General features: G+C 38.5%; 2 protein-coding genes across 8 annotated transcripts in view; one reads left to right on the top strand and one right to left on the bottom strand.

Annotated features, from left to right (window-relative positions):
* Positions 1-5,615: 5,615 nt before the first annotated feature.
* On the top strand, positions 5,616-52,744 carry CDK13 (cyclin dependent kinase 13). 7 transcript variants are annotated; one of them, XM_015617370.3, is made up of 14 exons: positions 5,616-6,833; positions 16,785-17,393; positions 20,601-20,768; positions 21,037-21,176; positions 23,086-23,256; positions 31,656-31,845; positions 34,339-34,395; positions 37,073-37,174; positions 37,292-37,369; positions 39,396-39,512; positions 40,453-40,584; positions 42,875-43,080; positions 46,127-46,507; positions 47,634-52,744. In XM_015617370.3, the coding sequence occupies exons 1-14, from the start codon at positions 5,635-5,637 to the stop codon at positions 48,488-48,490; spliced, it is 4,407 nt and encodes a 1,468-aa protein (XP_015472856.1). In that variant the 5' UTR covers positions 5,616-5,634; the 3' UTR covers positions 48,491-52,744. The 7 variants fall into 7 exon arrangements, with proteins under 7 accessions (XP_015472856.1, XP_015472851.1, XP_015472857.1 ...); XM_015617365.3 differs by having other exon boundaries at positions 45,947-46,507; XM_015617371.3 differs by having other exon boundaries at positions 20,577-20,768; positions 42,875-43,026.
* A 3,305-nt stretch (positions 52,745-56,049) lies between these two features.
* Positions 56,050-65,544, bottom strand: part of MPLKIP (M-phase specific PLK1 interacting protein) — a 17,838-nt gene continuing 8,343 nt past the window's right edge. The window contains exon 2 of the mRNA XM_015617377.3: positions 56,050-65,544. This exon is cut by the window's right edge and continues 2,858 nt beyond it. The gene's annotated coding sequence lies outside the window, so the exon portion shown is untranslated.

Raw genomic sequence — 65,544 nt, 5'->3', positions numbered from 1 at the left:
GGGAAGGGAAGGGAAGGGAAGGGAAGGGAAGGGAAGGGAAGGGAAGGGAAGGGGTGTCGTTTTGTTTGATTTTTAATGGCTTTTGCTCATGTGAAAAATTATATTGTTTCATGCACTTATTGGATAAACAGAGATAAAGCAGTGAGACAGTCTGTTGTACATACAGGCTGTCTGCTCTGAATGTTTGATACTTTTGAAAAGTTAATTTCTGAGGCAGAACCCTCTCCTTTAGGTCCAAGGTTATTGTGTCATCTTCCCAGGCAGTATCAAGTTGATAAAAACATTAGCTTTAACCCAAAAGTTTGAGTGGGCAATGACATGAATGATTTTAGTTTACTGTTAGAGTTAACAGCTGCCCCAAGAGCAGCAGCTGTGAGGGCACTTGGAGGATGACACATTTCTTGCAGCAGAAGCAGTGGAAATTAATTTTCTGGTTTAATCTTTGGTATGCTGACCTCTAGGGAAACTTTTTTGCAAAATGGTTTGCCAGTGCATTTGTGTAGGGAGCTATTGTGGCTTCAAATAAGTCACAGACCGTTTTCTAGGGACCAGGCATTTGGTGTCAAATCCAAACAAGGCCCTCACATGAAGCTGCTCCCTCAGGTGGTTCCAGCATGCTCATGTGAGTAAAGGTCTTAGTACATTTAAACAGGGGTCAGTCAGCAGAGGAAATACATACTGAGTTAAGAAACAAGGTGATTGTTCTGAATATTTGTGAACTTGGTAGTTGAAAATCTAGAAAGTCCTCTTGGCTCTGAGTTTGTGCAGAGCAGCATAAGCCTTTCCATCCATGGCTAAAACTGCTTCAGCAATGGATGAAATTGCTAAACAGTTGAATCACTTAAATTCTAGCCTGATGGCTTTGGGAAGCATAAATAGATTGCTTTCCCAAAGGAATTGGGGTGAGTGGCAACTGTCTCTCATCAATAAACCTGTTTCAAAAGACTAGGCTTAAAAGCCAAAAAGCTGTGCTTTGGCTGTTTGTTACTGCCTACACTAACTCTGTCTCTTAGGGCACACAGTCCTTCCTTCTAGGTGTTTATCTCCTTTCACAGAATCACAGAATGGCCTGGCTTGGAAGGGACCTTAAAGATCATGTAGTTCCAGCCTGCCTGCCATGGGCAGGGACACCTTTCCTAACCTCTAAATAAATTTATAGAACACTTTGATTTCTTGTCTTCGTTACACTAGACAAATCCCGCTCTGCCAGTCTCCTTTGAAACTGAGATTTCAGTTCACCGATGATATTCATAGCCTTTTTTGTTCCTGTTGTGAATTCATTTTTCTCTGAATGAGAATGATCAGGACAGAGACTCAGTGATCTAACAGTGACTTAAAGACCTCATTAATCTTTCTCAGCTGTTTAAGTGTATGGGTTGTATTTGACATTTCACTGGTAAGTCCACTTGTGTCCCAATCAGCCAATACACAGGTCTTTATCCTCTGTTTTTTTCCAACAGCTGAGTTCCCAGATCATTGCAACATTCTTGTTGAGAAGAATAAATATGGATAATAGTTAATCTAGTCAGTTTTTCCACAGGGCCTTGGGAAACATGAATTATTGCACTCTAGTCAATAAACAGTCGTAGGGCAAGATACAAATACAATTGCATCAAAGAAGTAGCAGAGGTAGCAACAAAAACTACAGCAACTACACAAGACAGTATATGTAGACATCAGACTATTTTTTGTAAAATGGTTAGAAGACATGTGAAAGCATACAGTACATCAGAGAGTAAAAATGTCTAAGACTTACATATTTATCTAAAAAACCAATCAAACAACAGCAAAAAAAAAAAAACCTAGAAATTTGAATTCCTCTGTGTGCTTGGGATAAATTGTTCTTTTAGGAGAAAAAACAGGTTGCTGCTGGAAGATTGAAAACAAAACTTCAAAGAACTCTAGGTACATGTTATTGCTTGGGAAATAGAGAAAACCAGAAGACACCTTCCCCCAGTCAAAAAAAAAAGAACCCAAACCAACCAAAACCATCCTTAAGGGAAAATGCCTACCAAGTCAAGAAACAAGCCATGAGGAATTCAGCTGGAAAATAAAGATCCTTAAACTACTGAAGACTTTACTTTCATCTCTTTTTATCTTGATGGATTGACAGTTTGTTCTGCACCAGAAGGATATTGCAAAGTTTTTTTTACACATGGTGGCACAGACAGGACACAAAAACTTTTTTAAAAAAGAAGAAAGTACAACAAAAGCCTTAACAAAAAAATAAGTGGTACCATTGTCCATGACATGTAGCACAGCCTCCTCCTTACCTGTGACCAGCTCAGCATCTATTTGTACCAATTGTGTTACACTAAAGCTGGTGAACAGTTACTCAGAACAGATTTAATGCACAGATACAACAAAGTATTTGCATGAAAAACAGAATATGAGTTGAAGAGGATTTTTTTCTTAAATAAAATTAAATTATGTAAGTGTTAGTCCAAGTTTCTACCATGGGATGTTTGATAGAGAAGTCCTTTTCCAAAGGTTCAGTTTCTAGAGCTGGCATAAAAATACTTTTGGAGACGATAGTATTTTGGCTGCAACTTTCCAGGTGTGTTTTTCTCTACTTTTTCTTTTTTCCTTTTACTAGGAAAGATATGAGATCCCTGCAACCAACATTCCTACGGCACAAAGTTTCAGCTTCTTGTGGAACAACCATCTTTACAGAGTACTGGTTCTCATACCATTGCAGGTGCCACTGCCAAAACCTTATCTGGAACTCCTCTCCCTACTATTTGCTCTTCCATGCTAAACCTTGTAGAAACAAGCTGTTATGCATCTTGAATTTTCTGTCTGTGAATCCAACAATTGGCACTGTGCCATCCATGTCTTCAATGTTCTTCATGTGAAGGATTTTATTCTCCGTAAGGAATCTGTTTCAGGTCTGCTTTGTTATGTCAGGAATTTATGGATAGGTTTCCACTGTCAAATCCTGTCAGCTGACAGGTGACATAATTGCTGCTGGCACATCCCCCTACAACCTGGTGTAGCTCATTTCCAGGCAGAGCAAACTTGCTGTCATTAGCAGCTTAGCTTCCAGTTAAGCTTCTCTGACAAGTCATAAGGCTCACTCCAGATGCAGAAACACTAGCATTCTACTGCTGATGACATAAGTCTTTCAAATAACATATTATTTCAATAACATACCCCTCCTCCAGAAAATGCCAGGTAATGCTTGGGAATAAATTAGAAATTGCAGCCTGTGTTGCTTTGTCCAGATCTGCCCTATGTAATTTTCCACAGTCTCTACAATTGCCTCTGAGATTGAGGGTTGTTGGCTTTCTGGGTTTTGTTTTTGGTTTTTTTTTCCAATGTGCCAGAGGGCTGATGGCACACTGGCTTTGCTGAGTGTGCTGCAACAGCCCTGGAGAACCTCTTGGTTGCTGAATATTCACACACAAGGTAAGCAGAAAAGGATGTCAGCAAAGCTGAGATCAGCCTCCAGACCACTAGTGAAAAATAAGCTACTCCCCAACCCCAGGGAGATGCACAGCATTTCCGTAAGGCATGGCATGCTGATAAAAACCCACAATCTCGCAAAATATGAATGGAATCACTGCCTAGGTTAGAGTAATCCTTCTTGGACAGGGACCTTTTCTCCTGAAATGGGAGGTGGGCCAGCACATCAGGCTTTTTGTGTGTGTGTGTACAGCTAGAAAAATAGGTAATGAATGCTTTGATGACAATGTTTGGAAGAAATGTGAGTTGGAACAGAGAGGTGAAGGGTGAAGTACTGAACACACTGGTGAAAGGAGATTTGCTGGGTCGCAGATGACACACGGGACCTGGACAGGAAGAATATTTTTGCTTGGGTTGAGAAAAGAGGAAACAGAGTGAATCAAGGAGCTGAAATACAGCAATGAAAAACAGGTGGGTTCCTTTGTTTTGGTCTTTTATTTGTGCTTTGTATTTTACAACAAACGTAACCAGCCTGTATATAAGCTAGCTAACAATTTGATAGCAAGGTGGCGAGAAAACAATTAAATCCCTAAGGGAAGGCAATAGAGTCTGCTTTTAAAGTGCTCACAACAGCATTCAAGATGGTATAGCAGATACCTATTAGAAGACAGTCAGCCCAAGAAGCTGAGTTGAGGCACGCTCAGTTTAGGCTCCAGTCATGAAATTCAGTAAAACCATGAAAAGGCAGAAAGATATAGTAGGCAAAAAAGAGCTTGAGTTTTTCATTAGAGCATTAAATCAGTAAGTTGGGAAAGAAACCTAAAATATCCTAAGTTTCCTAAGTTTTACTCAGTTTCAGTAGTGCAAGACAGAAAAAAAAATACTAAAAAAAATATTTACTTTTCATGGAACAGTGAAGTGACTTCACTGTTTCAGAGTAACACACCTATATTAACTGAAGTTTTCTCTCACGCCCCTCCCCCCCATCAATAACCAGGGATTGCATACAACAAAAGCAGGGAGAACTACCTCCCACAACCTGACAGTTCCAGCTCACAGAACGGGCGAGGTGGGCAGGGACCACAATGGGTCATCTGGGCCAACCTCCCTGCTCAAGCGGGGTCATCCTGGAGCACATTACACAGGATTGCGTCCAGATAGTTCTGGAGCACGTCCCGTGAGGGATACTCCACACCCTCTCTGGGGAGCCTATTCTGGTGCTCCGTCACACACACAGAAAAAAAGCTTCATCCTCGTATTCATGTGGTACTTCCTGTGCATCAGTTTGTGCCCTACACAGTGAGGCGGGAGAAAGACAAGGAAGGAGCCAGGCGCACCAAGCACCTCTAGGTCGGGCCTCGCTCACGGTCCTCGCCGAGCGCCATCTTTGGTCCTCTAGCACGGGACCGCCCACTCTCGTCGCCCGCGGGGCCCGCGGCGCAGTTACCGCGAGAGGGGCGATTACCGCGAGAGACGCGGGGGACAGGGGGGAGGGTGGGATGAAGTCTCGCGAGAACAGGGCGGCTCTCGGGCATGCGGGCGAAGGCGGCGGCGCCGCGCGCGATTGGCGGGGCGCGTTCCCCCTCCCCCGCCCGCTTCCGGCGTCGCGCATGCGCCGCGCGTCGCCGGGCCGTGTCCGTGTCCCCCCCGGTGCGTGTGTCACCCGCGCGCGGCGGCGCTGAGGCCGAGAGAGCGCTCCCGGGTACCGGCGGCGCGGGAGCGGCCCCGACACGTGCGGCCCCCGCCGGGCAGGAGAACCGCGATCGGAGCCTCGCAGGGCCCCGGATACCTCGCCTGGAGGCGGCCCGGCCTGGCCTGACCCAGCCGCCCTCCCGGGAGCGGCTGAGGGAAGAGGTGGAGGAGGCCCGCTCCCGATGTCCGTGTCCCTGCGCGGCGGCCCAGAATGAAGTGAGGAGGAGCCCCCGCCGCCGCCAGGAGACACTTCCGTGTTGCGGAAGAGGCCGCACAGGCCTGCGGGACGCTGCCGGTGCCGCTCCGCCGCCGCCGCATCGGGCAGCGCGCCCGGCCCTGGCCTCAGCTCGACCCCGTATGTATCGGTGCGGCCCCATGTGAGGCGGACGGGCGGTACGGGAGCGAGCGAGGCCCCGGTGCGGCCCGCGCGTGTCCGTCCCGGTGCGTGTGCGCGGCGCCGCCGGGTCCCCATGGCGCCCTGAGCGCGGCGGTGGCGGCGGGTTCCCTGGGCCGCGCCCTCGGCCGTGAGCGAGCTCGATGCCGAGCACCTCGGACGCGGCGGCCGGCGGGAGCGGGGGCAGCCGGGGCTGGGGCAGCGGCGGTGGCAGCAGCGCGGCGGTGGAGGCGGCGGCCGACAAGAAGCGGCTGCACCACCGGAGACGGAAGCGCTTCGCGGCCCAGCCGCAGCCGCCGCCGCCGGCCCCGCACCCGCTGCTGTTCCCGCTCCTGCAGCCGCCGCTCCTGCAGCCCCCGCTGCTGCAGCCGCCTCTGCCGCCACAGTCCCTGCTCTTCCTGGCGGCCACCGGCGCCTCCTCCTGTTGCGGGGACGGCGGGGAGCGGAAGCGACCGCGAGGCAAGCGGCGCTCGGGCTCCCGGCACAAGCGGCGGCGGGGCCGCGGCGGCGGCGGCGGGGGCACCCAGGAGGCGGAAAAGCGGCGCGGTAGCGGCGGGTTGAGCACGCTGGTGGAAGAGTACGACGACGTGAGTTCCCAGTCCGAGGGACTATTGGGCGGCGGCGCGGCCGGCGGGGGCAGCGGCGGGGGCAGCCCGGGCTCCTCCTCGGGCGGTGGGACCCAGCGGCAGCGGGGCGAGGCGGAGCGAAGCGGCCGGTCCCGTCGGGAGCACCGCGGCAGCAGCGGGCGCTCCAAGGAGCGGCACCGAGAGCATCGCCGGCGGGGAGAGGAAAAGGCGCAGCAGGAGGGGACAGCGGCACCGGGCCGCGGGGCATCCGAGCCCTCCTCGTCCTCCAAATCCCGCAGCCGCCACAACCACACTGGGAGCCAAGACCGGGAGGGACTCAAGAGCAGCAGCAGCAGCGGCGGTGGCAGCGACGGCCGCAGGAAGGGCTCCCTCGCCTCGCCCAGCAGCGGCAGGAAAGACCGAGAGAGCAAATCGCACCGGAGCCGGACTAAAGCGGCTAAGGAGCCGCCGTCGGCATACAAGGACCCTCCGAAAGCTTACCGGGACGACAAGCCCGAGCCCAAGGCGTACCGGCGGCAGCGCTCGTCACCTAGCCCCGGCCGGGATGACAGCCCTCCTCTGCACCGCTCCTCGCAGAGCCAGCGCAGCCGCAAGTCGCTCAGCCCGGTGGGCGCCCGCTCGCCACTCAGCCCCTACAGCCGACGCCGATCCCCCAGCTACAGCCGGCACAGTTCGTACGAGCGCGGCGGGGATGTGTCGCCCAGCCCCTACAGCAGCTGGCGCCGGTCGAGGAGCCCCTACAGCCCCGTTATCCGGTAAGTCCGGGCCCGGAGTCAAAGGCGGAACGGGGTGGGCGCCCGGTGTATGGAGGAGGGGAGTAATGACTGTGGCAGGAATGCCGGAGAGGGCGGAGAGGTTTGCATCCAGCAGCGATCCTTCCCTCTTGCCCTTTTGCTGCCAGAAAGCTAGGATGAGGGGCAGGGGAGAGGGACAAGTACAAAGATCTTCCTGTCCTGTCTGTCTCCCGGGGTGAAAGGGAGACGCGGATGTCTGTAACACTTCTGCGGCTAGTTTGTCTCCATGGGAGACCACCTGGCTGAAAAAAGGCTTTTAAGTGTTTAAGGGTATGAGAACATTTTCAGATGAGAGTGACTGAAGGAAGATGCTCCTTGGAGGACAGGTCTTCTGAAGGACCAATTTTGATTTTTTAAATCTTTGCTTTAGAAAGTACAGATGTTTTGTGGTACATTTTTATGTATCCTGTTCCTGGGTAAAATAGGATGCATATCGAATATATTTGGTTTGGTTTAATTTCTGCTAATCTAAAAAGACAACCAGCTGACAGGCAATTCGTGTTTGCAAGTGTTTTCTCGTTCTTTTTAGAAATCTGCAGAAGGACTTGGGCTTTCTGTTTTGCTAGAAAATTGAGTCAGTGTCATGTTTTGATAAACTGTCCTGTATTTTACATTAAGCTCTTTCCCTGGTAAGGTTGTGCATGTATATATAATTAATGTATGCCTGCAGATAATTTTTCTTCAGTGTTAGTGGGAACTCGGGGTGTAAAGATCAGCATTGCATGATTTTTTTAATTTTATGTGGAGAGGAATGTGAGCTGTATCTTTCTAAACAGATGCAAACAGTGTTGTGGAATTAAAGCTCTTCATAATATTTTGATCTGCAGAAAAGTACACTAGAAATTTGAAAGTATTTGCTTAGTATGTGTTTAAAATTGAAGATTTTTATTTTCTATATTAGCATCTTGCTATGGCCCCGTTTTTTGTAGACCTACTTAAATTCATGTCTGGACTACAATTTTAAAGGTATCCAGTAATGTGTTGTTCCACAGACAAGAATTTTGTTTATAAAGTACCTGGTAGGTTGTCTGAGAACTGTTCTCTGGTGTTTTTAATAAGAACTTTGTGTTGATCACTATTTGAGGTGTCCTGTAGTGTATCCAGGGAACATGATAAAGCTGTTCCATGTTTCACTGGCTCTTGGTAGAGTTTGCTGTACTGGGTGTACATAAAATGCTGTTTAAAGAGCAAAGTAACAAAGCTGTGTCCTACTTTGTTCAGAGAGATAGAGCTGAAGTGCCTTGGGATAAGAATAGTGATTGTCTAAAGGTGTGGTTATATGGAATAATTTTGTAAGCAGTAGGGTGTTTCAAGAAGAAAATACTGTAATTGCTCTGAAAACATGCTGTTCTTCTGTGAGAGTCTGTTACAAGTGGTTAAAATACACTTTTAAAAATATTTGAATAATAGCATAGCAGGAATATTATGTGCATAGTTTGATTTAAATGCCCTAGGAATCAGATTATTTTCTGTGGTGGTTTATATCCTGTAATAGGAAAGCTAATAATGATACACTGAATTATGTGTATGAGGTTTGCATTTAGGAATAACTCAGTTTTTTGGAATAGTCAGATTGACTTCTCAGTTAAGTTCTGGGTTCTGTTTTATGCACTTTCTAATTGGGTTGTAGTGGAGTTTTGCAGGACTGTTCTTTTTTCTGTTGGTAGTGGACCTTTGATTTGAAGCATGAGTGTCTAAGTCTCCTGATTTTGGTATTCACTCTGTAGTGAGTAAGTTTTTCTTGCGCCTGCAGATCTGTTTCTAGGAGTTAGCTTTGTGACTCCCTGCCTTGCTTCCTCCTTGCAGTTGAATGTAATTTGCGTTCAGTTTTTAACTGCTTACAGACAAATAAATGCAGACTGTCAGGTTTACAGGAGAGGGGTTGTAATGGCTGAGTGAAAATGAGAGGTTTCTATATGTATAAAGAAAGGTCTGTCCTAATGGTGCATTCGTTGCAAAAAACACCTAAATTGTGAAGATCAAATCAGTTGTTGATAATGCTTACCTGTTGTGGAGAAATGGAAACCACTGGTTTTTTCCTTCCATACAGCTATTGATCATAATGTGTATTGCAGTGGCAGTGGGGAAATGGAAAGGAAGGGGTTTATACTCTTTTTTTATAACCATTCAAAAACTATTCATAATCAAAACTATGTCATAATCACTTTTTGCTTGAATGTGTAGTCCTACAACCAGAATGCTGAACATTTTTGCTGTCCTGTTTGATAATGGCCTTAGACTAGATAGAATATTTCAGTTTCATGGTGGCAACAGCTTCTTACAGCACCTGTGTTCTTCATCTGGATGATTTAAAGGCTTAATTCTGGGCTTGTATCCAGTTGTAATGATGTTCAGACATCATGAACTTTGTACGTGACTGAGTATTTCAGCCAGTCTTTTTGCTCTTTTCGTTTTATGTCTCGTATACGTCTTCTCTAATAATATATAAATTATCCAGTTATTTTGGTATGTAGAAAATGATTACAAAGCAGTTCTAGCATGCTTGGAAAGCCCATGTGTTTAGTGATGATTTTTTAATCTAGGTGTCTGAGCTGCTTAAGGAGAAATTTCTAGTAAACAGCTGAAGAGAAACAAGTGAAGTCAGCTTTGCTCCTTTGAAGCAGCAGCAGCAGTGCATTGTTGCTGTGACGTTTGAATTGCAGTCCTAACTTCGCTGTTTTTAGGTGGTATTGTTTGGCTGTGGGTTCTAGGGAGCAGCAAAGACACTGGATATGTGTTCCAGACTTGATGACTTCTCTTTGAATGATTAATTGCCTTTTCCATTATAATAGCAAGAAAAGTTTGTGTTTCGGATAAACTGATTGAGCTGTAGGCACTTGTTGAACCAAAGTTCTTGCTGCAGGTGGATTTGTGTTACTCTGTTTTCTTGTGGATAGGGTAACACAGCTGTTCTAAAGTAGCACATGCATATTTTCAAAATGGAAATTCTTCCACAAGTATGAGGTATTTATTTATCTACTGGTAAAATGACTAGATTAAAAAAAAAAATTCTCAACCAAACTCCATGGTTGACAAAAGAACCAGACACAGTCTCTTGCTTCCTACAATTTCATGTTAAACTAGTTTCCAGAGAATTACTTTATGTAGCTTGAGTCAGGTCATACGTTACGTGATCACACATTTAATTCAGTTAGCAGTATAGATGAGTAATCACATTTTTCCAAGTTTGGATACACCTACCCATCTGCTTAGATAAGAGTAAGTGGGTGGGGCACTACTAGCATAGTACTACTATGTGCATAGATGTTGCTTATAGGAAAGATATGAGATTTCTTTTAATTTTGGTACTAGAGAGTCATCTCAATCTGTATTGGTAGCTAGTCTGTTGTAGTAGTGAGGCTCTGCAAAATATGGGTCATTTATGTGCAAAATCACAACAAGTGTAGGGAAAACAGTAAAATAGATATTCATCTAGTAAATGGAGAAGCCATGGTGCCATACGCTGATAGGAAAATAACTTTCATTCCAGTAATTTTACTGCTTTTGAATTTAAAGGATTGAGAGTTTGACTCCCCACCTTGATTAGTAAAAATATTTTTTTAAAAAAGTTACAGCTCTTTGTTTTTGTTAAGTAAAACTGTATTTTGCAGAATTTAAAATGGACGGCTCTAGGTTTTCACTGTTTCGAGTAGTTAATTTTCCCAGTGCACATTGCTGGCCTCTGCCTTTTGCTCATGTGCCTTTCCTTTTCCTTTTTGCTGCTGCTTCTTTCCTTATTTGAAAAAGGAAATTTCATATGAAAAATTTAACTTCAAATCTGTTTAAAACACAGATTTTGAGTGGACTTGATCTTTTTCTGGTTGTATTTTTTGTAGGCTAAGTTCTCATATGAAAATAGAAAGAAAGTTTTAAAGCAGGTTTAAGAAACAAAGCCCTGCTCAGAGTTTTCCAGTATGTATTGGAGACCTTTTTAAAGATTTAGAGTTTGAATCAGTAAGGCAGGTTATATAGTCTTCATGTACAAAGCAGCTGAGTAGGAAGTTGGTTGCAGAGCTGCATAGAATGTAACCTTGAACTAGGGGCTAGAGAAAATAAACAAAACTAATAAATAAGGTATCAAGTGAAAGAATACTATTACAGTAATGGCTTAAAGAAATCAACTATATGTTTGCCTGCTGGAGCAACATGGAAAAACTATACTATGAGCTAAAATGTTTTGTCAAGGTGGTTTATGTCACCAAGGGGTTGTAAATGTTTTGGAAGATCTATAGTGAAGCCAGTTGATTAAATTTAGGTCTCTATTCAAATACACTCACTGTGCGGGGGGAGGATGGCACTGCTTAGTCAGTAGTCCAGCATTACCCGTGGGTTCAAGAAAGAGCTGGGCTACATTGATTGTTTTAACCTCCTTTGGACTGTTAAGTTTCTTGGTTTTGCCTTTGTGTTCTCATAAAACCCTTTGTGTTTTGCCTTGTTAAAAAGTTACTGACAAAGTTAGTTCACTTATTCAGCTGACAGACCTCTATGTATTTCAACTACGAAATTTTTTTTGCTTAGGTAATGTGTAGCTGGCCACCAGCATGCTTTAACTTGCTCTTAAAGCAGTCAATAAAAAAAGAGGTTTTTAAGTTTAAAAATTAGAAGATAACTCATGATTGTTCTGATTTGTCAATAAAATTAACTTTTTTTTTGGTGTTAAGGGGGTATTGAAAGGGTACAGAAGAAAAAAACTAGTAAAGTAGCATGGCAAGAAAAAACCTGTAAGCTGAATGAAATGTATTCCTGGAAATCTGATGTAGGTAACAGTTTTCTTTCCTCTCTGGTTTCAAGTATCAAGACAGTAAAAGATAGCACTCTAAGCTACTATTTGGAATTATTTAATTCTCTGCTTGAGAATGTAAGTGGTTTTACATCAGTAGACTATTTTCTTTGTTAAATTAATTAGTAAATTTGCTGTTTGGTTATTTATTAGTGAGCCAGTGAAGTGCAATAAAATGTTGCAAATGTAACAGTTTTGAAACCTGTAATTCAAAACATTTTGATCTCTTAAGTAGTTTTTTGTAAAGTGACTAAGTACATTGTATGAAGCAGAGAATGAATACCTGTTTGTTTGATGAAATGTTGGGTACTAGGCAAAACCAAAAAATTAAAAAGCCAACTGTGATACCTAAACCAACATTATTTTTTATTTTTTTCCCCCATCTTTTGTGAGCTTTCTTGGTCTGAAAAGTGGAGTTTTGGTTTCAGTATGGCTTCCTTACTAGTGCTTTATTCCTCTATCACTTCCTTTAAATTTGCCTTTTCTCCTATATGATTTGTAGATAATAACTTTTTTTTTTGTGTGTTTTTTTCCTTTTATAGCTATAGCTAAAATGTAATTTTTTCCATGTTCCTTTGCAGCAGGTTTATTTGTGTTCACAGGCTTCTTTATTGCCTTCTCTAGGGAAGAAACAAAGCAGCTTTGGAACTTGTATTACTGATACTTCTGGTCTTAAGGCATATCAGTTTTCTTTTTGTTTCCTCCATATATAAAAACACACTGACATCTGTATATGGCTCAGAAGTGATTTTCCAAGTGTCATGAAGTGTGGCAGTTGTCCTGTCTGTAGGAATCTACACTTGTGTGAAGTGAATTCAAGGTGCTGATAGAAGACTATTAATGACTTATGTGGCAAAGGTACTCTAAAACGGGGCAGAACTTCTGGGTGCAAATAGGGAGAAGCATCGAAGGAAAATTATCTCCTTAGTAACTTAGGCATCTTATTTGCCTCTCCCCTTGTGTGTTAGCAGCACATGCTGGTGCTTTTGTTTAAGAGAGTGAAATGTGGCCTTTAGGTTTAGTAAACTTTCTGATCTCTCTTTACTTCAGGAAGAGAAATTTGAATTGTGTTCTTTGATGTATTTGCTTTTTTCAGATCTGGGCAGTTGCAGCCATCATTCTTGTTCCTTTTTTTCTGTGTTAAAAGCTGCTGACTATGTCTGAAATAGTTGGTGTCAGATAAGACATTTTACATGTATGTGTATGCATGCACACACATTTAATAGAGACCTGCTGGGAGATTTAGGCCGTGTACCTCAGATGTCTCTCCTGGTGTTTTTTCAGGGTCTCATTAGGTAGCCAGTGTCCTATTAACTGGCAGACACTGGCTGTTGTGTGAGCACATTTCTGTGCTGCTGTGACTTCATCTTTCATGTCAAGTGAACAGAGTGAGCTGGCTGGTTTTATTATGTATAAGGCAATAGTTCTCCACTCTTGAGTGCTGCATAAGCTTTTGAGGGAAAGGTTGTAAATGTGTCCATTTTTTGGGTTTGTGCCATTTTTATAGGTGAAAATTTGTACATAAGTTGTTTAGTCTGTTGGGATTTCTGAACTACACAGATGAAAGAAAGTGATAGTTGGGTGTTTGAAAAGATTATTAGGTTTATGACAACAGCAGGTTTTATTGTAACTTGAACAACTAGCACTTCGACAAATCTGCTTTTTACTTAAAATTCAGGATTTGTCTGTTTAGTTGAAAATGTTAATGTTTTTGCTGTATTATATAGGGTCCAGTTCAGTGGTTCAGGTACAGCAAGGGATTTTTGCTAAGGTTTTTGGGATGCTTAAGGTACTGTGTATAGGTAATATAATAGCTTTTTCTAACATAAATAATGAAGAGTGTTGGAAAATTTAAACCAGTGCAGAGGTTATAATCAGAAACATATTTCATAACTAGGCTGCTATAATTTTGATATGCTGTTAAGGTCTGTAATAGGTACTGGGACTGAAACGTAACTATGTGCATACGTATCTGCTGTCTCCCACATGAACGCAGTTCTGACATGAAAAAGTTATGCAGTTGTCATATGGAGTGTGAAACCCACTATGGACAATAGTTGGGTTTGGTTTGGTTTTTTTAGCTGAGCTTGCATAAATTCACGTTCATTTCACAAACTCTCATGACTAGTATTGGTAAAGTACAGACACCAATCCACTGTCGATTCTTATTTGAAGTATAGAAGTTTAGGTTATTTTTGCCCTAGGTTTTCAGAACTGCCTTTTCCTCACTGAGTTGTGGTAGCTGATCAGATGATCAAACTAGTTGTCACTGATCTGAACAGATTTTTTCATTTTATCCTTAGTAGTGAGCTAAATGAAGCTGTGTTTTTTTGTACTGAAGTGGAACAGAACCAGTCTGAAAATCAGGCATGGTGTCTCACCAGCTGTGTTTTAAGTTGCTACTTCTCTTTTCTACTGCATGTGAAATTATGTCTGTATTTATTACTTAACAAAGAAAGTAATCACGTTAGCTATCAATCAAAACGAACAAGAAACCTCATATCATACTTAGGAAAGAAATGGGGCTCATTTTGAGACCTTTAGGGCATGTTTTAAATTTAGTACGGGTTGCAGTGAAGTACTTGGGATGGAGGTTATGTTCTGCAGGTAATTGGAGAGAGAGTCAGTCTGAAATAGCTGATTCAAAAAGATGTGCAAGGAAATTTTTTCCAAGACAGGTCAGTGACATCCTTGCAAATGATGCACCATTTATAGAAGTCAGTTTAGGACTAACAGGGACTATTAGCTTGTGCTTGATGCTGGAGATATGTAATTATACTGATTCTGGGGTGGGTGCAGATCTGCAGCAGTAACACTTCTGTGTGAGATCTACAGTAATTCCTCTAAAAAAGTGAGATAGTGGTGTGAGGAGAGCTCTGATCTAGCATTTGAAGTGTGTGTATTTTCTAGATTTTCTCCCTTTTTGTTCCTGCTACATTGGCTTAACTCTATATAATGGAACTTTGTACCTTTTTAGTTTTACTCCTGTTCAGCCAAACTTCTGAAACATTCTGTGGGATTTAGTACTTAGATTTTCAATATAATGAGAAAAAATAGTTCAGCAACAGGATTCTTAATGGAGAAGAAGTGAGTTTTCAGTGGAATTTTTGTGCCCAATATTAAGATTTTATTTGGTGTTTATTAGACATGAACGTTAATATCTCTTTACTGAATAAACTAAGCATCAGATTTTGGTTGAAAATTGTTAGAAGAGAATTGTGAGGCTTTTTTCAATTAAAGAGTAAAAATCTTTCAGGATTATTATTATTACTATTATTATTACTATCTGTCATTGTTACCTTGCTGTGGCAGAAAATCCTATAAAACCTGCTCCCTGGCATGGAATTGAACTATTGTAGCTTCCAAGAGTTATCTTCATCTGGGATTTGATTTCTTTTCTTTCATGAGTCTCTAGCCATTTGGGTAATTTCACCTGTAAAATTTTGTAGCTTGTGCTGTACTGTACAGTGTGTATACACATGATTTTCAATCACTTTTTGATTGATCTGAGTGACTTTTTTTTGGGTAAGACTTCTTGCATTATAAAAATAAGAGAATGTAAATTTAGAAATTAATCACTATTGAACACAAAAGAAATGTTACTGCACAAGATCAAATATTGTTCAGTTGAAGCATTGAGATGAAATTTCTTGTGTTGTTAATTAAAACTTAATTGATTTGTCAGTAAAATTAAATTTGGTGTGGGATGGGTAGTCCTGATCATAGGGATTGTAGTTTGCTTTTTTTTTTTTGTTTTGTTTTTTTATTTGGTTTCTATTTTTTTTGTTGATTTGGTTTGGGTTTTTTATTTCCTTTTGTTTTGGCAACCTCCATACACTGGTGTTATCTTTTGAACTCAGAAATTCTTATTTCTTCGGGAAGTCATATTTTTGCTATTGCTTGATACTTTTTTTTTTTTTTTTGTTCAGCTAATGAATACTGTGTGTTTTTAATCCTGAGTATGCTTTTTCCTCCTCTTCAAATGATAAGCAAAATACATTTCCATCAAACTTTAATCAAGAAAATACTTGTAAATCTGATGAATATCGTTGTTATTCTTGGTATGGTAAAATAGATTAAAACCCTTACATTTGATTTAATTTATTTCATAACAATACAATGTTGTAGCAGTGGATTAGACTGTTTAACTTGTTCTATGCCTTCAGCTCGATTAATTTTTTTCTGTTTATTTCTTAATGAACAACTGACTCAAAACTAGTACTAGGCAAATTAGAATATTCTTTTGAAATTTTGAATGAAAAGTCATTCATATGAAATGGTATTATTGTACAGTAGAAGTTTAAGATTGCCCCCTCCCCCCCACCAGTTCTAGGCAATTTTCTTGCTATGATTTTGTAGACAGCTTAGGTTTGTTTTTTTCTTCTTCTTTCTGTTAGTGTTTGCATTCAGACATTTATAGCATAGGCCCATTTGTGGTTTATGTTTGCTTGTTTGTACCCAACAAATATTGGGTACTTGGGCTTTTTTGGGAGGGGGGAAGGTTGTTTGTTTTGGTTCTATTTGAAGTTGTAAAATTAGATTTAAAAAAGGAAATCTGTCTTTCAGTTGGCTACATTGCAGCTTTTTTGCTTTAGAATTGCATTTTTTTCTCAGTTAATGATATTTATGGAAGTGAAAATTCAGAAGTTCCTACAATTAATGCTTCAGTGTTGTTTAGATTTCTCTTGTCCTGTTGTAATTTTAATTTAATTTTGTTGACTTCTGACTATGCAGTCAGTTGAATTTTTCTCAAATACTGTATATACTAAAGGTGTTTGTACAATTTACATACATTGAAATTTTCTTTAAGGATTAAAATATCTATTAAGTAGTGAGGAAAGCAGAACATTTCTTGCCTCATATAAGTATTGTATTTCGCAGTTCTGTGGGAGGAGAAACTACATCTAAGAGTTTTAATGTTCTCTAACAGAAAGGTATAGTGTCTTGATTAATTAACTATGGATTTTTATTTTTTTAATGCATGGTCTTTCCTGTTTTATAGACTTGTGTTTATTCTGTGGGCATGGTGATAATAGTTGATTTAAGAAATGTAATTTGTCAAAAAAGTAGATGTGCTGGGAGAGCAGCTAGACCTAATTTTACCTGGGTAAATCTTTACTTTTTTGAAACAGGAGATCAGCAAAATCTCGAAGCAGAAGTCCGTATTCATCAAGGCACTCCAGGTCTCGTAGCAGACACAGATTATCTAGATCCAGAAGTCGTCATTCAAGTATTTCTCCTAGTACATTAACTCTTAAGAGTAGCCTAGCTGCTGAGCTGAACAAAAACAAAAAAGCAAGAGCTGCTGAGGCAGCCAAAGCCAGTGCAAAAGCTTCCAATACTTCAACACCTACTAAGGGAAACACTGACACTGCTGCTGTAAGTGCACCTCAAGTGAACAATGTTAAGGACCTGAAGAAAATCAAAACTGAGCATACACCTTCACCTACCAGCAGTGCAAATCTGAAAAACGACAAGGCAAAAGCGAAGGTCTCGCTTCCTGAAACAAAAGCAGAAAATAATTTAATTGCAGACAAAATTACTAAACAGAAGCCTGCAGCAGTAAAAGAGAGTAAATTGACTGTTGTGAAACAGCCACCAGTCCCTGTAAAAGAGAAAAGCAAACCAAGTACACCAAGTGTAGTAGCCAAGGAGAAGGATCGAATTGTTGCATTACCAACCTCCACACTGCCACCCTTGCCTTTGCCTCCCACGCTGCCTGAAGATAAAGAAACTGATAGGTGAGTTGTGACAGAGATTTGTTTTTTGGGATTGTTTGTTCCTTTTTATGGTTATTGTTATTTCCTTTGGAAAATAAATATAAAACTATATACTAGATCAGGCTAATGCATTATTTAATTTGTTCTTGCTTTTCAGCTGTTTGACTGGTGATTATTAGTGAACTGGAGGAATTTGATCTTAAAAATAATTTAGTTAGTTCTTGGAAAAAAAAGAGTTTGGTCTAAGAAGAATCTTTCTTTAAAAGGTCTACTAAAGAAATGTTCTAAAAATTGCTGGAACATAATAGATTTGGGACTAATGAAAGGATACATTCAAGGATTCAGGCTTTCAAGTTTGGTGTGAAAATTCTGGGAAAAGGTTGAATTCTGTAGCAATAGGTGAAAATTCTTTATTTAGCTGGTGTTTGAAACAAAGATTCTTTTCCCTTTTAAAGGCAATTGTTTTATAGCTAGGTGTTATTTTTCTATAACTTATTTCAAAGGTCAGTATTATTTTGAGTATGTATAATGAAAGTGAGGTTCATGGCTTGTCATTTGTGTTAATTTTGAAGTGTAAAAATTGGTCTGTAGTAAAGAAATTAATTTTTGTGTTCCAAGTGTCATCTGAATTTTTAGAATATGTTAAGTCTGTTTGTAGGCCTAACAGAGAATCTGTAATGTGATTTGTATTGGAAATTTTTGCTGTTAGAGAAGTTTCTGGGTTTTTTTAATTTTGTTTTACTGAAGGTGCTACATGCCTCTCATATGCATGCAAGATATCACAACTAGGCCAGAAATTTTTACCTAGAGGTGAAAATGTTTCTCTTGTGTTTGCTAGTAATTTAAGTTTGTATAAAACATTAAGGGTGCATAGAAGGCCTTGGGAAATAAATAGAACTTAACATAGTATTAGACAGTTACTTTCTTTTTTTTTTAGTTGTAAAAAAGAAATAGTTTTTTGCCCTTCAGCATTAAACTCTAGCAAATGTAATAAAGGTGTAGCAAATGTATAATTGCATTTACATTTGTGACAAAGCCATCCTATCTAAAGTAAATGAGAATCCTAACACTAAGCAAGATTTACTGTTTTATCTAGTAACTAGTCTATCTAGTTTAAATATGAATGCATTAATTGCAACATCATGAAATAAGATTGCATATTGAAGCTGGCTGATTGCTTCTGATTATTGTTATATTTTGATGGATTACCTGTTTTAAGTTGGGTAAAATGAGTTAAACTGCAATTATTCAGTGGTTCTTTCAGCACTGAGCTCATTCTCTTTTCAAAACAAAAAGCCTACTGCATGCAAACAGCTGCATTAGAAAGATTAATGAGAAGTAATGAAATGTCTTTTATGCTTTGCTTAGTTTTGCCTATAAAATGTTATAAACATGTTTATTTATAAAATATGCTTTTAATGGCAGAGGAGGGCAAAGGTATTTGCCTTGGGCTCTGAGTTAGTGTGGGGAAATTGTGTCAACAAAGAAAGCTTGATGCTGTGCAAAACTGTATGGTTCCTTCAGTAACAATCTCATAAACTGATAAAACACGTGACCTAAGGGAACATCAGTGTTGCAACCCCACAGTGCAGGTTAGCTGAAAGGGAAAATTGCCCTTGTCATCAATGATGTGTAGATTTAGTAGACCAGAAAAAAAAAGGCTGCTCTTGGCTTTTCATGTGCCACTTTCAAAATCTATGTCAGAATCTTTCATATGTTATGCTTTCACTCATATTGAAAATTTTATGGGAAAATTATGAGAGAAATACTAATATATGAATTTTAAAAATAAGTGTATTTTATTGCCATGGCAGTTACCTGCACTGCTCAAGGGTGGTTTATTCTTTATGGCATGTTAACCATTATGTTCGGGGAGAGAGCATTCTGTGCTTCCTTGTGATGCTTCTTGAAAATGGGGCTGTGGCAGTTTAGGAAGTGGTAAAAGACATAAAAGTGTTCAGTTTTCACAGAGAAATATAGACATATGCAAAACACTGGAATGCTTTATTTGAATATATAAGGATTACTCATTGCAAGAAAAGTAAGAAAAAAATTATGCCTTCTCTATTATGGGAGTTGGCAATATATTTCCATTTAGAGAAGCTCCCGCTTTGTCTGTGAAACTAAGCAGGTAAGAAGTTGTAGAAGAACTGTCACAGAGAAGGATGAATCATGCAATTTGGCAAATGCCGCTAACTTAGAAAACGTTCACTCAAAGCTTGACTTAAGTTTTATTGATATTGTGATGGAAGTTAAGAGTGACTCTGTGTGAGAGTCCTGTAGGGGAGAAACAATTATGTGATTACATGAAGTTTAGAGATGGTCATGGCTTTAAAATTACTGGATATGCAGTAACTGAACAAATCTAACTAAACTAAAAAGTTCTGGTAAAATGGAGCCATGTATTTAAAAAAAAATCCTGAAGCAGTTATGATTCCCCATTAGAATGGAAAGAGCATTTCTAAGATCATTTTGTAGCTGTTAAAAGATGCTGTACATGTGTTTGGGGATTTTTCTCAAGACAGAGATGGACAGTATCTCTTATCTAATTATGGTTGGTTAAAAATCAGTCAGATATCAGTAACCCATGTCAGAAAATCATTATCATTTTTTCATCTGATTTTTTTTTTTCCCCACTTGATATGCATGCTGTTTAGTAGAAATGTGTTGAATCTGGAGTGTTTCAGCAGATGTATGCAATTAGAATTTGTAAATTAGGTGATGTGGACAACCTCTTAATGCCCTGCAGTGTTAATGTAAGCATGATGCTCATTATCTGTGGAGACCAATTTTAGAGAGAGCTGGGTTAGTCAGATCTTGTCTCTTATATGAAAAGTCATAGTAGAGATTTTATCGCTATACTTTTGATGTCTGGCAGCACCTGAGCTCTAAATATTTTTTATAGTCTAGGGCATAAGCTTGGAAAGAAGCTTATGTGGCAGAAGTCTGGCCTGGTAAGGCTCCCTGTGTCATCTGACCTTAGCTTTCACCAGAAAAGTCTGATTTTACACTTGTGTAGAATTGTGGTGGTTAACTGTGAATCTGCCAAAGAGCTATTTGTAAGTCATTTATCCAAGTCCGGCAAATTTTAAGAGCAGAGATTTCAAGTGTTGGTGTATTGACAGTCTAGAATGTGTTCGTTTTAAAAAAAATTTTTTTTGCTTTTATGTTAACAATCTATCTTCAACTAATTATTCAACTTAGCAAAATGATGGGTTTTTTCAATAGTTTGAGAGAGAATGTTTCAGTGAAGACGGTTAAAGAAACAGAGAAGAAACTTCGCCATCTGCTTGCAGACTTGCCACTTCCACCTGAGTTGCCTGGAGGAGCTGAGGTACCCAAAAGTCCTGAAGAAAAGAAACCAGCAGTTCAGTTACATAGCAAGAGAAGACCAAAGTATGTTTATTAAATGTTTTTTAAAGCTTATCAAGCAAGTAGAAATAATAATAATTTCTTTAAAATATGTTCTTGTCCAAACAGTTCTGCTTTTTGACATTTTTAATATTAATGTGGCTTGACTCAAACAGCGCGGTTTATTGCCACTTAATAGTAATAACACAGTTAACTAATAATGTCTCAGTGTTGAGGATGTCTTCAAAATTAAGACAAGATATACTAGCCTAGATATACTAGCTGTATTCTTAAAATATCTGTTGCTTTCTAGAATATGTGGACCACGACATGGTGAAACTAAAGAAAAAGAAATAGACTGGGGAAAGCGCTGTGTGGATAAATTTGATATCATTGGTATTATTGGTGAAGGCACTTATGGGCAAGTTTACAAAGCCAGAGATAAAGATACAGGTGAGTTCAAAATAAGTAAATGTAATCCTACAATTTAAATGAACAGGATGATTGTGGTTTTTGTTTTATAATGAGTAAAATTTGTGGTATTCTGCCCTCTTATGTTTGGGAGTTTTTTAGTTGTTGGTGTGTTCAGTTTTAGATCTAGCACTTGTCTAAATCAGAAGTTATGGTTTGTTGCATTGGAAAATTGTCTATAAAGCTGTGGCTGAAAACAAGCTGAGTAGTCTTAAATTCTAATTCTTATTTTTAAAGTTTTCATACTCTGTATAAAGTGAAAGTAGTAAAGAAGAGAGGCTGAATATCATGGGGGAGCTAAATGTCACACTAGACAGGTTGGCAAACTGTAATGAAGTTTGTAAAGGGATGTAACTGTGAGAGAAGCTGTGCATAAAACTTGGTCACGGTTTTTTGTACTCCAGTACTCAATAGTTCATAGTAGGAGGAGAATCTGCTTCTGTGCAACACAGCCCTGAAGAGTTGCACATGGGAGATTTTTGCAATATAATTGACTTTACAACAGTGACATTATTTTTTAATTTCATGTTAAACTGTTTTTGAAATGAATGAGCAGTCACCAATATGATGCATAGTATTGTCACTACTTCTAAATAGATTATCCAGATTCTTTATATGTGCTGTATGATTATTTTTTGTTCAGTTAGTAGCTCTTCCCATGATTGCTTGCCCTTCTGGCTTATTTGTGCATGTTTGAATGCTGGACCATTTTCTACTTCATCAGTAACTGAATCCTATAGGACCACATACCAGCCTCAGTTCCTTCTTTCTGATTGCTAGAAGAATAAGCAGAGTAATTATAAATCCTTCTTCATTCTTTGCCTGTCCTGGTCTCAGTTTTGAAACTGTAGTTCTAGTTGAACTAGATTTTTACCTATACCTTGAGAACCTTTGCAAATCATTGTTAGGATCTCCTGAAGTTCTCTTACTTGCACATTTGCATTTTAATCCTGCCATAACCATATTGCCTTTTTGGCAAACTTGAGGTTATTTGTGTTTCACAGTCGCCTCTTAACCTTCCCTAGAAGTTGTTGCTTTCTGCATTGAAGGTGTCCGTACAGGTACAGCAAGCAGATCTATTAGCTTTGGATTCAAAATCTGTGTGAAGAGTGGCATTAAGGCCTTTGAGATACTGTAGAAGAACCTGCGTCACAGGCTTTCAGAGCAGGTGGACGTGGTGGTGTGCTGGGATACAATCTCTTGTGAGTGAATTGTGTAAGTTAGTGTAGGATAGGTACTTTTTAGAACTAACAAAGACATCTGGGCTGTTAGTAAACTTCCCATATACAGCAATAAACTTCCATGAACAAAACAATTGAGCTAGCATCTATGGTCTGTAGACATCCTCCATCATGAGTTGGTCGTATTCCTGACATTTTGAAGAATCCAGTTTGATCCAACCCACCCTGCAGTAAAATAGTAAGGGAAAATGTCCTCACTGTAAAAATGGCAGTGCCACTTGTGCTTGTAGAAAGTATACTGATGAATTTGAGAACTCTTTAGTCATCTGCCTCATATCTTGAACTACGTAGTATTTCTGGCTAGATGTATGCATTCTGATCAGTGGTGATGCAGTATTAAGAAATCCAGAGCAGTCACAGGCCTCTGTCTCTAAAGCTGCTGCAGATAATCACTCTTTCCTGGTAGACATGGTGTGGAATGTCATGATATGTGAGTGAGTTGTGCAGGACAAAGAAGAACAGCCCTTATAGTGTGCAGCTGAAAATTCTCATTTGTAGTTTTGCTTCTGTACATGGTACTGGTTTCTGTTCAGCACAGTGCTTGATACAAGCATCATGTTTGTTGTTAAAAAACAAACATATACAAATCAATACCAAATCCCATGGTTTGGTTGCTAATCTTAATGGGTTTTATTTAAATTTTCTCTTAGGGGAAATGGTAGCACTGAAGAAAGTACGCCTGGATAATGAAAAGGAAGGGTTTCCAATTACAGCTATTCGAGAGATTAAGATTCTTAGACAGCTTAATCATCAAAGCATTATCAACATGAAGGAAATAGTGACGGATAAGGAAGATGCTTTGGACTTCAAGAAGGACAAAGGTATGTATGCTAACAGGGCTTGCTCTTTCTGCACCTGTTCTTAATGTGATAATCTGCTATGCTGGATTTGAAGTTACACTTCATTAAAAAATATGTTTGCAAATTGTGATGCTTGATGAGGGATTTTAATTTTGATTTAAATACTATGAGAAGTTGTTTATTTAACTCAGCTATGCATTTTGCTTATAGAAACATTTTCTGCAAATATTTTGTGGGATGAAAAATGCATTGCTTGATTGCGGTTTTGCTGTAGAGGAACAGATGTTTGACTCCTTGACTCTCATGGATTAGGGAGGCCAGCAATAATAGGAAGCTCTTAATTGTGAGCTTTTTTTTACCTTTTAGTTTTTTAGTACTTTCTCATACCATTTAGAGCATAGTAGGTTGAATGCTGAAGAGATGTTTTTCATTTTAGGCCTTGGTTTTATTTGAATTGTTCTTCAGATACTTTTTTATGATTAAGCATGCGTGTTTTGTGGGCTAGAAGAAGAGTAAAATAAAAGAATGAAAAGCAAGACTTGTATAGTCATAGTGTTTTTCCCCCAAAGAGAAGGCATGCAGACTTCTACTCTTGGTTCCTTTAGCTTTAAGTCTGTCTTGTTTGAATTGCTTCAGTCTCCTTAGTCTAGAGTTTCAAGCAAACAGAGTGAAAATCATGCAGTGTTGTGGCTTGGTACGTTTGATATTGGAGTGGTATTTTGCCACTGAAGGCATTTCATTTTAGGTCTAAGTGTTGGAAACCTATGATTTTGGAGTATTTTAGTGTCCTGTGGGCAATTTGTTACATAGTTTGGCTTAGGAGAGTGGAATGTGGTACCTGTTTTCTTCCCTGCTGTCCCTCCCTGAGTCTCTACATAGCATGCCCAGCAGCAATTCAGGTAGAAAATGCTCTATGTACTGCATGGCCAGCTGAAGCACCAGGTGATATGATGATTCAGGAGGTAAATATGAAACAGGGATTTGGATTTTTTTTTTCACAGCATCTTTAGAGACTGTAATACCTTGAAGCATATACAGCACTGACATGCTTAAAAGTGGGAAGTATCTAGCAAGAGTTTCTCGAGAGTTGTGCAGGTTCAGTGGTCAGGCCCCACTCAAAAATCCTGACAGTCTGCAACAGCCAGTTTAGTCTTTGAATGTGAATCTTGCACTGTTTTAATTAGGTCTAACCTACTTGGCTAATGAGACCACACTAAGTCTTGACTTAATACATAATGACTCATTAATGAATCTTCTTTTTCTGTTTAGTGCCATGTTTACAATTGAATAGTATTTTTTTTTTGTACTTCAAACTGTGTCTCATTAATTTCAAATTTTTTTTTTGGTCCAAATCTGTATTTTGCTTTTCATACTGCTTCTAATTTAATTTCTTGTTCTTATTTAGCAGCATATTAAAAGTATATTTTCTGGAAATTTACAAAGGCAGGAGCTTCTCTGGAGATGCTAGAATAGAATTAATTTCTGATAGTTGAGTAAGTTCTGATAGTTTCTTGAAAACATTAGCAGGATAATGAGACTGCTGTTAATACTTCTCTGTGAAAAGATGGAAGTTGTGGGGTTTTTTTGGGCACTGTATTCTGTATTTCTCTAATGAGTAGCTCATTGTAAGATAAAGATTTCTAGCTGAGCTGTGGCCAAATTGTAGTCTGTGCAGGGAATGAATGCAAGTGGGAGGAAGTTTGGTCATTTTCACAGTAAACTGTTGCAAATGCAAAAGTAGGCAGCTTAACAAGGATCCATTAGAAAAGTGGTAGTGGTATCTTACAACAGGCAGAGCTTACAGTAAAAGCAGAGTGTTTTGTCTGTATGATGAACATGCTTTTGCTTAATGTATGTTACATGTTTACCATAGCTTTGAAATATGACTTGGAAAACCTTGCTGCTGTCCTACTTAGAAGAGTAGGAAATGAGAACATTTTTGCTATCACATGTTTTTTTAGTTAGTATGAATATAGGTAATTTTGTTTCTAAGGATGTGTATTATATTCTGACATAGTACTCATCTGCTTTTTCACTTAAGGCAATGAGGGTTTGTTTGTTTTGTTTTTTTTTTTTTGTTGGATGTCAGTACATTCAGTTTTCTGACAATAATGGAAGTGTTGGGCCCACTTTACTTGATTTAAGGATACTTTTTAAGATAGTAACATTGGACTGCAAGCCAGCAATAGCTTGGCATGTACAACTTTTTCCTGATATTTTGAGCTGCATTATGTGTTTTTAAATGACACACTCAAGTCTGGAAGAGAGAGGATTACTGGTTCCCCATGTTAAAGCCTTTCTCAATATTTTCAGCATCTTTTTATTTTCACATAAAATGGAAGAAATTATATCTGTGTTTTATCCTGGCCAGCTTGAACTATAAATTTTAAGATGTGAACAGCTTTGATAGATAGTTTTGGGTTTATTCTTTCTTTAGTAACTATTAAAGAAATGTAGCACATTGGAGCAGTGAATTACAAATTTTGTAATTTTGCATGCCCCTCCATCAGTGGAAATCAGAACCTTAAGGCAGCATAATTGTTTGTATAAATTGGGCATATACAAAGCAGAGTGGGTGATACAAGGGTCTGTATACTGATGATCAGAAGTTTTTCACTTTGCAGTCTTCATTATGTATGAGATGTGCTTGATGATAAAGTTGGTGAATGGCATTACTGATTAGTAATGTAACATCTTGGTTTTCAGGCACAATCCTGACAGATAAAAGATACATGTTGTGTGTGGCCATAAGGAGTATCCATTTTATATGTTTCTTCTGTAGGCTTTTCTCACCTAGCTATCATTCAGAGGGAGATAAGTGAACACCCAAACTTAATGATGGGAACTGGTGACTTTGAGGTTGTATTCTATCTTTTGTGTATTGAGCCACCTTATAAGTTATAAAATGAATTATTGGGAAAATACCCTTCTTACTTTGGGCTGTTCACGGTTTCGGTTCTTTTCCTTTTTGAGTGTATCATTTATATGACACTACTGTGTATCTTTTTACTTTGGGCAAAAGATGGTTTTTCAGTTCTCTGTTGCCTCTAACAGCTGGGAGATGTTTCCAAGTGCTCAGAAGTGTAGCTATGGGATTGACGTGATCTCTTTTTACTAAACAAATGGAAAATGCCTGACTTAGCTTTTGTTGCTGTGAATATAAACACAGTAAGTGTACTGCCTGACATCTCCTCCTCCTTTTGACTGGGATAGGTGTTTCTGCTAGCCTGAGGGAGGATGTAAAACTTGGCATGGAGATCAGTAATAAAAGATCTGGTTAACATTGCAGCTTAGGGGTTCTTTCCTGGTGTTTGTGTGTGTGTCTGTGAATTACCTGTTTATGTATGTGTGTTTCTGTAATTAATTTTAAGATCTAAGTTTATTTTAGATCAAATTTTGAATTGATTTGAAGTACAATTTAGCAAACTTTTTTTAGGTATGAAGTTGGTATTGACATTATTGGTATTTGATTGCACTGTAGTACAGGATGGACACTGACTCAGCAGTACATTGCAATGAGACTGACAGGTTTCTTTCTCACAGTCTTCAAGGAGCACTTATTCTGAAATCCTGTGGTTTGGAAGGAGTCTGTGAGGGTAGTCACACAGTCAATGTTACATGGTAGCAAGTTTTGTATGTGTTTCCTAGGAAGTTGAGTGAAAGCAGAGATCTGAATTTCAGAAACCTCTAATGTTCTACAGCTCACCCTGCTGCTCTGAAAATGACTGATAGAAACTTACCCAAATAGTTTTCATGCTAGAGCTAAGTTATCTGGAATAGTGTGATGACTTGTGTGGTGATTCCTGTTTGTGTGTGGTGTACTGGGCTTTGGTCTGGAATGAGTGGAGACCTAATTGTGTAGCTTTTCAACTTGCTCTGTGTCAAAATGAGAAAAATCTCTGATTATTAATCAAAGATTTTTGTTTGTCTGCTTTAAGATTTTGGCTGTGGTTTAGTTCTTTTGGTGGTTTTTTTTCTTATTTCTCTGTATTATGTGAGGAAACAAGGAAAGTATTTACTCCCAGGGCTTCTGTATGCCCTTTGCTTGTATCCCTTTTTCAGAACATATATGGAGTTCCATCAAGAGGAAAATGCAATTGAACTTGAAAGGGGAGAATAATGTCATTAAATAGAAATTTAATATTGGGTGAAAATGTAAAAAAAATAAAAATAGTATAGTAGCAATGTTTTCTTTAGTCTTAGGGTGATTTATTCAGTAGTTATGGCTATATTTGTTCTGGAAATTAAAGAACAGATTAAATGAAACCCGAGTTGAAAGAAAAGATGAATGTCTATTGAAGGACCTTTAAGGAATTTAAGTGTAAGGAACTTCAAGGAATTGGTGGACAATTTCTTCTTTTTGTTTTCAAGTTCTGGTTGGTAAAATCCTGTTTAAAACTCTTGGAATAGTATATCATGAGTACTAGAAGAGAGATGTTAAGGAAATTGAATAGTAAATGTAATCTAATTATATTTAATCAGTAAAAGGTAAGAATAATTTATGTATTGCGTAGAAGTTGGAGGAGGCTTACTAGCAGGATGAAAATCTGATGGAGTCTCCTTTTGAAAACTGAGTGCAGAACAAATGTTGATAACCTGTTTCACAACTCAGCATTGTACATACTGCGCACTGAACGAGGAAAGGATACTGGGGTTTCTTTAAAGCATTTGTGTATTTCAAGATACTATTGTAACACATTTATACTATAATTGAATTTAAATTTGCATGTGATAAGACATTTCTGGTCTCCTGGCTCCTCAGATTTCTATCTAATCAGATATTTTGAGAAACGCTGAACATATTTCCTATTAATCACATTTGGAAAATACTTGCTTAAAAGCCATCATCTGTGGAGGCTTTTGGATCATTCTCCCCTGCACTACCACCCTCCACTCCCAGTTTGAAGCACTTGTATCTTTAGGAACAAATGGTGTCCTGGTTTGCTGGATCTGTGTGATTTGAAGGCAGTCCAAAGAAATCCAGAGCCTGCATGTGTCACAAAAATGCAAAGTATGTTTTGTTAGGATTTTTTGTCCTTGGAAAATCCACTGTTTATTGCAGATCAGTAGTTCCATGTTCTGTTACCTCTCTTGTATCCAGACCTTTACTGCATTATACTTGAGCTCATTTCGTGTTAAGAAACTGCTTCTCTTAGAGCTCCATGACCTGAAACATATGACCAAGAGGAAGAGATGTGTTAATCCTTAAATTATCTTAAATTGGTACCTCACTTGCTGAACCCCATCAGTCTGAACTGACAAAATGTTCAGAAAGGTGCATTTTTCCAAGTGCAATCAGAAGGAGTAAGGTGAGGATTATTTCCATCCATGTGAATCTTTTATTTATTGTGTATCTCCCTAGTAGATTCAGCTGCTCTCTCTTATCCCATATTCAGAAATAGGCAGTGTTTCTGCTGTTCAGCTGTTCCAGCTGCTGCTCTGTCAACACATAGTGACATTAAGATTTCTGATTATCTCAGTAGCTGAAGGAAAGTAGATGAGCTTTGTGGTGTTGGCAAAGGAAATGGGCCAGGCCACCCAGAACACAACCCCTCTGTTAGTGCATTGTTGCAGTGTGTGGAAATGAACTGTAGACTTTCTCCCACCCCACAGGTGGGAAGTGCAGGTCTTCAACACAACAGCAGTAAGATGAGGAACTTTAAAGTCAAGTAAATAATTCTGGGTTCATTTGAATTGCATGCACTTCGCTGTGAAGGGGCTTTAGGTGTTTTTATGATACTGCTTCCCAAAATGAGGACTGGGCAAAGCTAGCATCAAGCAAAACATAATTTTAAAATGTAACCTCTAAGTTACATAATGTTTTGCCCTCATAAAAGAAGAAACTACCATTTTTTTTGTTATGTTTTCCTTTTTTGAGAAATGGATATTTGTGTGGCATTAGTTTTGATAGAACTGGAGTGTGCTTGAGCTCAGACTAAGCTGTAGTAAGCATGCTTCTGCCTGTGCATAGTTAATTCGTGCTGTCTTCCATGACTGTGTCCTTCTTTCTGAATGACTAGCTGCTTTCCCTTTTATGGAGGATCAAATCCCCCAATGTGATGAAAAGTGATGAAGATTTGGAATTATCAGGTGGAATAACATAACGATTTTATTGGCAGAAACTACAGATCTCTGTCAGAAAAGGGCACTATGTTCGTCTAGGAATAAATTAACAGGAGTTCCACTTTAGTTTGCTTGATAACTTTTTTGCAGCTACAGTTCCTTCTAAATATAGCTTGAGTAATACTGAAAATCAGGCTTGAATGCCAAGATTAATACAAAGACTAATCTTCGTATTTTCTCATACTGAATGAAGACTACCAGTTTTTATTTTTAGAGCAAATTTTAGTAACACGTAGTTAGGAAATGCTCAATCTCATAAGGAAGGAATATTTAGCATTTATCCTGTTTTGGTGTATGTTTCTTCATAAGAGTTGCAGAGAATGTAAATAATTAGATATCACCTCGCAAGTACTACTCTACTTTGTTTATGAATCTTCACTGTTGTCAGCTTTCCTTCTTGCATGAGGGTACCAATTTTGATTGCTGGTTATAAATAACAATGATAAAATCTTGGGAGTTAGTGACAGAGCAGGAAATTGCTCAAGGCATGGATCCTGCTTTGCATATAAACAAGAGGTCTCCATTCAGCTGTCCTCACTAAACAGTTCTACAGTCAGTCTTTCTCCTTGTTATATGCACACATACAGCCAGCTGCCATGACAGACTTAACTTTCTCTTGCACTCCAGAGCAAGAAAGTACCAAGATAAACTGGTGTTCATTCAGTGTCATTGAGCTGACATCCTCTGAAGGGCATATCTAGGTTATTCTGACACTGCAGCACTAATATCAGGTGTTTTGTTTTGAGGCATTTTAAAATATGTCATGGTTTATACTTCAGTCATCATTGAAGATATAACAGCAGATTGCCAGCTATCCAATTTGGAAAGACCAGGATTAGGAGCCTCTGTGCTTTTCTATGTTGAACTGGTGAACTTGATTGGTGAACTCAGTTAGGCAAATAGCAACACAGCAGAATTTTGATTATTCATAGCTCTTAATACTTCCCTCTCTCCTTGTGAAGTGATGGGTGGGATTGTGTTGTAACTAACTGCTTGATTCACCTCCTGTTTCATCCCCTCTGTACACAGCAGCAGGGCTATTTTATAATGAGTATTTTGCTTCCTCTGTATAATACACAACAGGACAAAAGTACCCAAGTCAAAAACAGTGAACTCTTGAATGTCTTTTGCAATGACCTGTGCTTTAGCTAATGTATGCTGATTGTTTTTACAAGTTTAACACTTACTGTATGAGTAATCCTTTTCCTTAATAGCAGATGGACCTAGCATTCTTTTTTACCCTTTTCAGCCACTAAACAAGAAAAGAAGTCAGTTCCTTAGAATGTGTCCATGTATGTGTACAGCTTCTGTCAAGCTAATTTCTCATTATTTCTTTGACTGTTTTTTAGGAACAAGAATGTGTAATGAGTTCTTGTTGGGCAGAAGCTATTTGTAGTGGTAGATTTAAGGAGGTTTTGGAAATGCAAGGTAGACAGACCCACTTGAATGTGGTTTCTGCATTGCTTCCTTTGCTCTGCAGGGGCTTTACTGTTCTGTGTGTCCTAAGGTGAAGAAGGGAAAGAATGAAGTACTAAAAAGTAGATTGTACTGGGAATGGTTGTGTTGGAGATTGATTATGGCTACTTCTGAATTACTCAGCACTTTGCCTCTTTAAGAATGCTTATATGTATCAAAGAGCCTTTGCTTTAATAGCTTTATTGGTAGAATTATACAGGTTGATGTGAGATAAGAACAGGTTCTCTTGTGCTTAATGTATGCATGTGGCAACTTAAAATATGAGGTATGTCTTTGCAGAGCTGCTGTTACTAGTAGGTTAGTTCTGCTTTCTCATTTCATCCTGTTTTACAGGTATTTTTAGTCTGAGAAAGGCAAGCTTATTTGTGACCCAATTGCTTACAAATATTTAAAAACATTAATCACTGAGTCATGACGATGAATAATAGTGCACAATAATGCTTGTACCTATTTTGTTTCTAGATTTCTCTCCAAACTTTACATAGGTAATATTACCACACTTAATTTTTCTTGAAATAAAATGGATGGAGCTTGAAGGCTGTAGGGAGAGCACATGTTTATCTAGACTAAAGCACCATGTAGGAACATTATTTTGCTTTTCACAAATATTTGGCTAGTATAATCGCTTATACCCAGCAGCAATTTATTAAAATATCACTGTACTATATTTCATTGGACATGAGATACAGCTATAAATACTGCAGAAAATCTAAAATGAAAAATGCTTCTGATTTTAAAAAGTAGGCAACAATTGCTTGGGACTGCTGAGAAATCAGTTTTTCAGTCTGTGTTTCTCCTACCTTTTCCCTTTCTTTTTGTAGGTGCATTTTACCTGGTATTTGAATATATGGACCATGACTTGATGGGACTGCTGGAATCTGGTTTGGTTCATTTTAATGAAAATCATATTAAGTCCTTTATGAGACAGCTGATGGAGGGCTTGGCCTATTGCCACAAGAAGAACTTTTTGCACAGAGATATCAAATGTTCAAATATTCTACTAAATAATAGGTATGGATATTAATTAAAAGTACATAACAAAAATTGTATGTTACCAACATCTTTCAATCGTTCTTTCAGTCTTCATAGTTCACCTGATTGGAGTCATTAGCAAAACTTATTTTCTAAATTGCCTCGTTTCCTTAAAAATCAATTGCAAAATACTAATCCAGTAATCTTCCTGCTTAACACTGGAGCCTGCAGCTGTGTATTAAACTAAATCTGTGTTAAAAGAGAAGACTCCATTTTAATCCTGCTAAGTCAGAGCACTGGGGGGAAATTATTTGAGTTGAAATATATGGTAACATAATTGTAGGATATAAGTGTTTGATGTGTATTCTTTCTGCCATCTCATTTCAAGATTGAAGTGTGGCTAGGCTGGTTCTTCATGACAGTTCTGAGGTCCTTGTTGTTATCAGTCAAGATAATGCTTTAAATGAGTTTTTGATCAGGCATGTTCAAATATGCCTTAACTTGCAGTTATTGCTATAATCAAAGGGGGAGAGTAATTTGTTTCTTACTACTTTAAAACATGGTAATTACAAATCATATTAGTAAGTGTGGTGTTTTCAGTGTGCAGCAGCAGCAACAACAAATAAAAAGCCAGTGTGAAGATAGTGGATGACTTCATTACCAGCTGTTGTGCATCATAACCTGGAGTACTAAATCCAGGGAGCAGCATAAGAGCAAGATTTATAGCAGCAAGCAAAGGTATAGTTAAAAAAAGAGCAGGTCGTCAGCTCCTGGGATTTGTTGTCACCGGAAGTTTTCTGGGTAGTGTCAGGAGTTTCAAAGATGAGACACATTCAAGAGTTGGATCATTAACACCTGCTAATGGGAATGGACAGGGATCCCTGTTTTAGTATCCTTAACAGAGTGTGGGTCATGTTTAAGTATGAGGAAGGTGAGCCACAAAGGGAGTGGGTTCACATGTTCTTCCTAAAAATCTACTGCTGCTGTTGGAGATGAAATACTGGGAAAAATTGATCAAGGGGCTATTCTGATAGGCCTAGTTTTCTCCCAGCTTTCTCCAAATCAAATTTTCTGTTTCTTCCTTCTTTTTCTCTTGGAGCCAACTAACACTAGACTACTTTCAGCTCTGTGTCCTACTACAGCTTTGCCAGATCATGATACAGATTCTTAAACACATGTACTTGTTTCTCCCCATTACTCACTGTGCCCACACACGTAATCTTATTACCTGCTAATCTCCAGGGTTAGTGTTTCTGTGCAGACCTTTGGGAACTCAGAAGCTGACAGTGGAGAAGAGTGCCTTATGGTAGAGGAGAAGTTGGTTATTTCACTGTGCTCTCCAATCCAGGTTACAGAATTGGATTTTTTCCCCCCGAGGGTAGTGTCTGAACATCCTTAGATTTTTCTACCAGTAGCAGATCTGAAATGTAGTAGATCTGAATAATTTTAAGCCAGTATTTCAAAAATCCTATTACTACTTACAGCCTGAAGCCAAACATGTGGATTATGTATCTTTTACATGGGCAACTTCAATAAATTTTTGAGCATATATATTTTTCTTCTGCAAATACATTCTCAGAAATAAACACATAAATTTGAGGGGAACATTTCTTTGTTTATGGGTGTTCTTCAAGAAATCAAGAGTAAATGTCTGAGAAAAGTGGATGAAAACTATAACCTGTATATTTTATTACCACAAAATGGTCATGTACATGCTGTTACCACAAAATTGTCATGCTAGCAGCAAATCTTGCCATAATTTGATAAAAAAACAGATATTTGAAAGTGATGTGAGTTATAAAAGTTTATCAGTACAGAAAAGGAAAACCACATATAACAGTCCAACATTCATTTTATGTATTAGAGAAGCTTGCAGATAACTTTCTGTTTGAATCATCCGGACTTCATACATAAATAGTATGAGTTTCTGGTCATAGAGCAGTTCCTTTTAGCTGTGAGAACTGCCAGGCAAGTATCTTCTACTCTTCCCCTCATATATGGAAAAACTCAGGAATTGATTAGGGGTTATGTCATTCAGCAAGTTGGGTGCTGGCAAAAATAGAGGCCCTTATCTGGCTGGTCACCCTGATGTAAAGGCCGTATTTAAAATTATAAGCACAGAACAGGACTTTGATGGCTTCCTAGAAGGAAGTATGATTGCTGATAGTTGTTTGCTGTACAAATGCTCATGCTAGCAGTAAGGCCTGAGAAAATAGCAGTTTCTTCCCTCAGTTTTTTCCTGCACAGTTACTGACTGGAATATTTTATGGTATAGACCTAAATTTTGACTAATATCCAGTAATGTAAATGCCATTTGATAAGCATACCTAATTTTCCTTACTTGTCTTTGCTATTCAGTAAGCTAGCATGCTGTTTAGTGAAGAGATGAAGAGATAGCAAAGCATTGCCTCTTTATTAATGTGGCTTGGTGAATATCAGTTGCAGCTGTTGCAGTCTTAAGCTTTACCTGATTTTGAGGGAAGAAAGCTTAACAGGATTAAACACTAAATAATTCTTTGCTTTTTCCACCAGAGGGCAGATAAAGCTTGCAGATTTTGGGCTTGCTCGGCTGTACAACTCAGAAGAAAGGTAAGATACAATTGTACTGTGAAGTAGCATTCAGAAGTTTAATCTTTTTGCATAACTATTATGAAGGACAGACTTTTGTTTAGAGGCAATGTTATTGTGCTGTAATATAATTGCTTAGGAAAGGAAAAGAAATACATGTTGTCTTACACTGCATAAAACCACAAAAGTCTCTTTGTGCAAGTGTATTGCTTTTCCAGGTGTTCTGGTTAAATAATGGTAGAGACTGGCCATATATTGATTGGAAATTAAGTTGCCTAAGTTTCTGGTCCTGTAAACCTGACATATATTTCTTCTCTTGGTATACCGAAAGTGTTATTTAGGGAAAGCAAAATTTTTTTTTTTTTTTTTTTTTTTTTTTTTTCTGACACAAAGCATTATACAGTTCCTATTCAATAAGCATTACTTTTGTGTAAAATTTAACATCACATTTCAAGGGGTTCATTGTATTCTTTAGGCAGTCAGTGCTGTTGACTCTGCTGGAAACACAGATACAAGTTTAAATAAAAGTTATTCTGAAACTTCTCATGACTTGTGCTTCTGTTCTTGGCTTCATTATGCTCATACTCTAGAAAACAGGTGCACAGATTTTTATGGTTTAAGAACTTTAGTATTTACTTTGTAATGTAGTATTTGTCATTTGGAACTGGCTTTTCAAAATCCAGGCTGAATGTTCACTACAGTAGTATGTCTGTGAGGTGGTTGGATATAGAGATGGTTGGATACCTGAGCTTACTTTGATTTCTGCATGTCTAATTTGGGAAATAATACCCATAATGTTAGCTTTATGAGTTTGTTTTCTACACAGCTCTTAGGTTCTTGATAAATGTGTTAGCATTAGTTTCTCTGAGCTGTTGTCTCAGAACTCTTATTTCAGGAAAATATGCTTAAGTACCATTATAAAAACTGTTGACTAGAATAGCAAAGTGAAATAATCTTAAGCATCTGCTATCTATTTCTTGGTTTGGATGTACTTAATAATAAGAGGATGTTATCCTATCTTCTTGTTTTAACATGCACCAAACTGGCCTAATGTTTTTCCCCTCTGGTTTACCATGTTTTGCTTGGGTTTTTTAAAATTAATATAAATTTTGTTTGTAAAACTCACTATTCATTAAGGATTAAAGGTTCAGTGTCCTTATAATGCCAATAACCCATTTTACTGTACATGAAACAGCAACATTATTATGCCATTATGCATAAATGAAACCAAGATTAAGATTTAATTAGGCTAGCTAATAGAATTGCCAGTTGAACATGGGAAAATAATTAGACTCTCTGTAGATTTTTGGCAATTCTTTTGACACTCATTTTCCTTCTGACCTGCAGTAACAGATGTAATTAATGTATATCAACAACTGTACAATAGCTGCTGTTTTAAGTCATGTACTTTGCATTTAATTTACCGTTGTTTAGAATTTAATACTGTTTGAAAGGGTACAGAACTTAGTAGAGGCATAATGGAGAGGAAATAAAAATTTAAGTAAATTCCCATTGGTTGTTGTAGTTGTGCTCCTTTAAATGTTATTCTGGTAGATTTAACATGTTTGGAGTAGGAGATACGACAGTTTGCATGACAAGACAACTGTTCAAATAAAAATCACCATATACTAATACCTATCAGCAATGTAACTGTAGATAAAGTCCATAACATGTAAAGATTTCATAGAGGAATGCTTGCTTCAGAGATAAATATGATAAATGATGAGATTGTTTCCAAAAAACATGCTACCTTCTAAAAAGGAATTGGAGTTGTGTGCATTAATGAAAAAAGGACTCAAATGATTTTACAGAAATTACACCTGTACTACTGAGAATGCTGTAAGAGCTTGTTAGGCTTCATTCTATGGTTGTTCATACTTAATGTTACTCTTTCTGTTTGGAGTTACTGAGTGTTGGTAACTGTGAAAAACTGAACAAAACCTGAAAGAATTCTGGAATAACTTAAAGCACCTTGGTTGAAACAAAATGAAAATGGAACATCTCTTTTTCTGCTTTCCATTATGAACAGTTGATGGAGTAGTTCAGCCTGTGCACAAAAAAAAAAGCGTCTGCATTAGGAGAACTCATTGCTTTAGTGAGAGGATGGAAAGGATTATTCACAGTGACCAAAATTTCTGGTTAGAGCTGTGGAGAATTAAAGATGTTGTGAAATATAAGAAGATACTAGAAGCATTCCAGGCTTTGGAATCAAAATTTGTCAGTAATGTAGTTCCAGAAAAAGGCTTTTATCTCTTTTGCTCATACTTAAAGAGGGAAAAATGACTTTTTTTTTTCTTCTTTTTAAAGTGCTTGTAGAGGTCCTGTATTCAGTATGATAATAGCCAACAGTTGTGAGGAAGTTACTGGTTTTATCTTCAGGTTCTGCTCCTGAAATAACTAGCAATGTAATAAATACACAGTATTGCTTTCTGAATAATAATGGAGACACAAAATTCAGATAGCATCAAGGTGGATCTGTGATTATTATTTGTATCTTCAATTTGACTTTTTATAGCCTTCATCAGACAATTGTGTTTGCTTTTGTAGAGCTACCACTTTGCAGGACTAAAATTAAAAGGTGGTGAAGGATTGTACTGTTCTTAAACAGCATCACAGAAGTAATGTCCTTAGGGTATAATTTTTTCAGAAGTGTGATCATACTAAAATGATAGTCCTCTCTTTTTCCTCCTTCCAACAGCCGACCATATACCAACAAAGTTATTACATTATGGTATCGGCCTCCTGAACTTCTTCTTGGGGAAGAAAGATACACACCAGCTATTGATGTCTGGAGCTGTGGGTAAGAGTTTGGATAGAAGCATAGCAAGGATAAAAACAAGCCAAAAATAAATCTTAAAGTTTCTATCGATCTGTGCTGAAAGCCATAATGATGGAATTTTGCAAAACTGTTTTACAGCTGTATCCTGGGTGAACTTTTTACAAAAAAGCCAATATTTCAAGCCAATCAAGAACTTGCTCAACTGGAACTCATAAGGTAACTAGCAAGCACTGCTATGTAGTAGGTGCCTCCTAAATCGTCAGGTTTCTTAGTGTTAAAGTCTGAGATAACACACTGCAAATACTTGCAAGTGCTCAGTTAGTGCCCCAAATGAGATGTTCAAGGTTCTGAGGGGCATGTTACACAAGTGACTTTGGCACAGACATGAAGGTTTCTTTGTGAGTGTTCTGTGCTCCTAGCCGTGTACAGCTAACAAGTAAGATATGCTTTTGTAGAGTAGCTGGAGTTCTGGAGTTGCCTATTACTGAAATTGTAAAAAGAGAGTCATCAAAATGCCTGTCATTTTTTAGATGATGTTGCAACTTACTTGCAGCAAATCAAAATGAGAACATGGACAATAATAGGGACAAATGGGAGGAGCAGGTATTTGGCATTCTGCTGCCCATGAGTTCTTGTTTCAAGCCTACCATGTACACACCTGGGTTTTATTATTTTTGCAGGAATATTTCTGTTCCCTTACAAACTGCCAGACATTTGGTGGAGATAAAAATTCTGTTTCTTTCTTTGTTCTGAATGAATCATAGAATGATAAGTATTTAATTCATTGCAATTAAATCCACTTTAATGGATTTAAAGTGCATCATCTTCTTTCCCTTTATTCAGCAAACAAAATTTGTTCTTGATTCTGATATCATAATTGACATTGTAAATGAGGAGAGGTGCTCTTCGTAGAAACAAGGGAAAGGAGGGTGAATCCTACAGAACTTACAGAAAGTGAACAGTAAATGGTCAAATTAACTTAATAAAAGATCCTGCAACGTCATATATTGAGATGTTTTTCAAAACAGATTGAATAGTAGCATGTTTCTGTGTAACGTGTTATCAGCTGGCCTGAAAAATTGAAGGTATTAGGAGATACAAAAAAGATCAGTGGTTGTTTTTGGCGTAAGAATTAAACTCATGAGTTTGGGAATTTTTGTTTTTGAGCACTAGATGGCATTGAAGCACATGAGAACGAATAAATCAAAGTTTTTATTTCTTGGTGTTTTACCTCTGGTACAGAACTCTAAAACTTTGTGATGTCCTTCTGCTGGAAGCTTCTGTTTGTAGCTCATTTCTCGTCTTCACTGATGCTATGCATTTTTTGCTGTTTGAGCATAATATATCAGTTTTATCAACATCTCTGCTGTGATCATGTTGCAGTCAACAGTTATATGTTTATCTTTTCAAACTTTATCAAAGGCAGACCTGAAGTACATTCTGATAGTAAGAGATTTATTATTTTTATTCTCCCTCCTGAAAATTACATACCCTAACAAGGAGGGCTGAACTAGGGAAATGTATGTCCTTTTATGGCTGCCTGCATCAGAATTTGAAATCTTGCATATACGAAAATACTTTATTATTTCTTCTGCTCAGAAGTGTGGGGTTGATCAACTTGTTCTTAGGCATCCTTGGCTGCAAAAAAAGATGGGGATGGAATGTGAGGCATAAGAATATGGGCAGCTCCATTTGTTGAGATAGATAAGGCTTGAGACATAAAACTCTAAACTGAAGTAAGAAATACACAGGTTTTCTAGTGGTTTCTGTCTTCAGGACTTACTGAATTGCTTGGGTTTTTTTCCTTATGTCTTCAGCATTAAATAAATTTTCAGTGTAAACTGCTTTTTCAGTTATTTGGTATATCTTTCTTCATTGGGGTTGGAAGCTAAGGACATAAAATTTACTCTAAATGTGGGCTATCCAGTTCTTCTAGTCAGATACCATGCCTTCAGATGTAATTGGTTGGGTTTCTTAAAATATTTGTGTAAAGGATGTCTAGACTGGACTGAGGCAGAAACAGTAAGTTTAGTCTCTGTGGAGTGATTACCCTTTATAGACAATTCACCATTATTTAATGGTGTGGGGCATTTGACAGTGGAGAAATCTTAGCTAAAAATAACCTGAACAGGAAAATTGAAAATTATTTTTGTTTTCACTGTACTTTCATTAATAAAAATGACAGCTGTGCTCATTTGTGGTTTTGGATCTCATACCCTTTTTTCCCTTCTTTTTGGTACAGCCGAATTTGTGGAAGTCCTTGTCCAGCAGTATGGCCTGATGTTATAAAATTAGCTTATTTCAACACTATGAAACCAAAGAAGCAGTATCGTCGAAAACTGAGAGAAGAGTTTGCTTTGTAAGGATGAAGAATTAGTTTAGTCAACTCTAATAGCATTAAGTTTTCCCAGAGACTTTATGAACTTCAGTATTTTCTGGAGAACAAGCATAGATCAAGTGTAAAGAAAAATGGCTTTAGGTTCTTTTCCTTCCCATGATACCCACTGAGCTTGTATTAACCCTTATTTAATAGGAGCACCAAGAAGAGGAAAGAAGGCTCTAAAATGTCAGCCACCTGTCAGCTTTCACCTAAGGAAACCTAAGGATTTGTTTGGTACACCTGCTTGTTGCCCTGTCCAAAAAACAGCTCAGAGTACTTAATTGTTTTTTATTGGTAAACCTGGCTACAGCTAAATGTGTAGTCTGGTTAACATTACAGTCTTTTGGGTCATAAACTCATTCAACACAGAGGAGTTACCTGAACCATTATGTTCTAAAGTACTACCATTGGACTAGTTTTGTGCATATATCGCAAGTGAAAGGTATGGAAAACAGCTGTAAGCTTATTTTAAAGGGGTTGTTCCCCTCCTTCAGGTACAGTGGGTTTCAAGAGAAATGCATAATCCTGTTCATACTAGAGACTAATATCTTTGAAGCAATAGAATTATTGGTTGGGAATCAATCAAAAGTCCAACTCCCTGGTGCTAAATTCCAATATGTAGAGTAACAATATAGCCTTGGCTTTAAAATGTGGGTGTGGTTTTTTGTAAGGACAAGGTTTCAAGGAATGAAACAACACAAGGCAAAGAAAGTTTGGGTTATATAATAGCACAGGTAGTAAAAGGTGAAGTTTATTTCTGCCTCTTACTATCAAGCTCAGGTTGTGGGTGCATTTTATTACTATATAAGTTACCTGAGGACTTAATGATCCTCTTGGAAGGGATATGTTAATTAAAATTTTCCACATGTGTGGTACAAAATAAAGATGTGACGCTTTCCTCTGTTTTGCACTTTTATAGCATCCCACCAGCTGCATTAGATTTATTTGATTATATGCTTGCCCTGGATCCCAGCAAGCGTTGCACAGCTGAACAAGCTCTTCAGTGTGAGTTTCTGCGAGATGTGGAACCATCTAAAATGCCTCCTCCAGAGTAAGTAATTTCCACTGGTAATGCCACTGACCTCGAGGAAATGTGAATGTGCACTGATTTCAGTAAGTTCATTGTGGTTCAGTAAAAGAGATGGTGGCAGAAATGTTGACCTATAGAGTTATTGAAAGGTGATTCTACAGTAAAATGCTTGTGTAGTTAAGTGACTCTTATGTAACAGATAAGAGTTGATTTGTCATTTCTAGAACTAGTTACTGAGTTACTACCTTTAAAGAAAATACTCTTCTATGAATGCTTCTAATATTTAAAGAGCATAATTTCTCTTTTATCTGTTTATCAGTGTCTACTTTTTCCAGGGATTTTGAGGTCCTCCATGAATCTGAATTTTCTTTCATGATAGAATGACACTGGGTATAGAGTTGTGCACAGGTACCTGAGAGTTAAAGTGAAATACAGTGAATTGATTCATGAGCCAGATGAGAGCCTTGGTTTTACAAGCAGGAAAAGTGAAACTGTGCAGGGTTGTTCCTGTCAATTTCTCTAGAGGAAATGTTTTGCAGTGTCCTGTAGGATTTTTGCAGTGACTTCGCAGTCATTTTTAGTCAGTACAAATCATATTTGGAGCATGTCCTGAGATAAACAGTGAAAAGGTACTAGAGAATCTGTAGCTCTCATTCTTTCCTCATTATAGCTGTGAGAACATAGAATCTATGATACTGTTTGAGTAAACTGAATCTTCAAGGCAGCCTATACTGACTTCTTTTTATCTAAGGATTTTATTAAAATTCTTTATGGACTTACCTGTTATATACACAAGATTGTTACACAGAATCACAGAATGAGTGAGGTAGGCAGGGACCACAGTGGGTCATCTGGTCCAGCCTCCGTGCTCAAGAGTGATCCCAGAGCACATGGCACAGGATTGTGTCCAGATGGTTTTTGAGTATCTCCAGTGAGAAGATACAACAACCTCTGCACAGCCTCTCTGGGCAAACATTACTGATGTTCCTGAAAATGAGCTGAAGAAGTTTTCATTGTCTGAATATGACTATATCACTGTGTGAAAATCAGGAATCAGCAAGCTCAAGCTGTTTGCTGAAGTTTCAGAACCACTTGTGCAGCGTGTTGCTTATGTGCATTTGAAAGTAAGTGAATGGGAAAATGATCTTTTCTTCAGAGATGTAGTAATACATCCATTCTAGAAGCTGATATATGGAAATTCAAAACAAGCTAGCCACTGGTGTCATTCTAAAAAGTAGGAGGAACCACACTCACTTCTGGCACAGGACAGGAAAATGTTGCCTGTTCTCTTGAGAGACTGAAGTTCTCTTTTGGGAAGGAGAGCTGTTCATCCAAAGAAAGTGACATGCTGATTGGAAGGACCACAAGATACTTCTCACAATGAGTTCTTGCTTCAAGTTGATTTTCAGAGGGAGAGAACAAAGGAAACAGTTGTCATAATTGCCTTTTCAGTCTCTTGTCATTTGTCAGCTAGTTTTTCCATGTTCCTGGGTGACAGAACTGCCAAGACAGTTAATATGTAATAGGAAAACATAAGCCAGTATTTTTACTACCCATCTCAGTGGGTCTTTGTGGCTCTGTGGGTCTTTGTATTTCTGTGGGTCTTTGTGTTCCTCAGGAAATCAGAATTGAGATGCCTGTAGGGAGCCGTAATGGAAGGACAGAATTACTGGCAGATAAGTTTCTTAGGAGAATTTTCCTCTGCATTCATATCTCTTAAAGGATATCCCCTTGTTCTTCCTGGCATCCCAGCTTTGCTAGTGCCAAGTGATATATATTCATGCAACTTTTTCCTTTTTTTTCCCCACCCACTTTCTAGGTTGGGTGAGCTGTACACTATAAACACTAGATAGCCATGTCTATTACTGTGGACAAATATGTGACCTACTGACTCATCAGTACTTTCATAAGCAGACAGAAGGACTCTGCAAAAAATGGTTTCATATTGATAATTTAGTTATCTAGTAGTATGCAAGCTGTATTTCATAGCAACTGTGCAGCATTGATTTTAAAGTTTTGAATTACACAAATAATTAGGAAAATAATTCTCATTTTAAGGTACTGTCTCCCCTTTTCTGCCAGGAGGACTTGTGCTTCTGAAAGAGGCGCTCTGTAAAGAGTTTTCAGCCAGAAAAAGCAGGTCTGATATTTTGCTGGCTTTTAAATGTTTCCTGGTGTATTTCTGAGTTCCAGTAGGTTCATCTTTCAAGAGTTATATTATGTATAATTTAAGTGGTTTTAAAATCAGTGTGATTAAAAAAAAAGATTAAACATAGGGACAAAACTGATTATCTCAAATCATTCTTTGCAGCCTTCCTTTGTGGCAGGATTGCCATGAGCTGTGGAGTAAGAAACGCAGAAGACAGAAGCAGATGGGCATGACTGATGACTCTACAGCAGCTAAAGTCCCTAGGAAGGATCTGTCCCTAGGCATGGATGAGAGCAGAACCAACACCCCACAAGGCATGCAAACTTCTTCCCAACTCAAAACTCAGGGCAGCTCTAGTGTAGCACTTGGTCAGTAATATTTTCGGTTCTTATAATTACCTACTACTTGGATTGCACCTCTAGAAATTTTAGATGTTATTTGCAGAGTATTGGCATCCCCTGGATTCTTGAGGGAGGAACAGTATTGTAAGTTTAATTTTTGTTAAAAAAGATTTGCTTTTGCTTTTGGAAAAATAATTGTTCCTTACCAATTTTACCTAACTTTGCAGCCTGGTCGGAGCAACTAACTTGCTTGCTCTTCATTTTGAGGGGATTTTAGCTCTTGCTCATCTATAATTCTTTGGTAATTCCACAAGCCAGTGGCTGTTCTAATTTTGTCACAATCTCCATAGATTGGATAAGCTTTATTGGTATTGATAAACTGATCAGCAGGCAAAGTTTAGAACAATTGTAATTTTAAATGGAACAGATTCAATCTGCATGTTATGTTAGTCTTCAGCTTTCCAGGTTGTTGGGGCTAAATGAAGTTGTAAAAAACCCAAAGAAATGCCAAACACCAAAACCACCCCTCCCAGAAGCTGGTATAACATGAAGTATCTACCTCTGTGACTTGTACTGCCAATAATTCTGAAACTTAACCAAAGTATCTTGCTTGAGACAAGCTTTACAAATATAGCAAAAAAACCTAATGGTTCCAGTATGGAGACCATTTGAAATACTCAGCAGTTAAGTGATAGTTCTTAAAAAATATGTAGAAATACAAAGAATAACAACACTAAATGGGTACCTGAAAGTTGAATGCAAGACGGTTTTTAATTGTGCAAAGTAACCATAAATCCTACGGCACTGATAGAGGAGTTCAGCTAAAAAACAGTCTGTGCATTCATAGCAGCTGACAATTCTGCTGGATTTAATACTATAACCATCTTGAATCAACCCTTAGTTTAACAGCAGAGCAGAGCTCCAAATATTCTGTGCAAAGATACATAGAAAGTAGCTGTTTTGATCTTATTTTTTTGCAATTCATTGCCTCTTGCTCTATTCGTCTGGTTTCTCACTGTAAACGAACTGTGAGATCCATATGTTTAGGCTAAAGTTTTGGCAGCATTTTCAAGAATGTAACTTGAAAATGTTTCATTCTGTAACTTTTCCTCCATCAGTAAAACTATCTTAGAAGTTTAAAGAGTCCAAAGGGTAGTTAGCTTCTTTGTGCTTTTATAACATAACAGCCTGATGAGATACTCCTGTTAGTCATTAATACTCACTATGGAAAAAAAAACCTAAGCAAATGGAGAAGGAATCATTCACACCTATATTGCTTTTTACCCATACGTACACAGAAAAATATATCTAGCTAGAAAAGAAGACAATTTAATTTTCAGTGGAGCATAGAAGCATTTCCTGTATTAAACAAAACACTTCTGGAAGCTGTAATGCACCTTAGATAATAAGACACATTATATAACACCAGGACCAAATGCATGCTTTAGCCAAACCTCTTGCATTTTTTTCTAAGTACCCCAAAAGGAGAGGTTAAAAAGACATGTATCGATTGCTAATGTTCTGATTCATGAATGGGACCCCTGGTTATTGCATTTTGCAGTTTAACAGGAAATGTTCAGAGCTCAATAATTTTGTTATGACAAATTTCCTAGAATACAGTTTCCTGTTAGAATGAGCTTAAAGCTAACCAAAAAGTGTGGAATAGGTAGATTAGTTTCCCTGTTTGGCATTTTTCTGATGAATTTTCACTGAGAGTCTGAGAGAAGTTTTAGTGTTGAATGTGACAAAATCTTCTGTTAATCACAAGATCTAAGCGAGAGTCAGCAGTACAAGGCATAAGAAATTGTGATTTCTTTTTTTGTATTGCTGAATAGAAGGTGGATTATATTCATATAGATACATAAACATTTTGAATTCCCTGGATCCTGCTTAAGTAGATTCCAAGTGCTCATATCTGGTGCACATCCACAAGTAGAGCTGTGGGTTGTGGGTTTTGAAGCAGTCTCCAGCTGTGCTGCTCTTAAATCTTGCAAGGCAAATATTATGAATTAATATATTGGTAAGACAGAACAATGACAAGGATAGAAGAGGACTGAATGTGTTTGTGCTGACCTGGGTTAAGAAAAATTCAGAGCTCAGCCAGCCTGCTCACACACTCATTTTGCAGTTTCTAGCTGCTTTCTTCCCTAAGTCATTTGCTCATAAGGCATGGTGCAGTCCATGCTACTTCATTTCTATCAAAGTAAATCACCACAGTGGGTGATTGAAGCTCAGAAGCTACCTTGATATTCAAACTTCCTTATTCATATTCCCCTGCATCATCATAATTGCTCTGATTTGTGGCAAACTCCATTTAATTGAATTAACTGATATTATCACATATTTCCTGCTACTGAGGGATTGAAATCTTGTCCCTCAAAGTCAGCACTTCTATTTCCATTTATACTTTGAGCTCTTAGGCCACCTAGAGCTGGGTCACTTGGGCAGGTGTTAAAACCCAGATGCTGAATTAGAATGGGCTGGAATATACTTGGAAATGGGTTTTACAGATGGCTACTTTTTAACAAAGAGCTGTGATATGTCAAAGATAGGGAATTTTATGGGGATTGGAAGTCTTACAGCTGCCTAAAGCAGGTGGCCTTAAGCCCCAGCTTAGTTATATTGTGGAAAATTGAGCTCTAGCTTGGTGTTTTTCCATCTGTCCAAGTGCATGTGTGCACCTCATGGAAGTCACTTTGGTTATATTGGATCTTACTGTTCCATTTCCTATAGATACTCCCCAAAGACAGTTAATATGTAAAAGCTTTCCATTTCTGTGTTGTCCAAACCCATGCTTTGCCAGTCATGTCAGTCATGTTAGATTAGTCTTCTTTTGAGTTTCTGAAATATGCCAGTTCTAAATAATACTTAAAAACACCTTTTTTGTCTTTAGCAAAAACAAGCACTGGACAGCAGTTAAACCAGAATGAAGTGGCAATCCTGCTAAACCTGCTACAGTCTAAAACAAGTGTTAGTTTGGCACAGTTTGCCCAAGTATTGAATATTAAGGTAAATCCAGAGACTCAGCAGCAACTAAATAAAATAAATCTTCCTGCTGGAATTTTGTCAGCAGGTGAAAAACAGTCAGAACAGCAGCAGCAGCCGCCACCTCCTCCGCCACCACCTCCAGAGCAGGAGCCTCTAAAACAGCCGATGGTCACGCAGCCCCCTGTGCCACCTGCTCAGCTGGGTCAGCCTAAGGCTGAGACTGATGCTGCCCAGGCAGCTGTGCAGAGTGCATTTGCTGTTCTGTTGTCTCAGTTAATAAAGGCTCAGCAAACAAAACAGAAAGATTTTGCGTTGGAGGACAAGGAAAATGGATCAGGAAATGAAATGTCATTACAACTCAGGCAGCCTCCAGAGCTCGCCACTCCTGTGTCTGTCAGCCGAGACGACGTGGAATCTCCAGCACCTGGCTACCCACATCTGATCAAGTCATTATACGTGTCTGCAGGTACTGTAGGCCTTTATTGCTAACCAGCAAATACCTGGAGCACTGGAGATGTAATAATTTGGGAGTAGAGAATTGACATGTTTGCCATATGCATCTGTGCGAGTATAGGAGATGAAACAGATTTGGTCACATTTTACATCTCAGAGAATTTGTCTCTAACAGGTGCCATGCAGACAGAGCAAACAATGATACCCTACCTAAGAAGTGCAGAAGTATTAGTATTGAAACATTGTAGTGGTTTAGGTTACTATCCTGGGGATTGGGGTTTTCTTAGTGGTGAGTGTGGTGGTGAAGACAGTTTTTTTTCTAGCAGATGCATAGATATAATTTGCCAGTTTTGGCTGTGTGTTTAGGTAAAGCTTATTTTGGTGAGACAGTATTCTTTTTTGGGTTTTAATGCTGACTAGATCAGTTCCTTAGTGTCAAATTCAGCAGTTACCCATTAACTGTCACACACACACATGGCTAAAGGTTTCCATTGAGGTATAGTAGTGGCTTCCATAGTCTTCCCACAGTTGAGAGCTCGATTCATCTTTTTGGGTTGCAAATTCAGATTTATTATGGTGGTTCATGTATTGTTTTGTGGTGTTTCCAGCTATTGAAAGAAATACTCTGAAGCGATTTGGGGCTGTTCTTGGAGGGTTTGGAGGGAGGGAGGGGGTGGGTTGAGAGGTGTGATTTTTTGTTTATGTTTATTTCAAGCCTTGAGTTTTGCTGTTCTTTGATAGAGTGGCCTTTTTCCCCCTTGAGATTTCTATCCTGTGAATCTTTCTTTATCCTTCTTTGAATTTTTATTGTTTGTGTGTTGCTTTTTTTTCTGGTCATTTGGTTTTGCTGGGGTCTTTTTTTAAGGAGCTTGAACTGTTTTTCTTTAACTGACTGCCTGGTAATCTTACTTCAAGGAGTAACCTGCATCATGCTCCTTATGCAAATGAGCAGTTGCCAGATTTTGCCCAAAATAATATAATTACTGCTAAATTTAACTAATAAATTCATGAGAATTGAAGTTATCAAACCTCTACGTTTTTCCAGAAAGGAGTCCTTTTCTTTCTGGTCCTGTTATTTGTATACTTGTATATTTGTATACATTTATTCCAGAGCTTTTCTTTTTCTTCTTTTGTCTTAGGTCAAGAAGATTTGGTTAGGCAGTCTGAGATGAGGCTTCTGAACCGAACACCTGAGCAGGAGCGCCCTCGGATCTTGCCTCCGGACCAGCGTCCCCCCGAGCCACCGGAGCCTCCGCCGCTCACTGATGAAGACCTTGATTATCGGACAGAGAATCAGCATTTGCCTATAAGTAACTCTTCAGGAACAGATCCTCATGCAGGAGTGAAAGCAGCTCTTCTGCAGCTGCTGGCTCAGCATCAAGCTCAGGCGACAACGGAGGAGCCAGTACAAACGAGTGTGGATTATCAGGCTAGAGACTCCTATGTAACAGGCCCAGACTACAAGGATAACTTTGGATCATCGTCCTTCTCATCTGCCTGTTACAGCACTAGCGATGGAATAGGAAGCGGATCATCAGGAGTATTAGAAAGGAGGAGTTTCCTTGGAAACTCAGATATTCAGTCTTTGGATAACTACAGTACTGCTTCATCTCACTCTGGTGCTGCCCCTCCTCCATCAGCCTTTCCAGAATCCTTTCCTAGCTCAGTAACTGGTTATGGAGACATTTACCTCAACGCTGGCCCCATGCTGTTCAGTGGAGATAAAGACCATAGGTTTGAATACAGCCATGGCCCAATCCCGGTTTTGGGGAGCGGCAGTGATGCTTCCACAGGGCCAGAGAGTGCGCACTCTTTGCCCACAAAGATTCACAACTATAGCTATGGAAGTAATTTACAGGAAAATCCCACTGGCATCAGCCACATGCATGGACAGACTTGGACTTCTCCTGCCCAAGGACCTGGCTATTCCCAGGGATACAGGGGACACATTAGCACATCTGCAGTAAGAGGGCGAGGCAGAGGATTACCATATTGAGTATCTGTTTTTCCTCAGGCACATCATTTTTATCTGGAAAAACATTTTTTTTTCCCCCTAGCTGCAATTTAAAGCAGCAATTCAACAGACTTGAATAATGTTAATTCAACAGCTTTATTTTTATGTGGAAAAGGGTCTTGCATACAGTAGGAAAAATTTAAAAATGCTTACAACTCATGCTGTCTAAAAACTAGATGACTTGATTGTACATGTTCACAAACTCTAGTTCTGACTTTTATTTTGTATTTTGGCAGTTTTAAGTGGATGCTAAATTTAGGGACATCAGCTTTTTATGGCACTCTTTCAGATCTTCTGAACTATGCACATTTGTGCTTTTTTTGTAAGTTTGGACCAACTTTTATGTAAAAAAAAAAAATGAAATTTTACAACAATCAAAGCAGGGCACTGATTTATTTGGTATTTTTCTTTTTACAGAACTACCTTTAGTCAAAGGTCACTGTCAGTCTTTGCACTGCTTTCAGTGTTATTGTGGAAGGTGTATTTCGTGCTCATTTCAGATAATAAAACACAACCTTTCTCTTGATGCAAAATTTTATAAATATTTGGTCAACGTTTTTTTTTCTTTCAAGAAAAAAAAAAATGGGCGTTCTGGTAAAATGTTCTCTCCATCTCCCACACTTGTTTATATAAAAACTGTTTTACTTGAATGGTAAGTGCCTTAACTTGTAAGCTTAAGGTCTGCAAAAACTTGGAAGTACTTCATAGGTCACTATGAACATAATGCCTAAACCTGGGTAATTAACAAGAGAATTCAGATAATAATAAGAAACTCGAACAGGTCCTAATCTTGTGGTGTTTACTTCACATGGGCCAGTTACTTAGAGACCTGATCTTACCTAGAAAAAATTGTAATTTCCAAATTGAACTTCATGAGAAACGTTGAAAGTGAGGAGAAGAATGAAGAGTGTAGTTTTTCCTCAGCTCCCTGTTGGAGTTGTAGTAAGTGTTTTAGTTCCTCTGCCAAATAAACTATACTTTATATGTCCTTACCAAGTGATGAAATAGTTTTTTTCTCTTAAATGTCAACAGCAGTAATTTCTTTACTTTGTGTGAGAAGCTGACACGGTTTGTCTTTTTACCCCAAATACTGCATTGTAGGAAGTAACCAAAGGAAAAATGACCAGTATTTAAAGCAATGGCAAAATGTTTGACACTTAGTTGTAATTCGCTGTAAACTTGTGATTGTGCCAATTAATTGATTTTTATCTGCTATTCCACAGAACATTTTAATATTGGAATTGAGTGTCTCGGAACAACTAAAATTTTTATAGTTAAAACTCTTACCAAGAGCCACTCCTCATACTAATTACAACTTCCAGCATGGTATTTTTTTTGTTTCCTCTGGCAACAAGTGGTCTCTCTCCTGCAGAGAGGAGGTATGGTTTTATTTTGCCTGTACGTAAAATGATGTCTTGAAGCCCATATTGGAAACAATTTTCCAACTGATTATCCAGTTGACAAATCGGTACCTTATGTAACTGAGTGTTTAAATACTACTTTTTAAAAAGTAAAATTTCTACTTACACTATTACATATGTCTTGTCAATGACTTTTTGGATTTTCAGAATAGAAGCCAAAGCTGTTGGTGTTTTGTTTTAATTGAAAAACTTGATTCTTATATGGCTAATTCCCACACTGTACAGCATGGAGAAACTCCCTTTGCTGCCTGTGTAGTGTTTGAGGATCTGGCAGATGAGGAATGGAGAGAGTTCTGCTGCTTACACTGTCCCCAAGTCTGGCAGTTGCCTTCACTAGACACAATGTTCCTATTGTGAATCCTGCCATCTGAAAATAAAACTGTCCAGGTTGGAAAGAACCTGAACAGCCTGTGTGTAAGACAGGCAAAAGCTTCACGTGAATGACAGTGCCCTGGACCGTCTTTTCCCTGAGTAAGGACGTCCCCATAGCATTTTTCTCCTAGTAAAATTTCAAAGACAAAAATCATTAGTGTCATTTAGATATGGACAGTGTTGGCTAAGGCTCTTTGTTTACTGATCTTTAAAAAACCCAGACCCACAAATATATGCACAGATTTCTCTTTATTTTGTATTGGTTTTTTTCTAGAATCAAGCAAAAGACTTTCAAAGCTTATATGCACTTACTTTCACTAAAGATGTGCAGTCTGGGGTTACTCACCTGCACTTCAAGTGTAACTGCAGGCAATAGCTGGCTACAAACACAGGTAAGTTCAAATGGAGAGTAGATCTCAGAGAACTTAATTATAATTGACTTCCAATACAAAAATACCAGGAAGAAGTTGTGTCTCCTACCTTCCCTTTCGGACATAAATTTTCAAGTCATTTAGTTAGCTTCATTCAATGCAGAGGAGTTGGTCCCCTCTGCCTCTGTAAATGAGTGTGCAGTTTCCTTATGAGCTGGCAGTACTTACAGACATTGTTCTACCAGAATGGATTTCAGTCTTTGCCCATGAAAAATCCCCGATAACCTCAACACAATCCTGACTTTGAGGAGAGAGGAAGTGCAATAACCAATTGACTTCCAGATGAATCAGTAACAAAATCTGCTATGCTGTAGCAGATGAATACTGTACAGTTCCTTTTCCCCAGCTTAAAGATGACTAGCTTGTGACTTTGAACACTGCATTTGCCTGGAGCAACAGTGTTGGGATAATTTGGAGGGAAAGTGAATGTGTTTCCATATGTGATAACTCTGAAAAAATTACAACCCAGGGAATCTTGCTGGGTCTTTTGCTGATGCCTTTCCTCCTGGGCTGATGGAGGCTGGGTGCAAGTGAGAGCCTCTGCCCTTGATGGTGTGGCAGGAGGATTAGTGCCTGCAGCCACTCTCCCCTGGCCTGGAATTGTGTCTGAGCAGGTTAGCAGCCAGGGAATTGTCCAGATCTAAGGACAGCAGGTCTACATTCATTTGTACTGGACGTGTGTGTTACCTGTCAGCATTTCTCTTGAATTAAATCACACGATGAGGTGCTTATGGCAGCATTTTACCCTTACGTGTGAACTCCACTCAGCAGAGAGTCTGTACTAGTTTGGCATTTTACATCATGTGGCTCTTGCATTTTTGATGCAGTAGTAGGCATTCTGAAAACAGCGTTGTTTTTCTGTGGAGCCATGGCTTTTATTACTTTCTCCCTCATTCCTTTGGGTTTATGTTTTCCGTGCTGCGATTCCAAAGTGAGCTACAGAGACCTGGATACTACATCAAAAAGTAAGTGTTGTGTGTTTGTATTTCTAAATAAATATAGTGAAATACTGTAATAATGGACTATCAAATAGCAAGTACTTCATTATTTATATTAAGTGGTCTTTAGGCATACCAAGAGGAAGAAAACGAGCACGACTGGACTGCTTATGACCATGACTTAAAACACTTAGACTATTACAATGCTTAAATTCAGCCAAAGGAAAAGAAAACCACTTTTATGGATTGCTAGTTGTCGTTATCCTGAACAGAATGAGCAGTGCTAGGGAAGAGATATAAAAATACATGTATCCTTAAATGTTAATATAATTTCTTGGAAAAATAATTTTTAAATGGCAAACATCTATTTTCTTATGTTTCCATAAAATGTGGTCTCAAATTTTCTTCATCCCACAGTAGTGTCAGGTGCTTTCTAGAAGCAGAGGCAGTAAAGTGCCATGTTGTAAGTTCTTACGGTTTTGAGCACTCTTCTCCTTTCGCTTTCAGTTCTGGTGGAGGCAGTTTCAGTTATGGTGAAGTTTACAGTTGGATGAGTTTAATAGATAATTGTGTGTTAAAAACTGAAGTACTGAAGTAACACAGGATACCTCTTGTCTGTAGGCAAACTAGGTCTTGGACCATGAATTCTGTTTCTGAGAGAGAAAAATGTCAGATGTACTACTTGCGTTCTTCTTTTCATTAATAAAACACGCAAGTGTTTTACATACAACATTTCTCCAGTCTGTTCTGTTACAGTGTTTTTTTACATGAGGAAATTTTGGCTATCACCCTTCTTGAGAGTTTTGGGATGTTCTGTATTTGCAGAAGTGTGTCATGAAATTTAGGAATCGCCAGAAAATCTATTTGAATTCTATATTTAAAAATAAAATGACCTTGGGTTGACTTCAAATTAACTTGCTTATCAGGGTGAAGAAACTTTATTGCAGGAGTTATTTCGAGACAACTTAATTTAAAATAAATTGTTATGCTTCAGCTTGCTTACTCTTTGTTATTTTAAGCCATTTGTATATAAAATGTATTGTGCGGCCTGTAAATAAAATACTGAAAATTGAAGTCTTTCCTTGTTTTCCCTCTCTGATTGTCAAATAGCATTTCAAAAGAACATTGGGTTAAACTGAGAATGTTTTCAGTGTATTGAAATTCTGCAAGTTTTTAATAAAACCCATTGACTGCTCCGGTCCTGTTTCAAAGGAGCCCTGCAGGGACTGACAGTGTGAGCCTTTGCTGGCAGTGTGGATGGTGTGGGAGCCAAGGTGCAGCAGAGCATCCCTCGAGCACTGGTGGTGCCCCAGGAGCAGGCAGAGTGCTGGGGCCTGGGTGTGGGACAGGGGCTTTGCCAGTGCTGAGAAGCTGCTGCTTCAACACCTGTGAGCTGCTCAGGATGGTGGGTGATGGACAACGTAGTATTTTTTCTTTGCAGTTAATATTCTCCACCACAGTCTCATTAAAGAGGATGGTGTGTATATTAGAAGCAATGGGAAATCAAACCCAAGCAGCCAGGTGTTTTCAGTGTCTGGTGAGACACTCAGCTGAGCCTGGCTTAAGCAACTGTGCTTTGAATGCCTGAGGCTTTTCTTGCTTTTTTTCCTACTCTATTAATCTAATGAAACCTTTTGAATCTTTCAATAAATGCTATACCTTCATGCAAAAATATGGCACTTGTTCTTCAGTTCTCTTGAGGTTGGGCAGAGTGCTGCTTCATCACTTGTTATTGATAAAGTCAATAGATGGGCATTCCAATTGAAAATGCAATTGGAAGTTACAGGGGCCAGCAGCAGTTACATAGGTGTTGTTTGACATTAGGCTGACAAGATGTGTGGCTGCAGCCCAAAACATCTCACTCTGGAAACAATATTTTGGTGACAGCTACAATTAAAGCCCAGCCTTCAGTTCTGGTGACAAGCCCAGGCTGTATTTCACAGGGTGTTGACTTGCATGTAGCAGATCTGGCAGTTGTGTGTAACCAACTCTACGTGTCTGCTCAGTTTTTCTCATGAAAGCTGCTATTGCAACTCAATAAGGAAGTTGTGACAAAGTTGGCTCTGGTTTACGTTGGAGCATGAACCCGAAATGGTTTGAGAATGATGTGGCATCCCTTTCATTGAGCTCTTACTGCCGTAGGGGTAGCCAGCTGTGCAATAAGGTACCAGTAATAATTCCGGTGGGATCTGCATGTCAGTCGATATCCTCAGCTGCAAGTAAAATAGCATCAAGTGAAAAAGGAGATACACAAGTAACTGCAGAACAGTCTGTATCAACACAGAGCAAGGAATGGCTCTATGAAATTGGTGGCAAGAGGGGAAACCAGTCCTCTTAAAGCCATGAATTATTGCCTGCTAGCTTTGAAGAACAATACAGTTTTGCAGAAGTTTCTTTTAAATTACCTGAACCAGGATTAGATTGCTTCTATTTTTAAGGAATGCCTGTAAAAACTGACAGGCCATCTGGATGAGCATGGTTAGAGCTACCAAACTCCCCCACCATGTGGAAGAAAATGAAAGTTGGAGCACTTTGCAGTTGCAGCAAACATGGGCAGAGAGAACTTAATTTGACAAATAAGAGCAACTGTAGCTTTTCCCAATCAACTGAATTCGCTTTGATGGAGCTTGAGAGTTTTGTTTTTAAAGTCGTTTACTTGTTATGGCTACTTATTTTGGGCTTTTCTTACTTCCTGTGGAGAGAAGGCACAGTCAGAGGAACTTTATGCTTTATGGCCATGTTTTCTTGAGTTAGAGCAGCCCTTGCCAATAGGCAATACTTGAATCTCTTCACAGAGCATGGCTTCAGTTCTTGAGCAGTTCCTCTGGGGGCACTTTGTGTGTACTATTGATATGGCAAATTGTCATAACATGGTGAATGTACCTTTAATAGGACTTTTTGCAAAGAGCCTTTGTGAAGATACTTTTTTTTTATTTTAGGAAAATTATTAGGAAATACAGTGTAGAGGAGACATAGCTGGTTAGAAAGGGGGAATACTCAAGTGTATTACAGAAACCAGCCTTGTATTCACAAGCAGATCTGACAGCTATATGCTGCCCTTGAGGTAATTCGGGGGAGTAAGTGGTTAGTATTTGACAGATGTCTCTGCTGCACTCCCTCCTGTGGGCTAGGCTGTGGTGTTAGTTGCTAGAGGACATAGCTGGAAGCAGGTGTTTAATGTGCAGCAATGTCTAGCACAGGTGCCTTTTTTCTTTCCTCCTGCAAGTTCTTTTCAGAGCTGTTTTACAAATGTGTAAAGCATGTCAGCAGGTTCCATTATGGGGTACAGCACACTCTGTACAGCCTTTCGAGGACCTTGGTTTTGCCCAGGTGGCAGTGGTCAGGAAGCACTGGTGCCTGCTTGCCCTGTGTTTGGGAGCCTCTCTGAGCAATGCCCTAAGTGCTGCCAGAGCTGCTTCCTCTCCTTGCTCTGTCTCCAGGTCACCCTGAGAAAGGAATGGGCTGTACAGAGAACTGAACAGAAGCCTGACTTTAGGAGGTGATTTTCCCTGAACAAAGAGCAAGGAAGAGACCATTACTTTTTTATTTTCATTCTCCTCATCCTTACCAACTGCATAAAGGATCTACAGGAATGGTTTCAAAGCAAGACCTGGTTTTGTGGTGAGTTTTTTGGTTTGGTTTGGTTTTCTTCAATTTTCTGTTTTGCTTTACTGGTATTGCCCTTCAGAGAGCATTTGGATGTTAGAAACCATCTGCAAATCAATGTAGCATTGAGAAATTGGGACTTCTGCTTTGCAGCTAACCCAGTAGCAAAAAATACATGGAAGTCACAGAAGAGGAGCAGGCCATTCCCTGCCTTCCTGCACTAGAGCTAAAATAAAAACATATCCCCACGCTGGGAAACAAAGGATGATGTGCACAGTGGACAAAAACAGCAGCCAAAATTATCCCTACACAGTCCTGTAACCTTTCCTGCCCCACAAATACTCCTGAAAACTCGTGTCGTTCCTGGGCTGGAATCCTTGCCCTCAAGACAAGGAAGGCAGAGGACCTTCTAACTGCACAGGCACATTCCTGCTTTCTTTGCAGAACAAATTGTGACCATTTTTTAATCCAGTTTTTTCTAAAAATTGTTTGGGAGGGGGAGGGAATGGACTAAGAACTACAGACATGGGAAATGAGCAGGAATCTATTAATGCTGTATATGAGAAGTAGAGTAGTAAATGATAGTTTAAAACTTATCTGCAGATGGTTTGGCAATTCCACATCAGGAAAGTATTACTCTAAACCTGGCAGATTTTAGAAGTGATATACATTTTTCTCCCCAGACTGCTCCTTGTTATGGATTACAGATCCTGCTGTGAGACTTCCAAGCAAGCACATATGTTTACACAAGACAGTGAAACAAGACATGCAGGTAGTAGTAATAATTTTTATTTCCAAACTGTACTTGCCATGACAATGTTGCCTTTTGGGAATAATGACAAAACAGCCAACAAATCCAAGAGAACTTTGCAGAGCTATTCTATCAACCCTGTTTCAGCTTCTAGCATCAGGTGAATTGGAGATGACCTTCTCTTTCAAATGATCTGGAAAGCTCCAGGTCAGTTTTGGTTTAGGTGTTTCTTGCTAGTCTCAATTGCTAGACTGCAAATTGTTTCTTCATATCCAGGGAAACATTCTGCATACTTTACTTAAAGTGCCTGACATTTGTTTCTACCTTGCAGCCTCTTCCACTGTTTGGTTTTTGTTTTGTTTTGTTTTTTTTTCTTTTTCATTCCTCAGTCCTGTATTAAGGTTTCAGTGTTATGGAACTTTTGTATTGTAATCATCATGGGAAGCTGTAAATCAAAGCACTGAATAAGTATTTCCATCAAGTTCTAAAAATATCTGATAGTTTGAGTTGCAGTCCCAATATGAGGCTTCCTCCTGTCTTGGCTAAAGTATGTTTCTGTCTAAATGTTTAATCTATATGACATGTTTGCAGTGGCAAGAGCAGAAGGGGAGTCAGGAGCATCCAACTGATCTAAATACAGTCACTGCAGTCCATAATGAAATAAGGAATCTGGTAGTTTAAATTTAGGTGAAATCATCCATTTCCTCTACAGAACTCGGAAGAAAAATGCTATGAGAATGAGAGGGATCAGTTATATTGACTACATAAAAATAATGTCTAAAACCTTCTTCTTACAACATAAGAGGCTGCAGTTAACAGGAACAAGTCAGGATTTCATATGCAGAATAGAAAGAACATCAAATATAGATGCTTCACAGACACTCAATTGGAGGGAATCTATTTATTGTGTTTTAAGTGTGATGGATATTTTAAATAGCTCCTGCTATAGGAAATGGTGATGACTGACCAAGTTTCTACCCAATGTAGAGACAACAGTTTGACAAGACAAAATCAACAGGTAAAATCCACAAGCACTTTTTTTGCTCTGCAGAGTGTTTAACAGGACATGGGCTCCACCCTCTTTCCAAGAAAGCACCACTTGGTTGTATAATGCCTTGAAAAGTCGTCTAACTGTTGAAGGATTTCACAGGACAGGAGAGAGAACACATCCACAGCATTATTAAATTCATCAGCATATAAACAGACCCAACAACTGGGATTAGATTTCTTATTGCTAGGATGCTCCAGAGTGCACTGGGGAAGCTGGCAGCTCCTACTGTTCTTCAAAGCAGTTCTAAAACTGTTCCGAAATGGGAAGGCAAAAGCTGCCTCAAGTTGTCATTAAGCACTCTGTAAGTAGTCATAAAAAGCAGGAAATCAGGTTTGTAACACTTGTATTATTCACCCCGTGTTTCGCAAAACATCATCTATATCATGTGAAGTATTACATATTGCTGGAATATAAATTCAGCATTTGCACAGTTTGACCACTATCTGGAATGCATTGACATTTTTAGGCTTGATTTTCTGTAGCTTTTAAAAAATAAAATGCATGAAAAGACTTATGATTATGGTGGCAGTTCTATGCTTTAGAAAATGATGATGTCACTTAAAGCTCCTGTCCAAAAAGAGTCCCCAGTGAAAAAACCATTCAGATCCTGAAACCTCAACTCTGGAAATCAATTTGTGGATTATTTTTCTGTTTTGAAGCATGGAAAGTTTATTACAATACATTTTATAATACCGTCACAATTGTCTTTCTGATTCATTAATCTGAAAAGCTGAACCACAGGAGATTGAAAGAGCAGGTGCTGCACCAGATTAGGCATCAATCAGTTATGAAGATACTGGTCATTAAAAAATAAAAAAGGTCTTGTTAAATTAATGCCTAGTGAGCTAAAGACTGATTTGCTCTGTGATAATTGCTTGAGAATCTTCCACTGGAAGGGCCTATGCTTGTGATTACAGCATAAATCATTTCCATATGCAGTGAAATTCAAGAGAGTAAATATTCCTTTTCTAAGGAGATTGTGACCTCCAATGCTATGGTGTTGTGACTGAAAACTTAAAACTATTATCTTAGGTTGAAATTGTTCCTGCTGTCATTGCAGATTTTAGTTCAGACTAAGGACAAAAACCAGAACCCCTGTTAACTTCAGCTGGGATTTCCATTTAATTCTCCAGTGTCAGAATTTCCCTTTTAAACAGAATGTTGGGGGTTTTTAATGAAACTACCTTCCATTAAAAAAAGTTATGTATAATTTGGCATACATATTTTGGCCACAGAAGACTCTCTCCTGGAGATCTGTGAAGTACACAAACGTAGATTATCAAAGAAATCATGGAAATTCTCATGTATTCTAAGTCCTTATTCTTTTGTTAAAAGCTGTTTCTATTTGTATTTTCTATAGTAGATTTGAAGGAAATCAAGGAGTTATTTTCAGAGCTCTGTCAGAATTTGGAACATTTAATGAACAGTTATAGCAGAGAGTGAGAGATGCTCACAGAATTAAACAGCTACCATGTATCATTAGCATGTGTAGGAAACCATGGCTGACTTTCTGCTGGCATCCCTCCTCCCAGGAAGGCAATGCATTTGAAAATTAATCTGAAAATGTTATTGATTAGGGAATGCAATAGGGAGAGCAGAAAGCACCAGGTTCTCTTCTGCCACTAAACAATAATAAGGCTTAAGCAAGACATCTCCTCTTGGTATTCATTCATTTTCCTATATGCAAAATGCTGGACTAATAACATTACCCCGTCTGAAGACTGATGTGATGCTTAATGAAATACAATTAATGTGTTGGTTTGGCTTTATATTAAAAGCAATGTTTCCATCTGTAAGGTGAATTTCTGTTAAGCAGGATATAGAGATTAAAGCTCTTTCTACAACTGTGAATCACTGTTCTCTGCTCAGGAGTAACAGTTTGCCTGTGTGGAGTAACAGAGGCAAAGTAATTAGAAGATGAGTCCTGATTTCTAACTCTGATAGAAAGAGGTTGTTTGTACTGCCAAACAGAAGCACAAGATATGGAGAGGCTTCCACTAAAATCCCTGACTTTGCCTAGAAAACTTTTTTGTTTTTTAGATAGCAACTCTAGTTTAATGGTCTTCTTACCATAAGCTTACAGTATTTCACAATTTCCTTTACACACTTTAGGTGTATAAAAATGGTACAATTTTGTATACTTTTCATATGAAAAATAAATTTGGTTTTATACTAATTTCAGACAGAATGAATTGTATTATTAACTTCAAAGTTTAACAAAACTTGTAGCCAGAAGGTTCATGAAATATGTATGAGCCCCAGCACTTCATCTGCCTTGTTACTGGATAAAGGCATGGAGGGCTGGTGGCTGAAAGTGGCCTGGTCTGGAACTCCCTCTGGGGTTCTTCCTATTCTTATGAATTTAAAAAAAGGATGAAGTGACAGCAAGCAGATGTCTGTGTTTACATGACTCCAGAACACACCTCTCTAGAGACGAGAAGGAAATTCCAAGAAAAAGCTGTGAACTGTTTTAATTCTTTCTGCCTGGGATACCACAAAGGCAAATCTTTAAATATCAAGTGTCCTTCCTTGTGGTTTAAACAGAACTGGTGGTTTTATGTGGGAGTTGCCAGGTGAGGTTCAGATGTAACATTGTGCAGGATTTCACAGGATATGCTTCTCTCTACCACGGACAGTGAGATTTGTTTGGGATTTGATAAAATCTGTGAAGCATTTCTGAGTAAAAAGTGTATTTCACTGATGCTTTAGTTTATGGATACTGAGAAGGTCTATATCCCATACCTCTTCACAACTAGAATCATCCAAGTTATTAATTTCACTCACTCTCTGGGACTCAATATGTATAAATAGTACTTGGAACTTTAAAACAAATTTTTCTTTACCATTTTGAAAGATCCTTAAAACTTGCAACTAGTAAAAAGAAACAATAATAACCAAAAATTCATCATGACCTCAGGACAAAAATAATGAAGCAGGAGTGTGAAAACTGCAGGCAGAAAAAACAGATGTGTTACAGATTGAAGAACCTTTGTAAATAGCTTTGCAGTTGATGTTGCAACATTATTATAGAAAAGATAGTCACTGGCAGCTCCCATCCTGAGATTCACTGTTGAAAAAGCTCACTGGAATTAAATTTCTTGTTCCAGCCATCAGGAAGTTTAGTTTAAAACACATTTTAAACTATTAAATTATAATCTCTATGATTTGAAAACATTTGTATTTTCTTTGTCAGAACTAGTGGAACAGTGATGGTTAAGAATGGAAAAATCATCTTGAGATACACATAGCTATGAATAATAAATTCAATGTTTATTTTATAATAAATCAATATATTAAAAATTAAAATTTTATGGGTTGTTTAAGTCACAAAAGAGTGGAAATCTTTTAAGAGAGAAGTGTCAGCCACAGAAAGCACAATGGGAATAACTGGTGGAAAGTGACTCCAGAGAAAATGCAAGGCTTGGCCAAAATGTTGTGGATCCTGTGAAGAAACAGTGAGAGACTGAATGCAGGTCTTACCTTTCTTCAGCTTTCTACCCTTTTGTGTCCCTTATGGGGACACTTTTAACCTGTCCTGGACTCTTGCCCACGTTCTGTGCTGATGCTTTGTGATATTACATATGACTGAGAATGACTCGTGCAAATGGTGTGTTTTTGAATGTGCAGACCCCCTCACTGGATTGTCTCCATGCCAGGAGGTGCTGGAGGGGCAAGTCAGCTGAACTGATCATCCTTGCCAGGCCCCAGACAGGATTATTTATTTTGGGATGCTTACCTAGAAACAGACTAGTTGCTGCTAAAGCCATATGCTTTGACTAGACATTTTTCTGCTGGTTTTCTCTGATACATTAATACAGTTAGAATGACACCAGAACCTTGCTTTTTCCTTCTGCTCATTGAAAAGTTTCAAGACTGAAAGCAGTCACTCTGTAGCAGATCTCAGGGCTGTTCAAAAGCATCGAAGTAGAAATTAGCACTGAAGTAACTAGTGCTGGACTAAATTTGAAATTTTTTTTAACTGGCAGTAAATGATTAAGTATATTGAATAGGAGAGGTTCCTAGGCAGACAACCTTTTTATTTCTGCTGCCCACCAAACTAATTTCTCTCAGAAATGCACATCTGCTTTCTTGTCCTTCATGGATTAAAAAACCTTAATAGAGCCTGTGGCTGCTGGAGCAATACCTGGTTTTATGCTTTCATGAGGTAGTTTTCTTCCATCCAACTTGGTGTAGCATCAATGAGGATCTCTTTAGTGGAAATAGAAGTATTTAAGAGATGGTTGTGTTGGGAAGCTACCAGAAGAAATTGGGATCAACACAACACTTTCCTTGTGCCTTCTTCTTGCACACTTTTTCTGTTTCTTTTTAGAGTGACTTTGCCTGTTTATTATTGCTGAATTTGCAATGTTTAGCAGAGATTTGAGCACCTCTTGTCTGCACATTCAGTAGTTGCTTTTTTAAAATCTCAATGGTGGCCACCATTGGCAAAGTCATGTCTCTGTTGAACAGTTCTCACTGCACATCTGACAACAAAGTCCATCACTCAACCAATGCAGGCTCATTTAGATGAGTCAGGGGGTTCTGTGTGACTTTACTTGTTGTCATAATTCTGTCATTTCCAGGAATGTAAACTAACAGGACTGAAGGGTGAGTGTGGTGGGTGGTTGGATGACTCCTATTCCATCAAACCCTCCAGCAGAGCCCTGCAGCATGGAGTGAGCCTATTTCAGTGGAAAGAGCAGGGAATGTATGCTCATTTCCATGGAAAACCAAGGCAGAAGAGCCCTAATGTATGGCTGCTGTATGGGCAGTACTGAAAAAAAAGGGGGGGGAAAAAGAGACAATAGAAAACCCCCTTAGGCAGGGTAAAACTGCCTAAGTTATCTTCTCTGGATGGAGTTGGGTGGGGGGTGTGTGTGATAAAGGAAAACAGCCCACTTTTGTTAAGTCCCTTTAAACTGTTTGCTTGAAATATAAAGTACACAAAGCCTTATGGATATGTTTAGTAATGTACTAGAATCTACTTAGCAAGTTGTAAGACCATAGAGGTTTGGTTAATGCATACTGGGATGATCTAATAGCAGAGAAACTAAACTGGGCTGTTACCAGTAGTACATTCACAAGGTACAGACAGTAACTATTTCTTCCTCATGTCACAGCAGTGAGGATTACAGGCTACAGGAGAGCCAATGTATAAAACATGCAGAAATTGTTGCAAGAGGAAATTAAATACTGTCAAAATGCAAAAATGCAAGCAGTTGCAATAGATACCTTAAAACCAGGGATTCAAAGGTTTTTTTGCACAAACCTTCTACATGCTTTGAAGTTTATTTTAGAAACCATTCTGGGTATAGGAACACAGCTGATAGTCTAAGCTGTCTTCAGTTCCACCAGGGACACAATTTGGCAGCTCATTCATTTACAAACAGTTATCATGGTTTCTTAACCTGTTGCCCACAGTGTGCAAACAGCTTTCCAACATGTGGAAATGAACCACCCAGTAATTTTCCTTAGTGTAACTTAATTGTCATAGAAATCAGGAGGCTATTAAAAATTTACAGACAAGGGAAACAGGCTTAGGAAAGTGCAATGGCAAGTAATCAATATCAGTGCCTTCTTATAGTTATTAACTCAAGTTGTACTCTTGGACCATTTGCAGATGTTAATTTTCCCTTTTCTCTGTTACAATCCCTGAGATTTTTAAATCCTGTTTTTTCACAGCTCAAAAAAAAAAAAAAAGCAAAGAAACTAAACTTCACAGACAAGTGGTGAAGACAGTCTCTTCTGCAACTGTAGGAATAATATTAATTTCTAACATGTTAACAGCTCAAAGCCTTCTTTTACATTAATCTAAAAATCTTCATAAAGCTACAGGAGGTGGTGGTTTAAGAACACTGCAATTGCTACTTACAATCCAATTATTGATGATACTACTCCCTACCTGTCAATCTGCTTTTTAAAGCTTATGTTAGCTCTGTTATTTGTGCTTTATGCTGCACAGGCATCCACAGAAGCTGTCAATTAGCTTGATTCCTCTTCCCTTGTTTTAACATTAGCTCTGTCATGCTTGGAAAGAGAATGATTTGCATCAGAAAGAGGTTTTGTTGTTCCCTTTACTGGTATTTATACTAACAGTTGCATCGACATCATGTTCAGTGGTTTGAACTCATAGGAATTTCCTCATGCATACAACAAAGATTTGAACTCATTGACTCTACAGTAACAGTTTTTAACTACCTCGAATACACAGCAATTAGACTGTGGCAAAATACATACGGATACCAGGTTTAAATGTAGTTTAATACAGCATCAAACATCGAGGTTACTGCTACACAGAAGCAGGGTAGTACATGCAGATTTTTGGTGCAGATTGTAATAGCAGGACTGTCAGCAGAATTAAAAATTTCACTCTGGAACTGTACTGTTATGATCCTTTTTAGCTGCAGGAGTTACATTCTTGTATACAAATGTTTAACAACGTGCAACAGCCACAGACAAGTGAAACAACAGCAGTGGAATTCACCTGTGATTTTACTGCAGAAAATGCTGATGAAATTTAAAATCCAGGATGTGTACTAACCAACCCCCTGATGCAGTTTGAATCCCACACAGAGCTGGGGATGCAAAATGGATTACTATTTGTCTCCATATAAGCAGCCCCTGGGCCCTGCTAGACTGGCATGGTGGGGTAACCTCTAGGACAGAAGGGCAGCCACACACCAAACATCTGCCCAGCTGTCTCTAGCACAGGAGGCACAGGTTTCTTAGTATCATCAAGGAAGCAATGGGATGAGATAAAGCCTTTTTTGCCAGATCTAAAATAAAGGGAAGCCTAGATTTGAGGTCTAACACTCAAGAGTTATTTATTTTTTAAAAGAAAATTCAGAAGTTCAGATTGAGAAATTATTGTTAAATTCTATGTCAGCAAAGCACACATTTAAGTGAAAATGGTAGAGAATGAAATTGAATCAGTTTTTGCCTTTTGAGATGTACAGACAAGAAGTTATTTTAGGCAAAAAAATTTGGTTGTGAATTAATGACTGAATGCTGAAACCACATTACTGTTGAGTGTAAACACAACTTGGTTTCTTTCATTTCTTGTGATGTAAAAAATTGTTTGAACCATCTCAAATGAGACAAAAAGTTTATCTAGTTACCTATGTCAATTGGTATGTAAGTTTCTGAAAGCCTGAGACATAAAAATCATTAGACAATTCTTCACCCATCAGTTTAGGCAACACTCCCCTTCCTCCACCAGTTCCAAGAAGATAGAAGGAAGGCAAGCAAATCTTGATTTGGGGAAAAGAGAATAGTCTTTACTCTTGAGAATTTTGGAAAATATTACAAGAATGAATTTAATTAATTGCAAGACAGTCATATAAAAAACACATGTATGAATTCAAATTCAGAGTAATTGCTAGGCAGAAGGATAAACTGCCGTGCTGGTAAAAAGCACTGACAGATAAATGGATGACAGAATTTTCAAACTGTAACATTAGATACTTATACATCCCAGATGTATGAACAAATCCTCTAACTTCAGTGAGATTACTCAGAAGCACAGCTTGAAAACCAAACACACTATAAAAAAACTTTTCTTTAGAAGGAAGGTGAACAGCTACTTGTAGAATTTCCATATAATGCATTTTTCAAATGCCCCCCCACACACACATTCTCTAATAAAATAATTTATGTAAAGTTAAGAGAACATAAAGATGTCCTTAACAGGAAAAGAAACCTGACTGAAAGAGTAGTTGTCCATTCTGCTGACCAGCCACATTTTACCTGTTAAGTGTTCACAGCTCCGACATTAGGAAAATGCCACATCTCAGTGCATTACCTCTAATCTAGAGGAGGAGTTTAACATGAACTTTTAAAAACCCATTTTAATTTAAATTCTAATATTTTAAATAATTTAACAATTTCAATGTGCATACTGAGTGCCACAGAAGAATGAATATTCCATATTATAAAGCTGGAAAGAAAACCCTAACCTGAAGTTTGAACTATTATAGTGCACATCTTGAAGTAACTACCTACCCAGTGTGTTGCTGCATTACACATGTTCTCAGCTGATTTAAGTTCTTGCTACTGTTACTGTAGTAGTGATGCAGTTCACTCTTAAACACAGGAGCAAACAGCAACAAGCAAATTAAATTTTTGCTGGAAGAGTTAGTCACGAGTTACACTTCACAACAACTGAAGAGAACGTCAAAACACAAGGCAAACAAAACAGACTGGAAAAGTGTGTGAACCCAATCTTCTGAAAAAGAAGCTAACTTACCTTGAAATCCAAGAAGTCTGTTGAAGAAAGAGCAATGTCCATATACTCATTACAGAAGAATCCCTTCATTAACAAGACATAAGCACTATTTTGTGTTTCATGGGCTCATGAAGAGAAGATGTATTTTGTGCTTTACATTTTATCATCAAATGCTATTTCCAGAATGGTACTGGTACTATGAAGTGGCTTCATTAACAAATGAGGAAGTGATATATCCTCTC

This window comes from Parus major, chromosome 2 (assembly GCF_001522545.3).
Source record: "Parus major isolate Abel chromosome 2, Parus_major1.1, whole genome shotgun sequence".
In the NCBI taxonomy this organism is placed as follows: Eukaryota; Metazoa; Chordata; class Aves; order Passeriformes; family Paridae; genus Parus; species Parus major.
Note: the sequence above shows the minus strand (reverse complement) of the source record. Positions and strands in the feature narration are given on the sequence as shown.

Excerpts from the sequence above, each read along its gene's own strand:
- CDK13 (XM_015617364.3), top strand. The coding sequence starts at position 5,635 with ATGCCGAGCACCTCGGACGCGGCGGCCGGCGGGAGCGGGGGCAGCCGG. Across the intron at positions 21,177-23,085 it reads AGCCAGAGATAAAGATACAG|GGGAAATGGTAGCACTGAAG; the intron begins GTGAGTTCAAAA and ends ATTTTCTCTTAG. Across the intron at positions 43,081-45,946 it reads CAGCTCTAGTGTAGCACTTG|CAAAAACAAGCACTGGACAG; the intron begins GTCAGTAATATT and ends TTTTGTCTTTAG.